We start from the raw sequence: 71,753 nt of genomic DNA on the forward strand, positions 1-71,753 counted from the left end.
CTCCATCTCCCCTGTAATCGCCTTCGAGCGGCACGCGCATCGGAACCATCGTTATCACGCTACGATTTTTTAATGCCGCCAGGGATAGGCCGAAAGCGTGGCAGGTGGCGTTCGTTAGGGACAGTCATGGAGGTGATGCACACCGAGTTGCACGCCATTTGGAGTTGGCCCGGCCTAGATGTGAGCGTTCAAAGTCAGCGCGTTTGTTTAAACTTTCTCCTCCAATTCGTTGCAATTGTACAAGCGTTTCTCGTTCATCTGACTGGAGCGTAACGCTTTATAAGTTAATATTTCTGGTCTCCTTGGGAGTAGAAAGTCTGTTCATGGCTCTTTGGAAAGGGCTGCATCTCCCCTGTAATCGCCTTCGAGCGGCACGCGGATCGAACCCACGGTTTTCACGCTATGATTTTTTTAAATGTGGTGCGCGGCGGAGGAAATGCGCGCGTCGGACGTCATTTCGGCTTAATATCTCTTGTCTCCTTGGGAGTAGAAAGTCTTTTCATGGCTCTTTGGAAAGGGCTGCATCTCCGCTGTAATCGCCTTCGAGCGGCACGCGGATCGAACCCACGGTTTTCACGCTATGATTTTTTTAAATGTGGTGCGCGTCGGAGAAAATGCGCGCGTCGGACGTCATTTCGGCTTAATATCTATTGTCTCCTTGGGAGTAGAAAGTCTTTTCATGGCTCTTTGGAAAGGTTTGCATCTCCCTTGTAATCGCCTTTAAGCGGCACGCGAATTGGACCCACCGTTCTTCCGATACGATTTTTTAAATGTGGTGCGCGGCGTAGAAAAGACGCGCGTAGGACGTATTTGCGGCTTAATATCTTTGGGCTCCTTGGGAGTAGGAAGTCTGTTCATGCCTCTTTGGAAAGGGCTGCATCTCCCCTGTAATCGCCTTTAAGCGGCACGCGGATCGGACCCACCGTTCTTACGCTACGATTTTTTAAATGTGGTGCGAGGCGTAGAAAAGACGCGCGCCGGACCTATTTGCGGCTTGATATCTCTTGTCTCATTGGGAGTAGAAAGTCTGTTCATGGCTCTTTGGAAAGGGCTGCATCTCCCCTGTAATCGCCTTCGAGCGGCACGCGGATCGAACCCACGGTTTTCACGCTATGATTTTTTTAAATGTGTTGCGCGTCGGAGAAAATGCGCGCGTCGGACGTCATTGCGGCGTAATATCTCTTGTCTCCTTGGGAGTAGAAAGTCTTTTCATGGCTCTTTGGAAAGGTTTGCATCTCCCCTGTAATCGCCTTTAAGCGGCACGCGGATCGGACCCACCGTTCTTACGCTACGATTTTTTAAATGTGGTGCGCGGCGTAGAAAAGACGCGCGTAGGACGTATTTGCGGCTTAATATCTTTGGGCTCCTTGGGAGTAGGAAGTCTGTTCATGCCTCTTTGGAAAGGGCTCCATCTCCCCTGTAATCGCCTTCGAGCGGCACGCGGATCGAACCCACGGTTTTCACGCTATGATTTTTTTAAATGTGCTGCGCGGCGGAGAAAATGCGCGCGTCGGACGTCATTGCGGCTTAATATCTCTTGTCTCCTTGGGAGTAGGAAGTCTGTTCATGCCTCTTTGGAAAGGGTTGCATCTCCCCTGTAATCGCCTTTAAGCGGCACGCGGATCGGACCCACCGTTCTCACGCTACGATTTTTTAAACGTGGTGCGCGTCGGAGAAAATGCGCGTAATATCTCTTGTCTCCTTGGGAGTAGAAAGTCTGTTCATGGCTCTTTGGAAAGGGCTGTATCTCCCCTGTAATCGCCTTCGAGCGGCACGCGCATCGGAACCATCGTTATCACGCTACGATTTTTTAATGCCGCCAGGGATAGGCCGAAAGCGTGGCAGGTGGCGTTCGTTAGGGACAGTCATGGAGGTGATGCACACCGAGTTGCACGCCATTTGGAGTTGGCCCGGCCTAGATGTGAGCGTTCAAAGTCAGCGCGTTTGTTTAAACTTTCTCCTCCAATTCGTTGCAATTGTACAAGCGTTTCTCGTTCATCCGACTGGAGCGTAACGCTTTATATGTTAATATTTCTGGTCTCCTTGGGAGTAGAAAGTCTGTTCATGGCTCTTTTGAAAGGGATGCATCTCCCCTGTAATCGCCTTCGAGCGGCACGCGGATCGAACCCACGTTTTTCACGCTACGATTTTTTTTAAATGTGGTGCGCGGCGGAGAAAAGACGCGCGCCGGACGTATTTGCGGCTTAATATCTCTTGTCTCATTGGGTGTAGAAAGTCTGTTCATGGCTCTTTGGAAAGGGCTGCATCTCCCCTGTAATCGCCTTCGAGCGGCACGCGGATCGAACCCACGGTTTTCACGCTATGATTTTTTTAAATTTGGTGCGCGGCGGAGGAAATGCGCGCGTCGGACGTCATTTCGGCTTAATATCTCTTGTCTCCTTGGGAGTAGAAAGTCTTTTCATGGCTCTTTGGAAAGGGCTGCATCTCCGCTGTAATCGCCTTCGAGCGGCACGCGGATCGAACCCACGGTTTTCACGCTATGATTTTTTTAAATGTGGTGCGCGGTGGAGAAAATGCGCGCGTCGGACGTCATTTCGGCTTAATATCTATTGTCTCCTTGGGAGTAGAAAGTCTTTTCATGGCTCTTTGGAAAGGTTTGCATCTCCCTTGTAATCGCCTTTAAGCGGCACGCGGATTGGACCCACCGTTCTTCCGATAAGATTTTTTAAATGTGGTGCGCGGCGTAGAAAAGACGCGCGTAGGACGTATTTGCGGCTTAATATCTTTGGGCTCCTTGGGAGTAGGAAGTCTGTTCATGCCTCTTTGGAAAGGGTTGCATCTCCCCTGTAATCGCCTTTAAGCGGCACGCGGATCGGACCCACCGTTCTCACGCTACGATTTTTTAAACGTGGTGCGCGTCGGAGAAAATGCGCGTAATATCTCTTGTCTCCTTGGGAGTAGAAAGTCTGTTCATGGCTCTTTGGAAAGGGCTGTATCTCCCCTGTAATCGCCTTCGAGCGGCACGCGCATCGGAACCATCGTTATCACGCTACGATTTTTTAATGCCGCCAGGGATAGGCCGAAAGCGTGGCAGGTGGCGTTCGTTAGGGACAGTCATGGAGGTGATGCACACCGAGTTGCACGCCATTTGGAGTTGGCCCGGCCTAGATGTGAGCGTTCAAAGTCAGCGCGTTTGTTTAAACTTTCTCCTCCAATTCGTTGCAATTGTACAAGCGTTTCTCGTTCATCCGACTGGAGCGTAACGCTTTATATGTTAATATTTCTGGTCTCCTTGGGAGTAGAAAGTCTGTTCATGGCTCTTTTGAAAGGGATGCATCTCCCCTGTAATCGCCTTCGAGCGGCACGCGGATCGAACCCACGTTTTTCACGCTACGATTTTTTTAAATGTGGTGCGCGGCGGAGGAAATGCGCGCGTCGGACGTCATTTCGGCTTAATATCTCTTGTCTCCTTGGGAGTAGAAAGTCTTTTCATGGCTCTTTGGAAAGGGCTGCATCTCCGCTGTAATCGCCTTCGAGCGGCACGCGGATCGAACCCACGGTTTTCACGCTATGATTTTTTTAAATGTGGTGCGCGGCGGAGAAAATGCGCGCGTCGGACGTCATTTCGGCTTAATATCTATTGTCTCCTTGGGAGTAGAAAGTCTTTTCATGGCTCTTTGGAAAGGTTTGCATCTCCCTTGTAATCGCCTTTAAGCGGCACGCGGATTGGACCCACCGTTCTTCCGATAAGATTTTTTAAATGTGGTGCGCGGCGTAGAAAAGACGCGCGTAGGACGTATTTGCGGCTTAATATCTTTGGGCTCCTTGGGAGTAGGAAGTCTGTTCATGCCTCTTTGGAAAGGGCTGCATCTCCCCTGTAATCGCCTTCGAGCGGCACGCGGATCGAACCCACGGTTTTCACGCTATGATTTTTTTAAATGTGGTGCGCGGCGGAGGAAATGCGCGCGTCGGACGTCATTTCGGCTTAATATCTCTTGTCTCATTGGGTGTAGAAAGTCTTTTCATGGCTCTTTGGAAAGGGCTGCATCTCCGCTGTAATCGCCTTCGAGCGGCACGCGGATCGAACCCACGGTTTTCACGCTATGATTTTTTTAAATGTGGTGCGCGGCGGAGAAAATGCGCGCGTCGGACGTCATTTCGGCTTAATATCTATTGTTTCCTTGGGAGTAGAAAGTCTTTTCATGGCTCTTTGGAAAGGTTTGCATCTCCCTTGTAATCGCCTTTAAGCGGCACGCGGATTGGACCCACCGTTCTTCCGATAAGATTTTTTAAATGTGGTGCGCGGCGTAGAAAAGACGCGCGTAGGACGTATTTGCGGCTTAATATCTTTGGGCTCCTTGGGAGTAGGAAGTCTGTTCATGCCTCTTTGGAAAGTGCTGCATCTCCCCTGTAATCGCCTTCGAGCGGCACGCGGATCGAACCCACGGTTTTCACGCTATGATTTTTTTAAATGTGCTGCGCGGCGGAGAAAATTCGCGCGTCGGACGTCATTTCGGCTTAATATCTCTTGTCTCCTTGGGAGTAGGAAGTCTGTTCATGCCTCTTTGGAAAGGGTTGCATCTCCCCTGTAATCGCCTTTAAGCGGCACGCGGATCGGACCCACCGTTCTCACGCTACGATTTTTCAAACGTGGTGCGCGTCGGAGAAAATGCGCGTAATATCTCTTGTCTCCTTGGGAGTAGAAAGTCTCTTCATGGCTCTTTGGAAAGGGCTGTATCTCCCCTGTAATCGCCTTCGAGCGGCACGCGCATCGGAACCATCGTTATCACGCTACGATTTTTTAATGCCGCCAGGGATAGGCCGAAAGCGTGGCATGTGGCGTTCGTTAGGGACAGTCATGGAGGTGATGCACACCGAGTTGCACGCCATTTGGAGTTGGCCCGGCCTAGATGTGAGCGTTCAAAGTCAGCGCGTTTGTTTAAACTTTCTCCTCCAATTCGTTGCAATTGTACAAGCGTTTCTCGTTCATCCGACTGGAGCGTAACGCTTTATAAGTTAATATTTCTGGTCTCCTTGGGAGTAGAAAGTCTGTTCATGGCTCTTTGGAAAGGGCTGCATCTCCCCTGTAATCGCCTTCGAGCGGCACGCGGATCGAACCCACGGTTTTCACGCTATGATTTTTTTAAATGTGGTGCGCGGCGGAGGAAATGCGCGCGTCGGACGTCATTTCGGCTTAATATCTCTTGTCTCCTTGGGAGTAGAAAGTCTTTTCATGGCTCTTTGGAAAGGGCTGCATCTCCGCTGTAATCGCCTTCGAGCGGCACGCGGATCGAACCCACGGTTTTCACGCTATGATTTTTTTAAATGTGGTGCGCGTCGGAGAAAATGCGCGCGTCGGACGTCATTTCGGCTTAATATCTATTGTCTCCTTGGGAGTAGAAAGTCTTTTCATGGCTCTTTGGAAAGGTTTGCATCTCCCTTGTAATCGCCTTTAAGCGGCACGCGGATTGGACCCACCGTTCTTCCGATACGATTTTTTAAATGTGGTGCGCGGCGTAGAAAAGACGCGCGTCGGACGTCATTTCGGCTTAATATCTCTTGTCTCCTTGGGAGTAGAAAGTCTTTTCATGGCTCTTTGGAAAGGGCTGCATCTCCGCTGTAATCGCCTTCGAGCGGCACGCGGATCGAACCCACGTTTTTCACGCTACGATTTTTTTTAAATGTGTTGCGCGGCGGAGAAAAGACGCGCGCCGGACGTATTTGCGGCTTAATATCTCTTGTCTCATTGGGTGTAGAAAGTCTGTTCATGGCTCTTTGGAAAGGGCTGCATCTCCCCTGTAATCGCCTTCGCGCGGCAGGCGGATCGGAACCATCGTTATCACGCTACGATTTTTTAATGCCGACAGGGACGGGCCGAAAGCTTGGCAGGTGGCGTTCGTTAGGAAAAGTCATGGACGTTATGCGGACCGAGTTGCAGGCCATTTGGAGTTGGCCCGGCCTAGATGTGAGCGTTCAAAGTCAGCGCGTTTGTTTAAACTTTCTCCTCCAATTCGTTGCAATTGTACAAGCGTTTCTCGTTCATCCGACTGGAGCGTAACGCTTTATATGTTAATATTTCTGGTCTCCTTGGGAGTAGAAAGTCTGTTCATGGCTCTTTTGAAAGGGATGCATCTCCCCTGTAATCGCCTTCGAGCGGCACGCGGATCGAACCCACGTTTTTCACGCTACGATTTTTTTTAAATGTGTTGCGCGGCGGAGAAAAGACGCGCGCCGGACGTATTTGCGGCTTAATATCTCTTGTCTCATTGGGTGTAGAAAGTCTGTTCATAGCTCTTTGGAAAGGGCTGCATCTCCCCTGTAATCGCCTTCGAGCGGCACGCGGATCGAACCCACGGTTTTCAAGCTATGATTTTTTTAAATGTGGTGCGCGGCGGAGGAAATGCGCGCGTCGGACGCCATTTCGGCTTAATATCTCTTGTCTCCTTGGGAGTAGAAAGTCTTTTCATGGCTCTTTGGAAAGGGCTGCATCTCCGTTGTAATCGCCTTCGAGCGGCACGCGGATCGAACCCACGGTTTTCACGCTATGATTTTTTTAAATGTGGTGCGCGGCGGAGAAAATGTGCGCGTCGGACGTCATTTCGGCTTAATATCTATTGTCTCCTTGGGAGTAGAAAGTCTTTTCATGGCTCTTTGGAAAGGTTTGCATCTCCCTTGTAATCGCCTTTAAGCGGCACGCGGATTGGACCCACCGTTCTTCCGATACGATTTTTTAAATGTGGTGCGCGGCGTAGAAAAGACGCGCGTCGGACGTCATTTCGGCTTAATATCTCTTGTCTCCTTGGGAGTAGAAAGTCTTTTCATGGCTCTTTGGAAAGGGCTGCATCTCCGCTGTAATCGCCTTCGAGCGGCACGCGGATCGAACCCACGTTTTTCACGCTACGATTTTTTTTAAATGTGTTGCGCGGCGGAGAAAAGACGCGCGCCGGACGTATTTGCGGCTTAATATCTCTTGTCTCATTGGGTGTAGAAAGTCTGTTCATGGCTCTTTGGAAAGGGCTGTATCTCCCCTGTAATCGCCTTCGAGCGGCACGCGCATCGGAACCATCGTTATCACGCTACGATTTTTTAATGCCGCCAGGGACGGGCCGAAAGCGTGGCAGGTGGCGTTCGTTAGGGACAGTCATGGAGGTGATGCGCACCGAGTTGCACGCCATTTGGAGTTGGCCCGGCCTAGATGTGAGCCTTCAAAGTCAGCGCGTTTGTTTAAACTTTCTCCTCCAATTCGTTGCAATTGTACAAGCGTTTCTCGCTCATCCGACTGGAGCGTAACGCTTTATCTGTTAATATCTCTGGTCTCCTTGGGAGTAGAAAGTCTGTTCATGGCTCTTTGGAAAGGGCTGTATCTCCCCTGTAATCGCCTTCGAGCGGCACGCGCATCGGAACCATCGTTATCACGCTACGATTTTTTAATGCCGCCAGGGACGGGCCGAAAGCGTGGCAGGTGGCGTTCGTTAGGGACAGTCATGGAGGTGATGCGCACCGAGTTGCACGCCATTTGGAGTTGGCCCGGCCTAGATGTGAGCGTTCAAAGTCAGCGCGTTTGTTTAAACTTTCTCCTCCAATTCGTTGCAATTGTACAAGCGTTTCTCGTTCATCCGACTGGAGCGTAACGCTTTATATGTTAATATTTCTGGTCTCCTTGGGAGTAGAAAGTCTGTTCATGGCTCTTTTGAAAGGGATGCATCTCCCCTGTAATCGCCTTCGAGCGGCACGCGGATCGAACCCACGTTTTTCACGCTACGATTTTTTTTAAATGTGTTGCGCGGCGGAGAAAAGACGCGCGCCGGACGTATTTGCGGCTTAATATCTCTTGTCTCATTGGGTGTAGAAAGTCTGTTCATGGCTCTTTGGAAAGGGCTGCATCTCCGCTGTAATCGCCTTCGAGCGGCACGCAGATCGAACCCACGGTTTTCACGCTATGATTTTTTTAAATGTGGTGCGCGGCGGAGAAAATGCGCGCGTCGGACGTCATTTCGGCTTAATATCTATTGTCTCCTCGGGAGTAGAAAGTCTTTTCATGGCTCTTTGGAAAGGTTTGCATCTCCCTTGTAATCGCCTTTAAGCGGCACGCGGATTGGACCCACCGTTCTTCCGATACGATTTTTTAAATGTGGTGCGCGGCGTAGAAAAGACGCGCGTAGGACGTATTTGCGGCTTAATATCTTTGGGCTCCTTGGGAGTAGGAAGTCTGTTCATGCCTCTTTGGAAAGGGCTGCATCTCCCCTGTAATCTCCTTCGAGCGGCACGCGGATCGAACCCACGGTTTTCACGCTATGATTTTTTTAAATGTGGTGCGCGGCGGAGGAAATGCGCGCGTCGGACGTCATTTCGGCTTAATATCTCTTGTCTCCTTGGGAGTAGAAAGTCTTTTCATGGCTCTTTGGAAAGGGCTGCATCTCCCCTGTAATCGCCTTTAAGCGGCACGCGGATCGAACCCACGGTTTTCACGCTACGATTTTTTTTTAAATGTGTTGCGCGGCGGAGAATAGACGCGCGCCGGACGTATTTGCGGCTTGATATCTCTTGTCTCATTGGGAGTAGAAAGTCTGTTCATGGCTCTTTGGAAAGGGCTGCATCTCCCCTGTAATCGCCTTCGAGCGGCACGCGGATCGAACCCACGGTTTTCACGCTATGATTTTTTTAAATGTGCTGCGCGGCGGAGAAAATGCGCGCGTCGGATGTCATTGCGGCTTAATATCTCGTTTCCTTGGGAGTAGAAAGTCTTTTCATGGTTCTTTGGAAAGGGTTGCATCTCCCCTGTAATCGCCTTTAAGCGGCACGCGGATCGGACCCATCGTTCTCACGCTACGATTTTTTAAAATCCGCCAGGGACGGAACGAACGCTTGGCAGGTGGCGTTCGTGACGGACAGTCAAGCAGTTAATGCGCACCGAGCTGCAGGCCATTTGGACCTGGCCCAGCCTAGATGTGAGTATTCAAAGTCAGCACGTTTGTTTCAAAGTTCTCCACCAATTCGTTGTAATTGCGTGTGTGCGTGTGAACACCAGGTTTGTGGAGGAGTTCGTCCTTGGACTGTACAAGGGGAGACAGTGTGTGGCCTGGCTGCGTGAGGTTGCAGTTTGCTGGGCATGAGAGATTGGCATGTGGTGCCCTGGAGGTGTGGTTGTTCCAGGACGGGCAAGGTGGGGTAGTGTGGCTGGGTGACGGTGCGCTTCACTGGGGATGTGGTTGTGAGTTGCAGGCCCATTCCTTTGAATGACAGAAAGGATCTGATTTGTTTCCAGGTTTAAACGTACTTTGCTGGGTATGACTGTGTGACCTCTTGGGCCAGGAAGTCTGTTTCTAGTTTTATTTAAACGGTCAAACTGCGTGAAGTGTGCCCAGGCCCAGAGCTACTTTGCTGGGCATGGCTGTGTGACCTCTTGGGCCTGGAAGTCTGGTTGTAGTATGATTTTAAAGGGTCAAATGCTCTCCATTGTGTGTCCAGGTTTAAGGCTACTTTGCTGGGCATGTGATTTGGACCCATCGGGTACGGAAGCCTTTCCGTCACGTGCTCGTTTTCCACGCCTTCAGCGCAGGTAGCCTGCGAATTTAAAACCGACGTGCATTTTATTATTTTCCCCTTTTATCCTTTCATATCTCTCCGCTACCTTGGAGAAGAGAGACGCACGCGGGTAAATAAAATGTAAATATCTCTAAATATCTGTATAATATGTAAATAAAAGGAAGATGTGGTTGTGTAGTGTAGTCGTTTGATTATAAATAATCTCATAATAATTTTATCCACAAATTCTTATACATTTATACATGTTTATCTCTCTCTTTGTGTGTGTGTGTGTGTGTGTGTGTGTGTGTGTGTGTGTGTGGTTCTGTGTCACTAGTGGGGCCTGTGGCCCGATTGGAGTGTTTGCGGTGTGAGAAGGAGGAGTTGGAGAACAGTTTGTTGGAGCAGCTGAAGGAGTTGAGGTTGCAGAAGCAGAAGGAGCTGCAGATTCTTCAGGAGATGCTGAAACACAAGCAGCATGAGGAGACAGAGCTCCTGCAGAAACAGCAGGAGGAGGAGGAGCATAACAGGTCCATCAAGAGTAAGTACTATGGAAATGCAATAATACTAACATAACTAATAATGAATGCTAGCCTTTAGGCTCCAATAAAAGTGATACTAATATATGTATAGTACTATATATATTATATTTTATATATTCAGTAGTAATTATGTAGTATATACAATCTATGTTATATCCAGCAGTAATGATACTTGCTCTGGCAGATATGAAAATGGCCTGTGAACAGGAGAAGAACTCTCTGGAGGAAGAACTTGAGAAGCTCAGACTGTCACTGCAGGTAGAGATCCCTTATAGTGTCAGTACACATCCACCAGTAGCTCCACCTTTCACTTATAACGTCAGTACACATTCAGTACACATTCCCAACTTTCCATTGTACTGGCTGTAGTGATGATTCGAGTGTGTGTTATACCAGCCCATAGAGGAGGACATTATGAGTCTGAAAGTGGCGCTGGAGATGAAGAACCAGGAGATCAAAGATCAGCACGATCTTTTGGTCAAACTATATACTCTGTATGTATACTATATCGAACCCACGGTTTTCACGCTACGATTTTTTTAAATGTGGTGAGCTGCGGAGAAAAGACGCGGTCCGGACGTATTTGCGGCTTAATATCTTTGGGCTCCTTGGGAGTAGGAAGTCTGTTCATGCCTCTTTGGAAAGGGCTGCATCTCCCCTGTAATCGCCTTCGCGCGGCACGCGGATCGGAACCATCGTTATCACGCTACGATTTTTTAATGCCGACAGGGACGGGCCGAAAGCTTGGCAGGTGGCGTTCGTTAGGAAAAGTCATGGACGTGATGTGGACCGAGTTGCAGGCCATTTGGACCTGGCCCGGCCTAGATGTGAGCCTTCAAAGTCAGCGCGTTTGTTTAAACTTTCTCCTCCAATTCGTTGCAATTGTACAAGCGTTTCTCGCTCATCCGACTGGAGCGTAACGCTTTATCTGTTAATATCTCTGGTCTCCTTGGGAGTAGAAAGTCTGTTCATGGCTCTTTGGAAAGGGCTGTATCTCCCCTGTAATCGCCTTCGAGCGGCACGCGCATCGGAACCATCGTTATCACGCTACGATTTTTTAATGCCGCCAGGGACGGGCCGAAAGCGTGGCAGGTGGCGTTCGTTAGGGACAGTCATGGAGGTGATGCGCACCGAGTTGCACGCCATTTGGAGTTGGCCCGGCCTAGATGTGAGCCTTCAAAGTCAGCGCGTTTGTTTAAACTTTCTCCTCCAATTCGTTGCAATTGTACAAGCGTTTCTCGCTCATCCGACTGGAGCGTAACGCTTTATCTGTTAATATCTCTGGTCTCCTTGGGAGTAGAAAGTCTGTTCATGGCTCTTTGGAAAGGGCTGTATCTCCCCTGTAATCGCCTTCGAGCGGCACGCGCATCGGAACCATCGTTATCACGCTACGATTTTTTAATGCCGCCAGGGACGGGCCGAAAGCGTGGCAGGTGGCGTTCGTTAGGGACAGTCATGGAGGTGATGCGCACCGAGTTGCACGCCATTTGGAGTTGGCCCGGCCTAGATGTGAGCGTTCAAAGTCAGCGCGTTTGTTTAAACTTTCTCCTCCAATTCGTTGCAATTGTACAAGCGTTTCTCGTTCATCCGACTGGAGCGTAACGCTTTATATGTTAATATTTCTGGTCTCCTTGGGAGTAGAAAGTCTGTTCATGGCTCTTTTGAAAGGGATGCATCTCCCCTGTAATCGCCTTCGAGCGGCACGCGGATCGAACCCACGTTTTTCACGCTACGATTTTTTTTAAATGTGTTGCGCGGCGGAGAAAAGACGCGCGCCGGACGTATTTGCGGCTTAATATCTCTTGTCTCATTGGGTGTAGAAAGTCTGTTCATGGCTCTTTGGAAAGGGCTGCATCTCCCCTGTAATCGTCTTCGAGCGGCACGCGGATCGAACCCACGGTTTTCAAGCTATGATTTTTTTAAATGTGGTGCGCGGCGGAGGAAATGCGCGCGTCGGACGTCATTTCGGCTTAATATCTCTTGTCTCCTTGGGAGTAGAAAGTCTTTTCATGGCTCTTTGGAAAGGGCTGCATCTCCGCTGTAATCGCCTTCGAGCGGCACGCGGATCGAACCCACGGTTTTCACGCTATGATTTTTTTAAATGTGGTGCGCGGCGGAGAAAATGCGCGCGTCGGACGTCATTTCGGCTTAATATCTATTGTCTCCTCGGGAGTAGAAAGTCTTTTCATGGCTCTTTGGAAAGGTTTGCATCTCCCTTGTAATCGCCTTTAAGCGGCACGCGGATTGGACCCACCGTTCTTCCGATACGATTTTTTAAATGTGGTGCGCGGCGTAGAAAAGACGCGCGTAGGACGTATTTGCGGCTTAATATCTTTGGGCTCCTTGGGAGTAGGAAGTCTGTTCATGCCTCTTTGGAAAGGGCTGCATCTCCCCTGTAATCGCCTTCGAGCGGCACGCGGATCGAACCCACGGTTTTCACGCTATGATTTTTTTAAATGTGGTGCGCGGCGGAGGAAATGCGCGCGTCGGACGTCATTTCGGCTTAATATCTCTTGTCTCCTTGGGAGTAGAAAGTCTTTTCATGGCTCTTTGGAAAGGGCTGCATCTCCCCTGTAATCGCCTTTAAGCGGCACGCGGATCGAACCCACGGTTTTCACGCTACGATTTTTTTTAAATGTGTTGCGCGGCGGAGAATAGACGCGCGCCGGACGTATTTGCGGCTTGATATCTCTTGTCTCATTGGGAGTAGAAAGTCTGTTCATGGCTCTTTGGAAAGGGCTGCATCTCCCCTGTAATCGCCTTCGAGCGGCACGCGGATCGAACCCACGGTTTTCACGCTATGATTTTTTTAAATGTGTTGCGCGTCGGAGAAAATGCGCGCGTCGGACGTCATTGCGGCGTAATATCTCTTGTCTCCTTGGGAGTAGAAAGTCTTTTCATGGCTCTTTGGAAAGGTTTGCATCTCCCCTGTAATCGCCTTTAAGCGGCACGCGGATCGGACCCACCGTTCTCACGCTACGATTTTTTAAACGTGGTGCGCGTCGGAGAAAATGCGCGTAATATCTCTTGTCTCCTTGGGAGTAGAAAGTCTGTTCATGGCTCTTTGGAAAGGGCTGTATCTCCCCTGTAATCGCCTTCGAGCGGCACGCGCATCGGAACCATCGTTATCACGCTACGATTTTTTAATGCCGCCAGGGATAGGCCGAAAGCGTGGCAGGTGGCGTTCGTTAGGGACAGTCATGGAGGTGATGCACACCGAGTTGCACGCCATTTGGAGTTGGCCCGGCCTAGATATGAGCGTTCAAAGTCAGCGCGTTTGTTTAAACTTTCTCCTCCAATTCGTTGCAATTGTACAAGCGTTTCTCGTTCATCCGACTGGAGCGTAACGCTTTATATGTTAATATTTCTGGTCTCCTTGGGAGTAGAAAGTCTGTTCATGGCTCTTTTGAAAGGGATGCATCTCCCCTGTAATCGCCTTCGAGCGGCACGCGGATCGAACCCACGTTTTTCACGCTACGATTTTTTTTAAATGTGTTGCGCGGCGGAGAAAAGACGCGCGCCGGACGTATTTGCGGCTTAATATCTCTTGTCTCATTGGGTGTAGAAAGTCTGTTCATGGCTCTTTGGAAAGGGCTGCATCTCCCCTGTAATCGCCTTCGAGCGGCACGCGGATCGAACCCACGGTTTTCACGCTATGATTTTTTTAAATGTGGTGCGCGGCGGAGGAAATGCGCGCGTCGGACGTCATTTCGGCTTAATATCTCTTGTCTCCTTGGGAGTAGAAAGTCTTTTCATGGCTCTTTGGAAAGGGCTGCATCTCCCTTGTAATCGCCTTTAAGCGGCACGCGGATTGGACCCACCGTTCTTCCGATACGATTTTTTAAATGTGGTGCGCGGCGTAGAAAAGACGCGCGTAGGACGTATTTGCGGCTTAATATCTTTGGGCTCCTTGGGAGTAGGAAGTCTGTTCATGCCTCTTTGGAAAGGGCTGCATCTCCCCTGTAATCGCCTTCGAGCGGCACGCGGATCGAACACACGGTTTTCACGCTATGATTTTTTTAAATGTGGTGCGCGGCGGAGGAAATGCGCGCGTCGGACGTCATTTCGGCTTAATATCTCTTGTCTCCTTGGGAGTAGAAAGTCTTTTCATGGCTCTTTGGAAAGGGCTGCATCTCCCCTGTAATCGCCTTTAAGCGGCACGCGGATCGAACACACGGTTTTCACGCTATGATTTTTTTAAATGTGTTGCGCGTCGGAGAAAATGCGCGCGTCGGACGTCATTGCGGCTTAATATCTCTTGTCTCCTTGGGAGTAGAAAGTCTTTTCATGGCTCTTTGGAAAGGTTTGCATCTCCCCTGTAATCGCCTTTAAGCGGCACGCGGATCTGACCCACCGTTCTTACGCTACGATTTTTTAAATGTGGTGCGCGGCGTAGAAAAGACGCGCGTAGGACGTATTTGCGGCTTAATATCTTTGGGCTCCTTGGGAGTAGGAAGTCTGTTCATGCCTCTTTGGAAAGGGCTCCATCTCCCCTGTAATCGCCTTCGAGCGGCACGCGGATCGAACCCACGGTTTTCACGCTATGATTTTTTTAAATGTGCTGCGCGGCGGAGAAAATGCGCGCGTCGGACGTCATTGCGGCTTAATATCTCTTGTCTCCTTGGGAGTAGGAAGTCTGTTCATGCCTCTTTGGAAAGGGTTGCATCTCCCCTGTAATCGCCTTTAAGCGGCACGCGGATCGGACCCACCGTTCTCACGCTACGATTTTTTAAACGTGGTGCCCGTCGGAGAAAATGCGCGTAATATCTCTTGTCTCCTTGGGAGTAGAAAGTCTGTTCATGGCTCTTTGGAAAGGGCTGTATCTCCCCTGTAATCGCCTTCGAGCGGCACGCGCATCGGAACCATCGTTATCACGCTACGATTTTTTAATGCCGCCAGGGATAGGCCGAAAGCGTGGCAGGTGGCGTTCGTTAGGGACAGTCATGGAGGTGATGCACACCGAGTTGCACGCCATTTGGAGTTGGCCCGGCCTAGATGTGAGCGTTCAAAGTCAGCGCGTTTGTTTAAACTTTCTCCTCCAATTCGTTGCAATTGTACAAGCGTTTCTCGTTCATCCGACTGGAGCGTAACGCTTTATAAGTTAATATTTCTGGTCTCCTTGGGAGTAGAAAGTCTGTTCATGGCTCTTTGGAAAGGGCTGCATCTCCCCTGTAATCGCCTTCGAGCGGCACGCGGATCGAACCCACGGTTTTCACGCTATGATTTTTTTAAATGTGGTGCGCGGCGGAGGAAATTCGCACGTCGGACGTCATTTCGGCTTAATATCTCTTGTCTCCTTGGGAGTAGAAAGTCTTTTCATGGCTCTTTGGAAAGGGCTGCATCTCCGCTGTAATCGCCTTCGAGCGGCACGCGGATCGAACCCACGGTTTTCACGCTATGATTTTTTTAAATGTGGTGCGCGGCGGAGAAAATGCGCGCTTCGGACGTCATTTCGGCTTAATATCTATTGTCTCCTTGGGAGTAGAAAGTCTTTTCATGGCTCTTTGGAAAGGTTTGCATCTCCCTTGTAATCGCCTTTAAGCGGCACGCGGATTGGACCCACCGTTCTTCCGATACGATTTTTTAAATGTGGTGCGCGGCGTAGAAAAGACGCGCGTAGGACGTATTTGCGGCTTAATATCTTTGGGCTCCTTGGGAGTAAGAAGTCTGTTCATGGCTCTTTGGAAAGGGCTGCATCTCCCCTGTAATCGCCTTTAAGCGGCACGCGGATCGAACCCACGGTTTTCACGCTACGATTTTTTTTAAATGTGTTGCGCGGCGGAGAATAGACGCGCGCCGGACGTATTTGCGGCTTGATATCTCTTGTCTCATTGGGAGTAGAAAGTCTGTTCATGGCTCTTTGGAAAGGGCTGCATCTCCCCTGTAATCGCCTTCGAGCGGCACGCGGATCGAACCCACGGTTTTCACGCTATGATTTTTTTAAATGTGTTGCGCGTCGGAGAAAATGCGCGCGTCGGACGTCATTGCGGCGTAATATCTCTTGTCTCCTTGGGAGTAGAAAGTCTTTTCATGGCTCTTTGGAAAGGTTTGCATCTCCCCTGTAATCGCCTTTAAGCGGCACGCGGATCGGACCCACCGTTCTAACGCTACGATTTTTTAAACGTGGTGCGCGTCGGAGAAAATGCGCGTAATATCTCTTGTCTCCTTGGGAGTAGAAAGTCTGTTCATGGCTCTTTGGAAAGGGCTGTATCTCCCCTGTAATCGCCTTCGAGCGGCACGCGCATCGGAACCATCGTTATCGCGCTACGATTTTTTAATGCCGCCAGGGATAGGCCGAAAGCGTGGCAGGTGGCGTTCGTTAGGGACAGTCATGGAGGTGATGCACACCGAGTTGCACGCCATTTGGAGTTGGCCCGGCCTAGATATGAGCGTTCAAAGTCAGCGCGTTTGTTTAAACTTTCTCCTCCAATTCGTTGCAATTGTACAAGCGTTTCTCGTTCATCCGACTGGAGCGTAACGCTTTATATGTTAATATTTCTGGTCTCCTTGGGAGTAGAAAGTCTGTTCATGGCTCTTTTGAAAGGGATGCATCTCCCCTGTAATCGCCTTCGAGCGGCACGCGGATCGAACCCACGTTTTTCACGCTACGATTTTTTTTAAATGTGTTGCGCGGCGGAGAAAAGACGCGCGCCGGACGTATTTGCGGCTTAATATCTCTTGTCTCATTGGGTGTAGAAAGTCTGTTCATGGCTCTTTGGAAAGGGCTGCATCTCCCCTGTAATCGCCTTCGAGCGGCACGCGGATCGAACCCACGGTTTTCACGCTATGATTTTTTTAAATGTGGTGCGCGGCGGAGGAAATGCGCGCGTCGGACGTCATTTCGGCTTAATATCTCTTGTCTCCTTGGGAGTAGAAAGTCTTTTCATGGCTCTTTGGAAAGGGCTGCATCTCCCTTGTAATCGCCTTTAAGCGGCACGCGGATTGGACCCACCGTTCTTCCGATACGATTTTTTAAATGTGGTGCGCGGCGTAGAAAAGACGCGCGTAGGACGTATTTGCGGCTTAATATCTTTGGGCTCCTTGGGAGTAGGAAGTCTGTTCATGCCTCTTTGGAAAGGGCTGCATCTCCCCTGTAATCGCCTTCGAGCGGCACGCGGATCGAACACACGGTTTTCACGCTATGATTTTTTTAAATGTGGTGCGCGGCGGAGGAAATGCGCGCGTCGGACGTCATTTCGGCTTAATATCTCTTGTCTCCTTTGGAGTAGAAAGTCTTTTCATGGCTCTTTGGAAAGGGCTGCATCTCCCCTGTAATCGCCTTTAAGCGGCACGCGGATCGAACACACGGTTTTCACGCTACGATTTTTTTTAAATGTGTTGCGCGGCGGAGAATAGACGCGCGCCGGACGTATTTGCGGCTTGATATCTCTTGTCTCATTGGGAGTAGAAAGTCTGTTCATGGCTCTTTGGAAAGGTTTGCATCTCCCCTGTAATCGCCTTTAAGCGGCACGCGGATCGGACTCACCGTTCTTACGCTACGATTTTTTAAATGTGGTGCGCGGCGTAGAAAAGACGCGCGTAGGACGTATTTGCGGCTTAATATCTTTGGGCTCTTTGGGAGTAGGAAGTCTGTTCATGCCTCTTTGGAAAGGGCTCCATCTCCCCTGTAATCGCCTTCGAGCGGCACGCGCATCGGAACCATCGTTATCACGCTACGATTTTTTAATGCCGCCAGGGATAGGCCGAAAGCGTGGCAGGTGGCGTTCGTTAGGGACAGTCATGGAGGTGATGCACACCGAGTTGCACGCCATTTGGAGTTGGCCCGGCCTAGATGTGAGCGTTCAAAGTCAGCGCGTTTGTTTAAACTTTCTCCTCCAATTCGTTGCAATTGTACAAGCGTTTCTCGTTCATCCGACTGGAGCGTAACGCTTTATATGTTAATATTTCTGGTCTCCTTGGGAGTAGAAAGTCTGTTCATGGCTCTTTTGAAAGGGATGCATCTCCCCTGTAATCGCCTTCGAGCGGCACGCGGATCGAACCCACGGTTTTCACGCTATGATTTTTTTAAATGTGGTGCGCGGCGGAGGAAATGCGCGCGTCGGACGTCATTTCGGCTTAATATCTCTTGTCTCCTTGGGAGTAGAAAGTCTTTTCATGGCTCTTTGGAAAGGGCTGCATCTCCGCTGTAATCGCCTTCGAGCGGCACGCGGATCGAACCCACGGTTTTCACGCTATGATTTTTTTTAAATGTGGTGCGCGGCGGAGAAAATGCGCGCGTCGGACGTCATTTCGGCTTAATATCTATTGTCTCCTTGGGAGTAGAAAGTCTTTTCATGGCTCTTTGGAAAGGTTTGCATCTCCCCTGTAATTGCCTTTAAGCGGCACGCGGATCGGACCCACCGTTCTCACGCTACGATTTTTTAAACGTGGTGCGCGTCGGAGAAAATGCGCGTAATATCTCTTGTCTCCTTGGGAGTAGAAAGTCTGTTCATGGCTCTTTGGAAAGGGCTGTATCTCCCCTGTAATCGCCTTCGAGCGGCACGCGCATCGGAACCATCGTTATCACGCTACGATTTTTTAATGCCGCCAGGGATAGGCCGAAAGCGTGGCAGGTGGCGTTCGTTAGGGACAGTCATGGAGGTGATGCACACCGAGTTGCACGCCATTTGGAGTTGGCCCGGCCTAGATATGAGCGTTCAAAGTCAGCGCGTTTGTTTAAACTTTCTCCTCCAATTCGTTGCAATTGTACAAGCGTTTCTCGTTCATCCGACTGGAGCGTAACGCTTTATATGTTAATATTTCTGGTCTCCTTGGGAGTAGAAAGTCTGTTCATGGCTCTTTTGAAAGGGATGCATCTCCCCTGTAATCGCCTTCGAGCGGCACGCGGATCGAACCCACGTTTTTCACGCTACGATTTTTTTTAAATGTGTTGCGCGGCGGAGAAAAGACGCGCGCCGGACGTATTTGCGGCTTAATATCTCTTGTCTCATTGGGTGTAGAAAGTCTGTTCATGGCTCTTTGGAAAGGGCTGCATCTCCCCTGTAATCGCCTTCGAGCGGCACGCGGATCGAACCCACGGTTTTCACGCTATGATTTTTTTAAATGTGGTGCGCGGCGGAGGAAATGCGCGCGTCGGACGTCATTTCGGCTTAATATCTCTTGTCTCCTTGGGAGTAGAAAGTCTTTTCATGGCTCTTTGGAAAGGGCTGCATCTCCCTTGTAATCGCCTTTAAGCGGCACGCGGATTGGACCCACCGTTCTTCCTATACGATTTTTTAAATATGGTGCGCGGCGTAGAAAAGACGCGCGTAGGACGTATTTGCGGCTTAATATCTTTGGGCTCCTTGGGAGTAGGAAGTCTGTTCATGCCTCTTTGGAAAGGGCTGCATCTCCCCTGTAATCGCCTTCGAGCGGCACGCGGATCGAACACACGGTTTTCACGCTATGATTTTTTTAAATGTGGTGCGCGGCGGAGGAAATGCGCGCGTCGGACGTCATTTCGGCTTAATATCTCTTGTCTCCTTGGGAGTAGAAAGTCTTTTCATGGCTCTTTGGAAAGGGCTGCATCTCCCCTGTAATCGCCTTTAAGCGGCACGCGGATCGAACACACGGTTTTCACGCTATGATTTTTTTAAATGTGTTGCGCGTCGGAGAAAATGCGCGCGTCGGACGTCATTGCGGCTTAATATCTCTTGTCTCCTTGGGAGTAGAAAGTCTTTTCATGGCTCTTTGGAAAGGTTTGCATCTCCCCTGTAATCGCCTTTAAGCGGCACGCGGATCTGACCCACCGTTCTTACGCTACGATTTTTTAAATGTGGTGCGCGGCGTAGAAAAGACGCGCGTAGGACGTATTTGCGGCTTAATATCTTTGGGCTCCTTGGGAGTAGGAAGTCTGTTCATGCCTCTTTGGAAAGGGCTCCATCTCCCCTGTAATCGCCTTCGAGCGGCACGCGGATCGGAACCATCGTTATCACGCTACGATTTTTTAATGCCGCCAGGGATAGGCCGAAAGCGTGGCAGGTGGCGTTCGTTAGGGACAGTCATGGAGGTGATGCACACCGAGTTGCACGCCATTTGGAGTTGGCCCGGCCTAGATGTGAGCGTTCAAAGTCAGCGCGTTTGTTTAAACTTTCTCCTCCAATTCGTTGCAATTGTACAAGCGTTTCTCGTTCATCCGACTGGAGCGTAACGCTTTATATGTTAATATTTCTGGTCTCCTTGGGAGTAGAAAGTCTGTTCATGGCTCTTTTGAAAGGGATGCATCTCCCCTGTAATCGCCTTCGAGCGGCACGCGGATCGAACCCACGGTTTTCACGCTATGATTTTTTTAAATGTGGTGCGCGGCGGAGGAAATGCGCGCGTCGGACGTCATTTCGGCTTAATATCTCTTGTCTCCTTGGGAGTAGAAAGTCTTTTCATGGCTCTTTGGAAAGGGCTGCATCTCCGCTGTAATCGCCTTCGAGCGGCACGCGGATCGAACCCACGGTTTTCACGCTATGATTTTTTTTAAATGTGGTGCGCGGCGGAGAAAATGCGCGCGTCGGACGTCATTTCGGCTTAATATCTCTTGTCTCCTTGGGAGTAGAAAGTCTTTTCATGGCTCTTTGGAAAGGGCTGCATCTCCCTTGTAATCGCCTTTAAGCGGCACGCGGATCGAACCCACGGTTTTCACGCTACGATTTTTTTTAAATGTGTTGCGCGGCGGAGAATAGACGCGCGCCGGACGTATTTGCGGCTTGATATCTCTTGTCTCATTGGGAGTAGAAAGTCTGTTCATGGCTCTTTGGAAAGGGCTGCATCTCCCCTGTAATCGCCTTCGAGCGGCACGCGGATCGAACCCACGGTTTTCACGCTATGATTTTTTTAAATGTGTTGCGCGTCGGAGAAAATGCGCGCGTCGGACGTCATTGCGGCGTAATATCTCTTGTCTCCTTGGGAGTAGAAAGTCTTTTCATGGCTCTTTGGAAAGGTTTGCATCTCCCCTGTAATCGCCTTTAAGCGGCACGCGGATCGGACCCACCGTTCTCACGCTACGATTTTTTAAACGTGGTGCGCGTCGGAGAAAATGCGCGTAATATCTCTTGTCTCCTTGGGAGTAGAAAGTCTGTTCATGGCTCTTTGGAAAGGGCTGTATCTCCCCTGTAATCGCCTTCGAGCGGCACGCGCATCGGAACCATCGTTATCACGCTACGATTTTTTAATGCCGCCAGGGATAGGCCGAAAGCGTGGCAGGTGGCGTTCGTTAGGGACAGTCATGGAGGTGATGCACACCGAGTTGCACGCCATTTGGAGTTGGCCCGGCCTAGATATGAGCGTTCAAAGTCAGCGCGTTTGTTTAAACTTTCTCCTCCAATTCGTTGCAATTGTACAAGCGTTTCTCGTTCATCCGACTGGAGCGTAACGCTTTATATGTTAATATTTCTGGTCTCCTTGGGAGTAGAAAGTCTGTTCATGGCTCTTTTGAAAGGGATGCATCTCCCCTGTAATCGCCTTCGAGCGGCACGCGGATCGAACCCACGTTTTTCACGCTACGATTTTTTTTAAATGTGTTGCGCGGCGGAGAAAAGACGCGCGCCGGACGTATTTGCGGCTTAATATCTCTTGTCTCATTGGGTGTAGAAAGTCTGTTCATGGCTCTTTGGAAAGGGCTGCATCTCCCCTGTAATCGTCTTCGAGCGGCACGCGGATCGAACCCACGGTTTTCAAGCTATGATTTTTTTAAATGTGGTGCGCGGCGGAGGAAATGCGCGCGTCGGACGTCATTTCGGCTTAATATCTCTTGTCTCCTTGGGAGTAGAAAGTCTTTTCATGGCTCTTTGGAAAGGGCTGCATCTCCGCTGTAATCGCCTTCGAGCGGCACGCGGATCGAACCCACGGTTTTCACGCTATGATTTTTTTAAATGTGGTGCGCGGCGGAGGAAATGCGCGCGTCGGACGTCATTTCGGCTTAATATCGCTTGTCTCCTTGGGAGTAGAAAGTCTTTTCATGGCTCTTTGGAAAGGGCTGCATCTCCCCTGTAATCGCCTTTAAGCGGCACGCGGATCGAACCCACGGTTTTCACGCTACGATTTTTTTTAAATGTGTTGCGCGGCGGAGAATAGACGCGCGCCGGACGTATTTGCGGCTTGATATCTCTTGTCTCATTGGGAGTAGAAAGTCTGTTCATGGCTCTTTGGAAAGGGCTGCATCTCCCCTGTAATCGCCTTCGAGCGGCACGCGGATCGAACCCACGGTTTTCACGCTATGATTTTTTTAAATGTGTTGCGCGTCGGAGAAAATGCGCGCGTCGGACGTCATTGCGGCGTAATATCTCTTGTCTCCTTGGGAGTAGAAAGTCTTTTCATGGCTCTTTGGAAAGGTTTGCATCTCCCCTGTAATCGCCTTTAAGCGGCACGCGGATCGGACCCACCGTTCTCACGCTACGATTTTTTAAACGTGGTGCGCGTCGGAGAAAATGCGCGTAATATCTCTTGTCTCCTTGGGAGTAGAAAGTCTGTTCATGGCTCTTTGGAAAGGGCTGTATCTCCCCTGTAATCGCCTTCGAGCGGCACGCGCATCGGAACCATCGTTATCACGCTACGATTTTTTAATGCCGCCAGGGATAGGCCGAAAGCGTGGCAGGTGGCGTTCGTTAGGGACAGTCATGGAGGTGATGCACACCGAGTTGCACGCCATTTGGAGTTGGCCCGGCCTAGATATGAGCGTTCAAAGTCAGCGCGTTTGTTTAAACTTTCTCCTCCAATTCGTTGCAATTGTACAAGCGTTTCTCGTTCATCCGACTGGAGCGTAACGCTTTATATGTTAATATTTCTGGTCTCCTTGGGAGTAGAAAGTCTGTTCATGGCTCTTTTGAAAGGGATGCATCTCCCCTGTAATCGCCTTCGAGCGGCACGCGGATCGAACCCACGTTTTTCACGCTACGATTTTTTTTAAATGTGTTGCGCGGCGGAGAAAAGACGCGCGCCGGACGTATTTGCGGCTTAATATCTCTTGTCTCATTGGGTGTAGAAAGTCTGTTCATGGCTCTTTGGAAAGGGCTGCATCTCCCCTGTAATCGCCTTCGAGCGGCACGCGGATCGAACCCACGGTTTTCACGCTATGATTTTTTTAAATGTGGTGCGCGGCGGAGGAAATGCGCGCGTCGGACGTCATTTCGGCTTAATATCTCTTGTCTCCTTGGGAGTAGAAAGTCTTTTCATGGCTCTTTGGAAAGGGCTGCATCTCCCTTGTAATCGCCTTTAAGCGGCACGCGGATTGGACCCACCGTTCTTCCGATACGATTTTTTAAATGTGGTGCGCGGCGTAGAAAAGACGCGCGTAGGACGTATTTGCGGCTTAATATCTTTGGGCTCCTTGGGAGTAGGAAGTCTGTTCATGCCTCTTTGGAAAGGGCTGCATCTCCCCTGTAATCGCCTTCGAGCGGCACGCGGATCGAACACACGGTTTTCACGCTATGATTTTTTTAAATGTGGTGCGCGGCGGAGGAAATGCGCGCGTCGGACGTCATTTCGGCTTAATATCTCTTGTCTCCTTGGGAGTAGAAAGTCTTTTCATGGCTCTTTGGAAAGGGCTGCATCTCCCCTGTAATCGCCTTTAAGCGGCACGCGGATCGAACACACGGTTTTCACGCTATGATTTTTTTAAATGTGTTGCGCGTCGGAGAAAATGCGCGCGTCGGACGTCATTGCGGCTTAATATCTCTTGTCTCCTTGGGAGTAGAAAGTCTTTTCATGGCTCTTTGGAAAGGTTTGCATCTCCCCTGTAATCGCCTTTAAGCGGCACGCGGATCTGACCCACCGTTCTTACGCTACGATTTTTTAAATGTGGTGCGCGGCGTAGAAAAGACGCGCGTAGGACGTATTTGCGGCTTAATATCTTTGGGCTCCTTGGGAGTAGGAAGTCTGTTCATGCCTCTTTGGAAAGGGCTCCATCTCCCCTGTAATCGCCTTCGAGCGGCACGCGGATCGAACCCACGGTTTTCACGCTATGATTTTTTTAAATGTGCTGCGCGGCGGAGAAAATGCGCGCGTCGGACGTCATTGCGGCTTAATATCTCTTGTCTCCTTGGGAGTAGGAAGTCTGTTCATGCCTCTTTGGAAAGGGTTGCATCTCCCCTGTAATCGCCTTTAAGCGGCACGCGGATCGGACCCACCGTTCTCACGCTACGATTTTTTAAACGTGGTGCGCGTCGGAGAAAATGCGCGTAATATCTCTTGTCTCCTTGGGAGTAGAAAGTCTGTTCATGGCTCTTTGGAAAGGGCTGTATCTCCCCTGTAATCGCCTTCGAGCGGCACGCGCATCGGAACCATCGTTATCACGCTACGATTTTTTAATGCCGCCAGGGATAGGCCGAAAGCGTGGCAGGTGGCGTTCGTTAGGGACAGTCATGGAGGTGATGCACACCGAGTTGCACGCCATTTGGAGTTGGCCCGGCCTAGATGTGAGCGTTCAAAGTCAGCGCGTTTGTTTAAACTTTCTCCTCCAATTCGTTGCAATTGTACAAGCGTTTCTCGTTCATCCGACTGGAGCGTAACGCTTTATATGTTAATATTTCTGGTCTCCTTGGGAGTAGAAAGTCTGTTCATGGCTCTTTTGAAAGGGATGCATCTCCCCTGTAATCGCCTTCGAGCGGCACGCGGATCGAACCCACGGTTTTCACGCTATGATTTTTTTAAATGTGGTGCGCGGCGGAGGAAATGCGCGCGTCGGACGTCATTTCGGCTTAATATCTCTTGTCTCCTTGGGAGTAGAAAGTCTTTTCATGGCTCTTTGGAAAGGGCTGCATCTCCGCTGTAATCGCCTTCGAGCGGCACGCGGATCGAACCCACGGTTTTCACGCTATGATTTTTTTTAAATGTGGTGCGCGGCGGAGAAAATGCGCGCGTCGGACGTCATTTCGGCTTAATATCTATTGTCTCCTTGGGAGTAGAAAGTCTTTTCATGGCTCTTTGGAAAGGTTTGCATCTCCCCTGTAATTGCCTTTAAGCGGCACGCGGATCGGACCCACCGTTCTCACGCTACGATTTTTTAAACGTGGTGCGCGTCGGAGAAAATGCGCGTAATATCTCTTGTCTCCTTGGGAGTAGAAAGTCTGTTCATGGCTCTTTGGAAAGGGCTGTATCTCCCCTGTAATCGCCTTCGAGCGGCACGCGCATCGGAACCATCGTTATCACGCTACGATTTTTTAATGCCGCCAGGGATAGGCCGAAAGCGTGGCAGGTGGCGTTCGTTAGGGACAGTCATGGAGGTGATGCACACCGAGTTGCACGCCATTTGGAGTTGGCCCGGCCTAGATATGAGCGTTCAAAGTCAGCGCGTTTGTTTAAACTTTCTCCTCCAATTCGTTGCAATTGTACAAGCGTTTCTCGTTCATCCGACTGGAGCGTAACGCTTTATATGTTAATATTTCTGGTCTCCTTGGGAGTAGAAAGTCTGTTCATGGCTCTTTTGAAAGGGATGCATCTCCCCTGTAATCGCCTTCGAGCGGCACGCGGATCGAACCCACGTTTTTCACGCTACGATTTTTTTTAAATGTGTTGCGCGGCGGAGAAAAGACGCGCGCCGGACGTATTTGCGGCTTAATATCTCTTGTCTCATTGGGTGTAGAAAGTCTGTTCATGGCTCTTTGGAAAGGGCTGCATCTCCCCTGTAATCGCCTTCGAGCGGCACGCGGATCGAACCCACGGTTTTCACGCTATGATTTTTTTAAATGTGGTGCGCGGCGGAGGAAATGCGCGCGTCGGACGTCATTTCGGCTTAATATCTCTTGTCTCCTTGGGAGTAGAAAGTCTTTTCATGGCTCTTTGGAAAGGGCTGCATCTCCCTTGTAATCGCCTTTAAGCGGCACGCGGATTGGACCCACCGTTCTTCCGATACGATTTTTTAAATGTGGTGCGCGGCGTAGAAAAGACGCGCGTAGGACGTATTTGCGGCTTAATATCTTTGGGCTCCTTGGGAGTAGGAAGTCTGTTCATGCCTCTTTGGAAAGGGCTGCATCTCCCCTGTAATCGCCTTCGAGCGGCACGCGGATCGGACACACGGTTTTCACGCTATGATTTTTTTAAATGTGGTGCGCGGCGGAGGAAATGCGCGCGTCGGACGTCATTTCGGCTTAATATCTCTTGTCTCCTTGGGAGTAGAAAGTCTTTTCATGGCTCTTTGGAAAGGGCTGCATCTCCCCTGTAATCGCCTTTAAGCGGCACGCGGATCGAACACACGGTTTTCACGCTACGATTTTTTTTAAATGTGTTGCGCGGCGGAGAATAGACGCGCGCCGGACGTATTTGCGGCTTGATATCTCTTGTCTCATTGGGAGTAGAAAGTCTGTTCATGGCTCTTTGGAAAGGTTTGCATCTCCCCTGTAATCGCCTTTAAGCGGCACGCGGATCGGACTCACCGTTCTTACGCTACGATTTTTTAAATGTGGTGCGCGGCGTAGAAAAGACGCGCGTAGGACGTATTTGCGGCTTAATATCTTTGGGCTCTTTGGGAGTAGGAAGTCTGTTCATGCCTCTTTGGAAAGGGCTCCATCTCCCCTGTAATCGCCTTCGAGCGGCACGCGCATCGGAACCATCGTTATCACGCTACGATTTTTTAATGCCGCCAGGGATAGGCCGAAAGCGTGGCAGGTGGCGTTCGTTAGGGACAGTCATGGAGGTGATGCACACGAGTTGCACGCCATTTGGAGTTGGCCCGGCCTAGATGTGAGCGTTCAAAGTCAGCGCGTTTGTTTAAACTTTCTCCTCCAATTCGTTGCAATTGTACAAGCGTTTCTCGTTCATCCGACTGGAGCGTAACGCTTTATATGTTAATATTTCTGGTCTCCTTGGGAGTAGAAAGTCTGTTCATGGCTCTTTTGAAAGGGATGCATCTCCCCTGTAATCGCCTTCGAGCGGCACGCGGATCGAACCCACGGTTTTCACGCTATGATTTTTTTAAATGTGGTGCGCGGCGGAGGAAATGCGCGCGTCGGACGTCATTTCGGCTTAATATCTCTTGTCTCCTTGGGAGTAGAAAGTCTTTTCATGGCTCTTTGGAAAGGGCTGCATCTCCGCTGTAATCGCCTTCGAGCGGCACGCGGATCGAACCCACGGTTTTCACGCTATGATTTTTTTTAAATGTGGTGCGCGGCGGAGAAAATGCGCGCGTCGGACGTCATTTCGGCTTAATATCTATTGTCTCCTTGGGAGTAGAAAGTCTTTTCATGGCTCTTTGGAAAGGTTTGCATCTCCCCTGTAATTGCCTTTAAGCGGCACGCGGATCGGACCCACCGTTCTCACGCTACGATTTTTTAAACGTGGTGCGCGTCGGAGAAAATGCGCGTAATATCTCTTGTCTCCTTGGGAGTAGAAAGTCTGTTCATGGCTCTTTGGAAAGGGCTGTATCTCCCCTGTAATCGCCTTCGAGCGGCACGCGCATCGGAACCATCGTTATCACGCTACGATTTTTTAATGCCGCCAGGGATAGGCCGAAAGCGTGGCAGGTGGCGTTCGTTAGGGACAGTCATGGAGGTGATGCACACCGAGTTGCACGCCATTTGGAGTTGGCCCGGCCTAGATATGAGCGTTCAAAGTCAGCGCGTTTGTTTAAACTTTCTCCTCCAATTCGTTGCAATTGTACAAGCGTTTCTCGTTCATCCGACTGGAGCGTAACGCTTTATATGTTAATATTTCTGGTCTCCTTGGGAGTAGAAAGTCTGTTCATGGCTCTTTTGAAAGGGATGCATCTCCCCTGTAATCGCCTTCGAGCGGCACGCGGATCGAACCCACGTTTTTCACGCTACGATTTTTTTTAAATGTGTTGCGCGGCGGAGAAAAGACGCGCGCCGGACGTATTTGCGGCTTAATATCTCTTGTCTCATTGGGTGTAGAAAGTCTGTTCATGGCTCTTTGGAAAGGGCTGCATCTCCCCTGTAATCGCCTTCGAGCGGCACGCGGATCGAACCCACGGTTTTCACGCTATGATTTTTTTAAATGTGGTGCGCGGCGGAGGAAATGCGCGCGTCGGACGTCATTTCGGCTTAATATCTCTTGTCTCCTTGGGAGTAGAAAGTCTTTTCATGGCTCTTTGGAAAGGGCTGCATCTCCCTTGTAATCGCCTTTAAGCGGCACGCGGATTGGACCCACCGTTCTTCCTATACGATTTTTTAAATATGGTGCGCGGCGTAGAAAAGACGCGCGTAGGACGTATTTGCGGCTTAATATCTTTGGGCTCCTTGGGAGTAGGAAGTCTGTTCATGCCTCTTTGGAAAGGGCTGCATCTCCCCTGTAATCGCCTTCGAGCGGCACGCGGATCGAACACACGGTTTTCACGCTATGATTTTTTTAAATGTGGTGCGCGGCGGAGGAAATGCGCGCGTCGGACGTCATTTCGGCTTAATATCTATTGTCTCCTTGGGAGTAGAAAGTCTTTTCATGGCTCTTTGGAAAGGTTTGCATCTCCCCTGTAATTGCCTTTAAGCGGCACGCGGATCGGACCCACCGTTCTCACGCTACGATTTTTTAAACGTGGTGCGCGTCGGAGAAAATGCGCGTAATATCTCTTGTCTCCTTGGGAGTAGAAAGTCTGTTCATGGCTCTTTGGAAAGGGCTGTATCTCCCCTGTAATCGCCTTCGAGCGGCACGCGCATCGGAACCATCGTTATCACGCTACGATTTTTTAATGCCGCCAGGGATAGGCCGAAAGCGTGGCAGGTGGCGTTCGTTAGGGACAGTCATGGAGGTGATGCACACCGAGTTGCACGCCATTTGGAGTTGGCCCGGCCTAGATATGAGCGTTCAAAGTCAGCGCGTTTGTTTAAACTTTCTCCTCCAATTCGTTGCAATTGTACAAGCGTTTCTCGTTCATCCGACTGGAGCGTAACGCTTTATATGTTAATATTTCTGGTCTCCTTGGGAGTAGAAAGTCTGTTCATGGCTCTTTTGAAAGGGATGCATCTCCCCTGTAATCGCCTTCGAGCGGCACGCGGATCGAACCCACGTTTTTCACGCTACGATTTTTTTTAAATGTGTTGCGCGGCGGAGAAAAGACGCGCGCCGGACGTATTTGCGGCTTAATATCTCTTGTCTCATTGGGTGTAGAAAGTCTGTTCATGGCTCTTTGGAAAGGGCTGCATCTCCCCTGTAATCGCCTTCGAGCGGCACGCGGATCGAACCCACGGTTTTCACGCTATGATTTTTTTAAATGTGGTGCGCGGCGGAGGAAATGCGCGCGTCGGACGTCATTTCGGCTTAATATCTCTTGTCTCCTTGGGAGTAGAAAGTCTTTTCATGGCTCTTTGGAAAGGGCTGCATCTCCCTTGTAATCGCCTTTAAGCGGCACGCGGATTGGACCCACCGTTCTTCCTATACGATTTTTTAAATATGGTGCGCGGCGTAGAAAAGACGCGCGTAGGACGTATTTGCGGCTTAATATCTTTGGGCTCCTTGGGAGTAGGAAGTCTGTTCATGCCTCTTTGGAAAGGGCTGCATCTCCCCTGTAATCGCCTTCGAGCGGCACGCGGATCGAACACACGGTTTTCACGCTATGATTTTTTTAAATGTGGTGCGCGGCGGAGGAAATGCGCGCGTCGGACGTCATTTCGGCTTAATATCTCTTGTCTCCTTGGGAGTAGAAAGTCTTTTCATGGCTCTTTGGAAAGGGCTGCATCTCCCCTGTAATCGCCTTTAAGCGGCACGCGGATCGAACACACGGTTTTCACGCTATGATTTTTTTAAATGTGTTGCGCGTCGGAGAAAATGCGCGCGTCGGACGTCATTGCGGCTTAATATCTCTTGTCTCCTTGGGAGTAGAAAGTCTTTTCATGGCTCTTTGGAAAGGTTTGCATCTCCCCTGTAATCGCCTTTAAGCGGCACGCGGATCTGACCCACCGTTCTTACGCTACGATTTTTTAAATGTGGTGCGCGGCGTAGAAAAGACGCGCGTAGGACGTATTTGCGGCTTAATATCTTTGGGCTCCTTGGGAGTAGGAAGTCTGTTCATGCCTCTTTGGAAAGGGCTCCATCTCCCCTGTAATCGCCTTCGAGCGGCACGCGGATCGGAACCATCGTTATCACGCTACGATTTTTTAATGCCGCCAGGGATAGGCCGAAAGCGTGGCAGGTGGCGTTCGTTAGGGACAGTCATGGAGGTGATGCACACCGAGTTGCACGCCATTTGGAGTTGGCCCGGCCTAGATGTGAGCGTTCAAAGTCAGCGCGTTTGTTTAAACTTTCTCCTCCAATTCGTTGCAATTGTACAAGCGTTTCTCGTTCATCCGACTGGAGCGTAACGCTTTATATGTTAATATTTCTGGTCTCCTTGGGAGTAGAAAGTCTGTTCATGGCTCTTTTGAAAGGGATGCATCTCCCCTGTAATCGCCTTCGAGCGGCACGCGGATCGAACCCACGGTTTTCACGCTATGATTTTTTTAAATGTGGTGCGCGGCGGAGGAAATGCGCGCGTCGGACGTCATTTCGGCTTAATATCTCTTGTCTCCTTGGGAGTAGAAAGTCTTTTCATGGCTCTTTGGAAAGGGCTGCATCTCCGCTGTAATCGCCTTCGAGCGGCACGCGGATCGAACCCACGGTTTTCACGCTATGATTTTTTTTAAATGTGGTGCGCGGCGGAGAAAATGCGCGCGTCGGACGTCATTTCGGCTTAATATCTCTTGTCTCCTTGGGAGTAGAAAGTCTTTTCATGGCTCTTTGGAAAGGGCTGCATCTCCGCTGTAATCGCCTTCGAGCGGCACGCGGATCGAACCCACGGTTTTCACGCTATGATTTTTTTTAAATGTGGTGCGCGGCGGAGAAAATGCGCGCGTCGGACGTCATTTCGGCTTAATATCTATTGTCTCCTTGGGAGTAGAAAGTCTTTTCATGGCTCTTTGGAAAGGGCTGCATCTCCCTTGTAATCGCCTTTAAGCGGCACGCGGATCGAACCCACGGTTTTCACGCTACGATTTTTTTTAAATGTGTTGCGCGGCGGAGAATAGACGCGCGCCGGACGTATTTGCGGCTTGATATCTCTTGTCTCATTGGGAGTAGAAAGTCTGTTCATGGCTCTTTGGAAAGGGCTGCATCTCCCCTGTAATCGCCTTCGAGCGGCACGCGGATCGAACCCACGGTTTTCACGCTATGATTTTTTTAAATGTGTTGCGCGTCGGAGAAAATGCGCGCGTCGGACGTCATTGCGGCTTAATATCTCTTGTCTCCTTGGGAGTAGAAAGTCTTTTCATGGCTCTTTGGAAAGGTTTGCATCTCCCCTGTAATCGCCTTTAAGCGGCACGCGGATCTGACCCACCGTTCTTACGCTACGATTTTTTAAATGTGGTGCGCGGCGTAGAAAAGACGCGCGTAGGACGTATTTGCGGCTTAATATCTTTGGGCTCCTTGGGAGTAGGAAGTCTGTTCATGCCTCTTTGGAAAGGGCTCCATCTCCCCTGTAATCGCCTTCGAGCGGCACGCGGATCGAACCCACGGTTTTCACGCTATGATTTTTTTAAATGTGCTGCGCGGCGGAGAAAATGCGCGCGTCGGACGTCATTGCGGCTTAATATCTCTTGTCTCCTTGGGAGTAGGAAGTCTGTTCATGCCTCTTTGGAAAGGGTTGCATCTCCCCTGTAATCGCCTTTAAGCGGCACGCGGATCGGACCCACCGTTCTCACGCTACGATTTTTTAAACGTGGTGCGCGTCGGAGAAAATGCGCGTAATATCTCTTGTCTCCTTGGGAGTAGAAAGTCTGTTCATGGCTCTTTGGAAAGGGCCGTATCTCCCCTGTAATCGCCTTCGAGCGGCACGCGCATCGGAACCATCGTTATCACGCTACGATTTTTTAATGCCGCCAGGGATAGGCCGAAAGCGTGGCAGGTGGCGTTCGTTAGGGACAGTCATGGAGGTGATGCACACCGAGTTGCACGCCATTTGGAGTTGGCCCGGCCTAGATGTGAGCGTTCAAAGTCAGCGCGTTTGTTTAAACTTTCTCCTCCAATTCGTTGCAATTGTACAAGCGTTTCTCGTTCATCCGACTGGAGCGTAACGCTTTATAAGTTAATATTTCTGGTCTCCTTGGGAGTAGAAAGTCTGTTCATGGCTCTTTGGAAAGGGCTGCATCTCCCCTGTAATCGCCTTCGAGCGGCACGCGGATCGAACCCACGGTTTTCACGCTATGATTTTTTTAAATGTGGTGCGCGGCGGAGGAAATGCGCTCGTCGGACGTCATTTCGGCTTAATATCTCTTGTCTCCTTGGGAGTAGAAAGTCTTTTCATGGCTCTTTGGAAAGGGCTGCATCTCCGCTGTAATCGCCTTCGAGCGGCACGCGGATCGAACCCACGGTTTTCATGCTATGATTTTTTTAAATGTGGTGCGCGTCGGAGAAAATGCGCGCGTCGGACGTCATTTCGGCTTAATATCTATTGTCTCCTTGGGAGTAGAAAGTCTTTTCATGGCTCTTTGGAAAGGGCTGCATCTCCCCTCTAATCGCCTTTAAGCGGCACGCGGATCGAACCCACGGTTTTCACGCTACGATTTTTTTTAAATGTGTTGCGCGGCGGAGAATAGACGCGCGCCGGACCTATTTGCGGCTTGATATCTCTTGTCTCATTGGAAGTAGAAAGTCTGTTCATGGCTCTTTGGAAAGGGCTGCATCTCCCCTGTAATCGCCTTCGAGCGGCACGCGGATCGAACCCACGGTTTTCACGCTATGATTTTTTTAAATGTGTTGCGCGTCGGAGAAAATGCGCGCGTCGGACGTCATTGCGGCGTAATATCTCTTGTCTCCTTGGGAGTAGAAAGTCTTTTCATGGCTCTTTGGAAAGGTTTGCATCTCCCCTGTAATCGCCTTTAAGCGGCACGCGGATCGGACCCACCGTTCTTACGCTACGATTTTTTAAATGTGGTGCGCGGCGTAGAAAAGACGCGCGTAGGACGTATTTGCGGCTTAATATCTTTGGGCTCCTTGGGAGTAGGAAGTCTGTTCATGCCTCTTTGGAAAGGGCTCCATCTCCCCTGTAATCGCCTTCGAGCGGCACGCGGATCGAACCCACGGTTTTCACGCTATGATTTTTTTAAATGTGCTGCGCGGCGGAGAAAATGCGCGCGTCGGACGTCATTGCGGCTTAATATCTCTTGTCTCCTTGGGAGTAGGAAGTCTGTTCATGCCTCTTTGGAAAGGGTTGCATCTCCCCTGTAATCGCCTTTAAGCGGCACGCGGATCGGACCCACCGTTCTCACGCTACGATTTTTTAAACGTGGTGCGCGTCGGAGAAAATGCGCGTAATATCTCTTGTCTCCTTGGGAGTAGAAAGTCTGTTCATGGCTCTTTGGAAAGGGCCGTATCTCCCCTGTAATCGCCTTCGAGCGGCACGCGCATCGGAACCATCGTTATCACGCTACGATTTTTTAATGCCGCCAGGGATAGGCCGAAAGCGTGGCAGGTGGCGTTCGTTAGGGACAGTCATGGAGGTGATGCACACCGAGTTGCACGCCATTTGGAGTTGGCCCGGCCTAGATGTGAGCGTTCAAAGTCAGCGCGTTTGTTTAAACTTTCTCCTCCAATTCGTTGCAATTGTACAAGCGTTTCTCGTTCATCCGACTGGAGCGTAACGCTTTATAAGTTAATATTTCTGGTCTCCTTGGGAGTAGAAAGTCTGTTCATGGCTCTTTGGAAAGGGCTGCATCTCCCCTGTAATCGCCTTCGAGCGGCACGCGGATCGAACCCACGGTTTTCACGCTATGATTTTTTTAAATGTGGTGCGCGGCGGAGGAAATGCGCTCGTCGGACGTCATTTCGGCTTAATATCTCTTGTCTCCTTGGGAGTAGAAAGTCTTTTCATGGCTCTTTGGAAAGGGCTGCATCTCCGCTGTAATCGCCTTCGAGCGGCACGCGGATCGAACCCACGGTTTTCATGCTATGATTTTTTTAAATGTGGTGCGCGTCGGAGAAAATGCGCGCGTCGGACGTCATTTCGGCTTAATATCTATTGTCTCCTTGGGAGTAGAAAGTCTTTTCATGGCTCTTTGGAAAGGGCTGCATCTCCCCTCTAATCGCCTTTAAGCGGCACGCGGATCGAACCCACGGTTTTCACGCTACGATTTTTTTTAAATGTGTTGCGCGGCGGAGAATAGACGCGCGCCGGACCTATTTGCGGCTTGATATCTCTTGTCTCATTGGAAGTAGAAAGTCTGTTCATGGCTCTTTGGAAAGGGCTGCATCTCCCCTGTAATCGCCTTCGAGCGGCACGCGGATCGAACCCACGGTTTTCACGCTATGATTTTTTTAAATGTGTTGCGCGTCGGAGAAAATGCGCGCGTCGGACGTCATTGCGGCGTAATATCTCTTGTCTCCTTGGGAGTAGAAAGTCTTTTCATGGCTCTTTGGAAAGGTTTGCATCTCCCCTGTAATCGCCTTTAAGCGGCACGCGGATCGGACCCACCGTTCTTACGCTACGATTTTTTAAATGTGGTGCGCGGCGTAGAAAAGACGCGCGTAGGACGTATTTGCGGCTTAATATCTTTGGGCTCCTTGGGAGTAGGAAGTCTGGTCATGCCTCTTTGGAAAGGGCTCCATCTCCCCTGTAATCGCCTTCGAGCGGCACGCGGATCGAACCCACGGTTTTCACGCTATGATTTTTTTAAATGTGCTGCGCGGCGGAGAAAATGCGCGCGTCGGACGTCATTGCGGCTTAATATCTCTTGTCTCCTTGGGAGTAGGAAGTCTGTTCATGCCTCTTTGGAAAGTGTTGCATCTCCCCTGTAATCGCCTTTAAGCGGCACGCGGATCGGACCCACCGTTCTCACGCTACGATTTTTTAAACGTGGTGCGCGTCGGAGAAAATGCGCGTAATATTTCTTGTCTCCTTGGGAGTAGAAAGTCTGTTCATGGCTCTTTGGAAAGGGCTGTATCTCCCCTGTAATCGCCTTCGAGCGGCACGCGCATCGGAACCATCGTTATCACGCTACGATTTTTTAATGCCGCCAGGGATAGGCCGAAAGCGTGGCAGGTGGCGTTCGTTAGGGACAGTCATGGAGGTGATGCACACCGAGTTGCACGCCATTTGGAGTTGGCCCGGCCTAGATGTGAGCGTTCAAAGTCAGCGCGTTTGTTTAAACTTTCTCCTCCAATTCGTTGCAATTGTACAAGCGTTTCTCGTTCATCCGACTGGAGCGTAACGCTTTATATGTTAATATTTCTGGTCTCCTTGGGAGTAGAAAGTCTGTTCATGGCTCTTTTGAAAGGGATGCATCTCCCCTGTAATCGCCTTCGAGCGGCACGCGGATCGAACCCACGTTTTTCACGCTACGATTTTTTTTAAATATGGTGCGCGGCGGAGAAAAGACGCGCGCCGGACGTATTTGCGGCTTAATATCTCTTGTCTCATTGGGTGTAGAAAGTCTGTTCATGGCTCTTTGGAAAGGGCTGCATCTCCCCTGTAATCGCCTTCGAGCGGCACGCGGATCGAACCCACGGTTTTCACGCTATGATTTTTTTAAATGTGGTGCGCGGCGGAGGAAATGCGCGCGTCGGACGTCATTTCGGCTTAATATCTCTTGTCTCCTTGGGAGTAGAAAGTCTTTTCATGGCTCTTTGGAAAGGGCTGCATCTCCGCTGTAATCGCCTTCGAGCGGCACGCGGATCGAACCCACGGTTTTCACGCTATGATTTTTTTAAATGTGGTGCGCGGCGGAGAAAATGTGCGCGTCGGACGTCATTTCGGCTTAATATCTATTGTCTCCTTGGGAGTAGAAAGTCTTTTCATGGCTCTTTGGAAAGGTTTGCATCTCCCTTGTAATCGCCTTTAAGCGGCACGCGGATTGGACCCACCGTTCTTCCGATAAGATTTTTTAAATGTGGTGCGCGGCGTAGAAAAGACGCGCGTAGGACGTATTTGCGGCTTAATATCTTTGGGCTCCTTGGGAGTAGGAAGTCTGTTCATGCCTCTTTGGAAAGGGTTGCATCTCCCCTGTAATCGCCTTTAAGCGGCACGCGGATCGGACCCACCGTTCTCACGCTACGATTTTTTAAACGTGGTGCGCGTCGGAGAAAATGCGCGTAATATCTCTTGTCTCCTTGGGAATAGGAAGTCTGTTCATGCCTCTTTGGAAAGGGCTGCATCTCCCCTGTAATCGCCTTCGAGCGGCACGCGGATCGAACCCACGGTTTTCACGCTATGATTTTTTTAAATGTGGTGCGCGGCGGAGAAAATGCGCGCGTCGGACGTCATTTCGGCTTAATATCTATTGTCTCCTTGGGAGTAGAAAGTCTTTTCATGGCTCTTTGGAAAGGTTTGCATCTCCCCTGTAATTGCCTTTAAGCGGCACGCGGATCGGACCCACCGTTCTCACGCTACGATTTTTTAAACGTGGTGCGCGTCGGAGAAAATGCGCGTAATATCTCTTGTCTCCTTGGGAGTAGAAAGTCTGTTCATGGCTCTTTGGAAAGGGCTGTATCTCCCCTGTAATCGCCTTCGAGCGGCACGCGCATCGGAACCATCGTTATCACGCTACGATTTTTTAATGCCGCCAGGGATAGGCCGAAAGCGTGGCAGGTGGCGTTCGTTAGGGACAGTCATGGAGGTGATGCACACCGAGTTGCACGCCATTTGGAGTTGGCCCGGCCTAGATATGAGCGTTCAAAGTCAGCGCGTTTGTTTAAACTTTCTCCTCCAATTCGTTGCAATTGTACAAGCGTTTCTCGTTCATCCGACTGGAGCGTAACGCTTTATATGTTAATATTTCTGGTCTCCTTGGGAGTAGAAAGTCTGTTCATGGCTCTTTTGAAAGGGATGCATCTCCCCTGTAATCGCCTTCGAGCGGCACGCGGATCGAACCCACGTTTTTCACGCTACGATTTTTTTTAAATGTGTTGCGCGGCGGAGAAAAGACGCGCGCCGGACGTATTTGCGGCTTAATATCTCTTGTCTCATTGGGTGTAGAAAGTCTGTTCATGGCTCTTTGGAAAGGGCTGCATCTCCCCTGTAATCGCCTTCGAGCGGCACGCGGATCGAACCCACGGTTTTCACGCTATGATTTTTTTAAATGTGGTGCGCGGCGGAGGAAATGCGCGCGTCGGACGTCATTTCGGCTTAATATCTCTTGTCTCCTTGGGAGTAGAAAGTCTTTTCATGGCTCTTTGGAAAGGGCTGCATCTCCCTTGTAATCGCCTTTAAGCGGCACGCGGATTGGACCCACCGTTCTTCCTATACGATTTTTTAAATATGGTGCGCGGCGTAGAAAAGACGCGCGTAGGACGTATTTGCGGCTTAATATCTTTGGGCTCCTTGGGAGTAGGAAGTCTGTTCATGCCTCTTTGGAAAGGGCTGCATCTCCCCTGTAATCGCCTTCGAGCGGCACGCGGATCGAACACACGGTTTTCACGCTATGATTTTTTTAAATGTGGTGCGCGGCGGAGGAAATGCGCGCGTCGGACGTCATTTCGGCTTAATATCTCTTGTCTCCTTGGGAGTAGAAAGTCTTTTCATGGCTCTTTGGAAAGGGCTGCATCTCCCCTGTAATCGCCTTTAAGCGGCACGCGGATCGAACACACGGTTTTCACGCTATGATTTTTTTAAATGTGTTGCGCGTCGGAGAAAATGCGCGCGTCGGACGTCATTGCGGCTTAATATCTCTTGTCTCCTTGGGAGTAGAAAGTCTTTTCATGGCTCTTTGGAAAGGTTTGCATCTCCCCTGTAATCGCCTTTAAGCGGCACGCGGATCTGACCCACCGTTCTTACGCTACGATTTTTTAAATGTGGTGCGCGGCGTAGAAAAGACGCGCGTAGGACGTATTTGCGGCTTAATATCTTTGGGCTCCTTGGGAGTAGGAAGTCTGTTCATGCCTCTTTGGAAAGGGCTCCATCTCCCCTGTAATCGCCTTCGAGCGGCACGCGGATCGGAACCATCGTTATCACGCTACGATTTTTTAATGCCGCCAGGGATAGGCCGAAAGCGTGGCAGGTGGCGTTCGTTAGGGACAGTCATGGAGGTGATGCACACCGAGTTGCACGCCATTTGGAGTTGGCCCGGCCTAGATGTGAGCGTTCAAAGTCAGCGCGTTTGTTTAAACTTTCTCCTCCAATTCGTTGCAATTGTACAAGCGTTTCTCGTTCATCCGACTGGAGCGTAACGCTTTATATGTTAATATTTCTGGTCTCCTTGGGTGTAGAAAGTCTGTTCATGGCTCTTTTGAAAGGGATGCATCTCCCCTGTAATCGCCTTCGAGCGGCACGCGGATCGAACCCACGGTTTTCACGCTATGATTTTTTTAAATGTGGTGCGCGGCGGAGGAAATGCGCGCGTCGGACGTCATTTCGGCTTAATATCTCTTGTCTCCTTGGGAGTAGAAAGTCTTTTCATGGCTCTTTGGAAAGGGCTGCATCTCCGCTGTAATCGCCTTCGAGCGGCACGCGGATCGAACCCACGGTTTTCACGCTATGATTTTTTTTAAATGTGGTGCGCGGCGGAGAAAATGCGCGCGTCGGACGTCATTTCGGCTTAATATCTCTTGTCTCCTTGGGAGTAGAAAGTCTTTTCATGGCTCTTTGGAAAGGGCTGCATCTCCGCTGTAATCGCCTTCGAGCGGCACGCGGATCGAACCCACGGTTTTCACGCTATGATTTTTTTTAAATGTGGTGCGCGGCGGAGAAAATGCGCGCGTCGGACGTCATTTCGGCTTAATATCTATTGTCTCCTTGGGAGTAGAAAGTCTTTTCATGGCTCTTTGGAAAGGGCTGCATCTCCCTTGTAATCGCCTTTAAGCGGCACGCGGATCGAACCCACGGTTTTCACGCTACGATTTTTTTTAAATGTGTTGCGCGGCGGAGAATAGACGCGCGCCGGACGTATTTGCGGCTTGATATCTCTTGTCTCATTGGGAGTAGAAAGTCTGTTCATGGCTCTTTGGAAAGGGCTGCATCTCCCCTGTAATCGCCTTCGAGCGGCACGCGGATCGAACCCACGGTTTTCACGCTATGATTTTTTTAAATGTGTTGCGCGTCGGAGAAAATGCGCGCGTCGGACGTCATTGCGGCTTAATATCTCTTGTCTCCTTGGGAGTAGAAAGTCTTTTCATGGCTCTTTGGAAAGGTTTGCATCTCCCCTGTAATCGCCTTTAAGCGGCACGCGGATCTGACCCACCGTTCTTACGCTACGATTTTTTAAATGTGGTGCGCGGCGTAGAAAAGACGCGCGTAGGACGTATTTGCGGCTTAATATCTTTGGGCTCCTTGGGAGTAGGAAGTCTGTTCATGCCTCTTTGGAAAGGGCTCCATCTCCCCTGTAATCGCCTTCGAGCGGCACGCGGATCGAACCCACGGTTTTCACGCTATGATTTTTTTAAATGTGCTGCGCGGCGGAGAAAATGCGCGCGTCGGACGTCATTGCGGCTTAATATCTCTTGTCTCCTTGGGAGTAGGAAGTCTGTTCATGCCTCTTTGGAAAGGGTTGCATCTCCCCTGTAATCGCCTTTAAGCGGCACGCGGATCGGACCCACCGTTCTCACGCTACGATTTTTTAAACGTGGTGCGCGTCGGAGAAAATGCGCGTAATATCTCTTGTCTCCTTGGGAGTAGAAAGTCTGTTCATGGCTCTTTGGAAAGGGCCGTATCTCCCCTGTAATCGCCTTCGAGCGGCACGCGCATCGGAACCATCGTTATCACGCTACGATTTTTTAATGCCGCCAGGGATAGGCCGAAAGCGTGGCAGGTGGCGTTCGTTAGGGACAGTCATGGAGGTGATGCACACCGAGTTGCACGCCATTTGGAGTTGGCCCGGCCTAGATGTGAGCGTTCAAAGTCAGCGCGTTTGTTTAAACTTTCTCCTCCAATTCGTTGCAATTGTACAAGCGTTTCTCGTTCATCCGACTGGAGCGTAACGCTTTATAAGTTAATATTTCTGGTCTCCTTGGGAGTAGAAAGTCTGTTCATGGCTCTTTGGAAAGGGCTGCATCTCCCCTGTAATCGCCTTCGAGCGGCACGCGGATCGAACCCACGGTTTTCACGCTATGATTTTTTTAAATGTGGTGCGCGGCGGAGGAAATGCGCTCGTCGGACGTCATTTCGGCTTAATATCTCTTGTCTCCTTGGGAGTAGAAAGTCTTTTCATGGCTCTTTGGAAAGGGCTGCATCTCCGCTGTAATCGCCTTCGAGCGGCACGCGGATCGAACCCACGGTTTTCATGCTATGATTTTTTTAAATGTGGTGCGCGTCGGAGAAAATGCGCGCGTCGGACGTCATTTCGGCTTAATATCTATTGTCTCCTTGGGAGTAGAAAGTCTTTTCATGGCTCTTTGGAAAGGGCTGCATCTCCCCTCTAATCGCCTTTAAGCGGCACGCGGATCGAACCCACGGTTTTCACGCTACGATTTTTTTTAAATGTGTTGCGCGGCGGAGAATAGACGCGCGCCGGACCTATTTGCGGCTTGATATCTCTTGTCTCATTGGAAGTAGAAAGTCTGTTCATGGCTCTTTGGAAAGGGCTGCATCTCCCCTGTAATCGCCTTCGAGCGGCACGCGGATCGAACCCACGGTTTTCACGCTATGATTTTTTTAAATGTGTTGCGCGTCGGAGAAAATGCGCGCGTCGGACGTCATTGCGGCGTAATATCTCTTGTCTCCTTGGGAGTAGAAAGTCTTTTCATGGCTCTTTGGAAAGGTTTGCATCTCCCCTGTAATCGCCTTTAAGCGGCACGCGGATCGGACCCACCGTTCTTACGCTACGATTTTTTAAATGTGGTGCGCGGCGTAGAAAAGACGCGCGTAGGACGTATTTGCGGCTTAATATCTTTGGGCTCCTTGGGAGTAGGAAGTCTGTTCATGCCTCTTTGGAAAGGGCTCCATCTCCCCTGTAATCGCCTTCGAGCGGCACGCGGATCGAACCCACGGTTTTCACGCTATGATTTTTTTAAATGTGCTGCGCGGCGGAGAAAATGCGCGCGTCGGACGTCATTGCGGCTTAATATCTCTTGTCTCCTTGGGAGTAGGAAGTCTGTTCATGCCTCTTTGGAAAGGGTTGCATCTCCCCTGTAATCGCCTTTAAGCGGCACGCGGATCGGACCCACCGTTCTCACGCTACGATTTTTTAAACGTGGTGCGCGTCGGAGAAAATGCGCGTAATATCTCTTGTCTCCTTGGGAGTAGAAAGTCTGTTCATGGCTCTTTGGAAAGGGCCGTATCTCCCCTGTAATCGCCTTCGAGCGGCACGCGCATCGGAACCATCGTTATCACGCTACGATTTTTTAATGCCGCCAGGGATAGGCCGAAAGCGTGGCAGGTGGCGTTCGTTAGGGACAGTCATGGAGGTGATGCACACCGAGTTGCACGCCATTTGGAGTTGGCCCGGCCTAGATGTGAGCGTTCAAAGTCAGCGCGTTTGTTTAAACTTTCTCCTCCAATTCGTTGCAATTGTACAAGCGTTTCTCGTTCATCCGACTGGAGCGTAACGCTTTATAAGTTAATATTTCTGGTCTCCTTGGGAGTAGAAAGTCTGTTCATGGCTCTTTGGAAAGGGCTGCATCTCCCCTGTAATCGCCTTCGAGCGGCACGCGGATCGAACCCACGGTTTTCACGCTATGATTTTTTTAAATGTGGTGCGCGGCGGAGGAAATGCGCTCGTCGGACGTCATTTCGGCTTAATATCTCTTGTCTCCTTGGGAGTAGAAAGTCTTTTCATGGCTCTTTGGAAAGGGCTGCATCTCCGCTGTAATCGCCTTCGAGCGGCACGCGGATCGAACCCACGGTTTTCATGCTATGATTTTTTTAAATGTGGTGCGCGTCGGAGAAAATGCGCGCGTCGGACGTCATTTCGGCTTAATATCTATTGTCTCCTTGGGAGTAGAAAGTCTTTTCATGGCTCTTTGGAAAGGGCTGCATCTCCCCTCTAATCGCCTTTAAGCGGCACGCGGATCGAACCCACGGTTTTCACGCTACGATTTTTTTTAAATGTGTTGCGCGGCGGAGAATAGACGCGCGCCGGACCTATTTGCGGCTTGATATCTCTTGTCTCATTGGAAGTAGAAAGTCTGTTCATGGCTCTTTGGAAAGGGCTGCATCTCCCCTGTAATCGCCTTCGAGCGGCACGCGGATCGAACCCACGGTTTTCACGCTATGATTTTTTTAAATGTGTTGCGCGTCGGAGAAAATGCGCGCGTCGGACGTCATTGCGGCGTAATATCTCTTGTCTCCTTGGGAGTAGAAAGTCTTTTCATGGCTCTTTGGAAAGGTTTGCATCTCCCCTGTAATCGCCTTTAAGCGGCACGCGGATCGGACCCACCGTTCTTACGCTACGATTTTTTAAATGTGGTGCGCGGCGTAGAAAAGACGCGCGTAGGACGTATTTGCGGCTTAATATCTTTGGGCTCCTTGGGAGTAGGAAGTCTGTTCATGCCTCTTTGGAAAGGGCTCCATCTCCCCTGTAATCGCCTTCGAGCGGCACGCGGATCGAACCCACGGTTTTCACGCTATGATTTTTTTAAATGTGCTGCGCGGCGGAGAAAATGCGCGCGTCGGACGTCATTGCGGCTTAATATCTCTTGTCTCCTTGGGAGTAGGAAGTCTGTTCATGCCTCTTTGGAAAGTGTTGCATCTCCCCTGTAATCGCCTTTAAGCGGCACGCGGATCGGACCCACCGTTCTCACGCTACGATTTTTTAAACGTGGTGCGCGTCGGAGAAAATGCGCGTAATATTTCTTGTCTCCTTGGGAGTAGAAAGTCTGTTCATGGCTCTTTGGAAAGGGCTGTATCTCCCCTGTAATCGCCTTCGAGCGGCACGCGCATCGGAACCATCGTTATCACGCTACGATTTTTTAATGCCGCCAGGGATAGGCCGAAAGCGTGGCAGGTGGCGTTCGTTAGGGACAGTCATGGAGGTGATGCACACCGAGTTGCACGCCATTTGGAGTTGGCCCGGCCTAGATGTGAGCGTTCAAAGTCAGCGCGTTTGTTTAAACTTTCTCCTCCAATTCGTTGCAATTGTACAAGCGTTTCTCGTTCATCCGACTGGAGCGTAACGCTTTATATGTTAATATTTCTGGTCTCCTTGGGAGTAGAAAGTCTGTTCATGGCTCTTTTGAAAGGGATGCATCTCCCCTGTAATCGCCTTCGAGCGGCACGCGGATCGAACCCACGTTTTTCACGCTACGATTTTTTTTAAATATGGTGCGCGGCGGAGAAAAGACGCGCGCCGGACGTATTTGCGGCTTAATATCTCTTGTCTCATTGGGTGTAGAAAGTCTGTTCATGGCTCTTTGGAAAGGGCTGCATCTCCCCTGTAATCGCCTTCGAGCGGCACGCGGATCGAACCCACGGTTTTCACGCTATGATTTTTTTAAATGTGGTGCGCGGCGGAGGAAATGCGCGCGTCGGACGTCATTTCGGCTTAATATCTCTTGTCTCCTTGGGAGTAGAAAGTCTTTTCATGGCTCTTTGGAAAGGGCTGCATCTCCGCTGTAATCGCCTTCGAGCGGCACGCGGATCGAACCCACGGTTTTCACGCTATGATTTTTTTAAATGTGGTGCGCGGCGGAGAAAATGTGCGCGTCGGACGTCATTTCGGCTTAATATCTATTGTCTCCTTGGGAGTAGAAAGTCTTTTCATGGCTCTTTGGAAAGGTTTGCATCTCCCTTGTAATCGCCTTTAAGCGGCACGCGGATTGGACCCACCGTTCTTCCGATAAGATTTTTTAAATGTGGTGCGCGGCGTAGAAAAGACGCGCGTAGGACGTATTTGCGGCTTAATATCTTTGGGCTCCTTGGGAGTAGGAAGTCTGTTCATGCCTCTTTGGAAAGGGTTGCATCTCCCCTGTAATCGCCTTTAAGCGGCACGCGGATCGGACCCACCGTTCTCACGCTACGATTTTTTAAACGTGGTGCGCGTCGGAGAAAATGCGCGTAATATCTCTTGTCTCCTTGGGAATAGGAAGTCTGTTCATGCCTCTTTGGAAAGGGCTGCATCTCCCCTGTAATCGCCTTCGAGCGGCACGCGGATCGAACCCACGGTTTTCACGCTATGATTTTTTTAAATGTGGTGCGCGGCGGAGGAAATGCGCGCGTCGGACGTCATTTCGGCTTAATATCTCTTGTCTCCTTGGGAGTAGAAAGTCTTTTCATGGCTCTTTGGAAAGGGCTGCATCTCCGCTGTAATCGCCTTCGAGCGGCACGCGGATCGAACCCACGGTTTTCACGCTATGATTTTTTTTAAATGTGGTGCGCGGCGGAGAAAATGCGCGCGTCGGACGTCATTTCGGCTTAATATCTATTGTCTCCTTGGGAGTAGAAAGTCTTTTCATGGCTCTTTGGAAAGGTTTGCATCTCCCCTGTAATTGCCTTTAAGCGGCACGCGGATCGGACCCACCGTTCTCACGCTACGATTTTTTAAACGTGGTGCGCGTCGGAGAAAATGCGCGTAATATCTCTTGTCTCCTTGGGAGTAGAAAGTCTGTTCATGGCTCTTTGGAAAGGGCTGTATCTCCCCTGTAATCGCCTTCGAGCGGCACGCGCATCGGAACCATCGTTATCACGCTACGATTTTTTAATGCCGCCAGGGATAGGCCGAAAGCGTGGCAGGTGGCGTTCGTTAGGGACAGTCATGGAGGTGATGCACACCGAGTTGCACGCCATTTGGAGTTGGCCCGGCCTAGATATGAGCGTTCAAAGTCAGCGCGTTTGTTTAAACTTTCTCCTCCAATTCGTTGCAATTGTACAAGCGTTTCTCGTTCATCCGACTGGAGCGTAACGCTTTATATGTTAATATTTCTGGTCTCCTTGGGAGTAGAAAGTCTGTTCATGGCTCTTTTGAAAGGGATGCATCTCCCCTGTAATCGCCTTCGAGCGGCACGCGGATCGAACCCACGTTTTTCACGCTACGATTTTTTTTAAATGTGTTGCTCGGCGGAGAAAAGACGCGCGCCGGACGTATTTGCGGCTTAATATCTCTTGTCTCATTGGGTGTAGAAAGTCTGTTCATGGCTCTTTGGAAAGGGCTGCATCTCCCCTGTAATCGCCTTCGAGCGGCACGCGGATCGAACCCACGGTTTTCACGCTATGATTTTTTTAAATGTGGTGCGCGGCGGAGGAAATGCGCGCGTCGGACGTCATTTCGGCTTAATATCTCTTGTCTCCTTGGGAGTAGAAAGTCTTTTCATGGCTCTTTGGAAAGGGCTGCATCTCCCTTGTAATCGCCTTTAAGCGGCACGCGGATTGGACCCACCGTTCTTCCTATACGATTTTTTAAATATGGTGCGCGGCGTAGAAAAGACGCGCGTAGGACGTATTTGCGGCTTAATATCTTTGGGCTCCTTGGGAGTAGGAAGTCTGTTCATGCCTCTTTGGAAAGGGCTGCATCTCCCCTGTAATCGCCTTCGAGCGGCACGCGGATCGAACACACGGTTTTCACGCTATGATTTTTTTAAATGTGGTGCGCGGCGGAGGAAATGCGCGCGTCGGACGTCATTTCGGCTTAATATCTCTTGTCTCCTTGGGAGTAGAAAGTCTTTTCATGGCTCTTTGGAAAGGGCTGCATCTCCCCTGTAATCGCCTTTAAGCGGCACGCGGATCGAACACACGGTTTTCACGCTATGATTTTTTTAAATGTGTTGCGCGTCGGAGAAAATGCGCGCGTCGGACGTCATTGCGGCTTAATATCTCTTGTCTCCTTGGGAGTAGAAAGTCTTTTCATGGCTCTTTGGAAAGGTTTGCATCTCCCCTGTAATCGCCTTTAAGCGGCACGCGGATCTGACCCACCGTTCTTACGCTACGATTTTTTAAATGTGGTGCGCGGCGTAGAAAAGACGCGCGTAGGACGTATTTGCGGCTTAATATCTTTGGGCTCCTTGGGAGTAGGAAGTCTGTTCATGCCTCTTTGGAAAGGGCTCCATCTCCCCTGTAATCGCCTTCGAGCGGCACGCGGATCGGAACCATCGTTATCACGCTACGATTTTTTAATGCCGCCAGGGATAGGCCGAAAGCGTGGCAGGTGGCGTTCGTTAGGGACAGTCATGGAGGTGATGCACACCGAGTTGCACGCCATTTGGAGTTGGCCCGGCCTAGATGTGAGCGTTCAAAGTCAGCGCGTTTGTTTAAACTTTCTCCTCCAATTCGTTGCAATTGTACAAGCGTTTCTCGTTCATCCGACTGGAGCGTAACGCTTTATATGTTAATATTTCTGGTCTCCTTGGGTGTAGAAAGTCTGTTCATGGCTCTTTTGAAAGGGATGCATCTCCCCTGTAATCGCCTTCGAGCGGCACGCGGATCGAACCCACGGTTTTCACGCTATGATTTTTTTAAATGTGGTGCGCGGCGGAGGAAATGCGCGCGTCGGACGTCATTTCGGCTTAATATCTCTTGTCTCCTTGGGAGTAGAAAGTCTTTTCATGGCTCTTTGGAAAGGGCTGCATCTCCGCTGTAATCGCCTTCGAGCGGCACGCGGATCGAACCCACGGTTTTCACGCTATGATTTTTTTTAAATGTGGTGCGCGGCGGAGAAAATGCGCGCGTCGGACGTCATTTCGGCTTAATATCTCTTGTCTCCTTGGGAGTAGAAAGTCTTTTCATGGCTCTTTGGAAAGGGCTGCATCTCCGCTGTAATCGCCTTCGAGCGGCACGCGGATCGAACCCACGGTTTTCACGCTATGATTTTTTTTAAATGTGGTGCGCGGCGGAGAAAATGCGCGCGTCGGACGTCATTTCGGCTTAATATCTATTGTCTCCTTGGGAGTAGAAAGTCTTTTCATGGCTCTTTGGAAAGGGCTGCATCTCCCTTGTAATCGCCTTTAAGCGGCACGCGGATCGAACCCACGGTTTTCACGCTACGATTTTTTTTAAATGTGTTGCGCGGCGGAGAATAGACGCGCGCCGGACGTATTTGCGGCTTGATATCTCTTGTCTCATTGGGAGTAGAAAGTCTGTTCATGGCTCTTTGGAAAGGGCTGCATCTCCCCTGTAATCGCCTTCGAGCGGCACGCGGATCGAACCCACGGTTTTCACGCTATGATTTTTTTAAATGTGTTGCGCGTCGGAGAAAATGCGCGCGTCGGACGTCATTGCAGCTTAATATCTCTTGTCTCCTTGGGAGTAGAAAGTCTTTTCATGGCTCTTTGGAAAGGTTTGCATCTCCCCTGTAATCGCCTTTAAGCGGCACGCGGATCTGACCCACCGTTCTTACGCTACGATTTTTTAAATGTGGTGCGCGGCGTAGAAAAGACGCGCGTAGGACGTATTTGCGGCTTAATATCTTTGGGCTCCTTGGGAGTAGGAAGTCTGTTCATGCCTCTTTGGAAAGGGCTCCATCTCCCCTGTAATCGCCTTCGAGCGGCACGCGGATCGAACCCACGGTTTTCACGCTATGATTTTTTTAAATGTGCTGCGCGGCGGAGAAAATGCGCGCGTCGGACGTCATTGCGGCTTAATATCTCTTGTCTCCTTGGGAGTAGGAAGTCTGTTCATGCCTCTTTGGAAAGGGTTGCATCTCCCCTGTAATCGCCTTTAAGCGGCACGCGGATCGGACCCACCGTTCTCACGCTACGATTTTTTAAACGTGGTGCGCGTCGGAGAAAATGCGCGTAATATCTCTTGTCTCCTTGGGAGTAGAAAGTCTGTTCATGGCTCTTTGGAAAGGGCCGTATCTCCCCTGTAATCGCCTTCGAGCGGCACGCGCATCGGAACCATCGTTATCACGCTACGATTTTTTAATGCCGCCAGGGATAGGCCGAAAGCGTGGCAGGTGGCGTTCGTTAGGGACAGTCATGGAGGTGATGCACACCGAGTTGCACGCCATTTGGAGTTGGCCCGGCCTAGATGTGAGCGTTCAAAGTCAGCGCGTTTGTTTAAACTTTCTCCTCCAATTCGTTGCAATTGTACAAGCGTTTTTCGTTCACCCGACTGGAGCGTAACGCTTTATAAGTTAATATTTCTGGTCTCCTTGGGAGTAGAAAGTCTGTTCATGGCTCTTTGGAAAGGGCTGCATCTCCCCTGTAATCGCCTTCGAGCGGCACGCGGATCGAACCCACGGTTTTCACGCTATGATTTTTTTAAATGTGGTGCGCGGCGGAGGAAATGCGCGCGTCGGACGTCATTTCGGCTTAATATCTCTTGTCTCCTTGGGAGTAGAAAGTCTTTTCATGGCTCTTTGGAAAGGGCTGCATCTCCGCTGTAATCGCCTTCGAGCGGCACGCGGATCGAACCCACGGTTTTCATGCTATGATTTTTTTAAATGTGGTGCGCGTCGGAGAAAATGCGCGCGTCGGACGTCATTTCGGCTTAATATCTATTGTCTCCTTGGGAGTAGAAAGTCTTTTCATGGCTCTTTGGAAAGGGCTGCATCTCCCCTCTAATCGCCTTTAAGCGGCACGCGGATCGAACCCACGGTTTTCACGCTACGATTTTTTTTAAATGTGTTGCGCGGCGGAGAATAGACGCGCGCCGGACCTATTTGCGGCTTGATATCTCTTGTCTCATTGGAAGTAGAAAGTCTGTTCATGGCTCTTTGGAAAGGGCTGCATCTCCCCTGTAATCGCCTTCGAGCGGCACGCGGATCGAACCCACGGTTTTCACGCTATGATTTTTTTAAATGTGTTGCGCGTCGGAGAAAATGCGCGCGTCGGACGTCATTGCGGCGTAATATCTCTTGTCTCCTTGGGAGTAGAAAGTCTTTTCATGGCTCTTTGGAAAGGTTTGCATCTCCCCTGTAATCGACTTTAAGCGGCACGCGGATCGGACCCACCGTTCTTACGCTACGATTTTTTAAATGTGGTGCGCGGCGTAGAAAAGACGCGCGTAGGACGTATTTGCGGCTTAATATCTTTGGGCTCCTTGGGAGTAGGAAGTCTGTTCATGCCTCTTTGGAAAGGGCTCCATCTCCCCTGTAATCGCCTTCGAGCGGCACGCGGATCGAACCCACGGTTTTCACGCTATGATTTTTTTAAATGTGCTGCGCGGCGGAGAAAATGCGCACGTCGGACGTCATTGCGGCTTAATATCTCTTGTCTCCTTGGGAGTAGGAAGTCTGTTCATGCCTCTTTGGAAAGTGTTGCATCTCCCCTGTAATCGCCTTTAAGCGGCACGCGGATCGGACCCACCGTTCTCACGCTACGATTTTTTAAACGTGGTGCGCGTCGGAGAAAATGCGCGTAATATTTCTTGTCTCCTTGGGAGTAGAAAGTCTGTTCATGGCTCTTTGGAAAGGGCTGTATCTCCCCTGTAATCGCCTTCGAGCGGCACGCGCATCGGAACCATCGTTATCACGCTACGATTTTTTAATGCCGCCAGGGATAGGCCGAAAGCGTGGCAGGTGGCGTTCGTTAGGGACAGTCATGGAGGTGATGCACACCGAGTTGCACGCCATTTGGAGTTGGCCCGGCCTAGATGTGAGCGTTCAAAGTCAGCGCGTTTGTTTAAACTTTCTCCTCCAATTCGTTGCAATTGTACAAGCGTTTCTCGTTCATCCGACTGGAGCGTAACGCTTTATATGTTAATATTTCTGGTCTCCTTGGGAGTAGAAAGTCTGTTCATGGCTCTTTTGAAAGGGATGCATCTCCCCTGTAATCGCCTTCGAGCGGCACGCGGATCGAACCCACGTTTTTCACGCTACGATTTTTTTTAAATATGGTGCGCGGCGGAGAAAAGACGCGCGCCGGACGTATTTGCGGCTTAATATCTCTTGTCTCATTGGGTGTAGAAAGTCTGTTCATGGCTCTTTGGAAAGGGCTGCATCTCCCCTGTAATCGCCTTCGAGCGGCACGCGGATCGAACCCACGGTTTTCACGCTATGATTTTTTTAAATGTGGTGCGCGGCGGAGAAAATGTGCGCGTCGGACGTCATTTCGGCTTAATATCTATTGTCTCCTTGGGAGTAGAAAGTCTTTTCATGGCTCTTTGGAAAGGTTTGCATCTCCCTTGTAATCGCCTTTAAGCGGCACGCGGATTGGACCCACCGTTCTTCCGATAAGATTTTTTAAATGTGGTGCGCGGCGTAGAAAAGACGCGCGTAGGACGTATTTGCGGCTTAATATCTTTGGGCTCCTTGGGAGTAGGAAGTCTGTTCATGCCTCTTTGGAAAGGGTTGCATCTCCCCTGTAATCGCCTTTAAGCGGCACGCGGATCGGACCCACCGTTCTCACGCTACGATTTTTTAAACGTGGTGCGCGTCGGAGAAAATGCGCGTAATATCTCTTGTCTCCTTGGGAATAGGAAGTCTGTTCATGCCTCTTTGGAAAGGGCTGCATCTCCCCTGTAATCGCCTTCGAGCGGCACGCGGATCGAACCCACGGTTTTCACGCTATGATTTTTTTAAATGTGTTGCGCGTCGGAGAAAATGCGCGCGTCGGACGTCATTGCGGCTTAATATCTCTTGTCTCCTTGGGAGTAGAAAGTCTTTTCATGGCTCTTTGGAAAGGTTTGCATCTCCCCTGTAATCGCCTTTAAGCGGCACGCGGATCTGACCCACCGTTCTTACGCTACGATTTTTTAAATGTGGTGCGCGGCGTAGAAAAGACGCGCGTAGGACGTATTTGCGGCTTAATATCTTTGGGCTCCTTGGGAGTAGGAAGTCTGTTCATGCCTCTTTGGAAAGGGCTCCATCTCCCCTGTAATCGCCTTCGAGCGGCACGCGGATCGAACCCACGGTTTTCACGCTATGATTTTTTTAAATGTGCTGCGCGGCGGAGAAAATGCGCGCGTCGGACGTCATTGCGGCTTAATATCTCTTGTCTCCTTGGGAGTAGGAAGTCTGTTCATGCCTCTTTGGAAAGGGTTGCATCTCCCCTGTAATCGCCTTTAAGCGGCACGCGGATCGGACCCACCGTTCTCACGCTACGATTTTTTAAACGTGGTGCGCGTCGGAGAAAATGCGCGTAATATCTCTTGTCTCCTTGGGAGTAGAAAGTCTGTTCATGGCTCTTTGGAAAGGGCCGTATCTCCCCTGTAATCGCCTTCGAGCGGCACGCGCATCGGAACCATCGTTATCACGCTACGATTTTTTAATGCCGCCAGGGATAGGCCGAAAGCGTGGCAGGTGGCGTTCGTTAGGGACAGTCATGGAGGTGATGCACACCGAGTTGCACGCCATTTGGAGTTGGCCCGGCCTAGATGTGAGCGTTCAAAGTCAGCGCGTTTGTTTAAACTTTCTCCTCCAATTCGTTGCAATTGTACAAGCGTTTCTCGTTCATCCGACTGGAGCGTAACGCTTTATAAGTTAATATTTCTGGTCTCCTTGGGAGTAGAAAGTCTGTTCATGGCTCTTTGGAAAGGGCTGCATCTCCCCTGTAATCGCCTTCGAGCGGCACGCGGATCGAACCCACGGTTTTCACGCTATGATTTTTTTAAATGTGGTGCGCGGCGGAGGAAATGCGCGCGTCGGACGTCATTTCGGCTTAATATCTCTTGTCTCCTTGGGAGTAGAAAGTCTTTTCATGGCTCTTTGGAAAGGGCTGCATCTCCGCTGTAATCGCCTTCGAGCGGCACGCGGATCGAACCCACGGTTTTCATGCTATGATTTTTTTAAATGTGGTGCGCGTCGGAGAAAATGCGCGCGTCGGACGTCATTTCGGCTTAATATCTATTGTCTCCTTGGGAGTAGAAAGTCTTTTCATGGCTCTTTGGAAAGGGCTGCATCTCCCCTCTAATCGCCTTTAAGCGGCACGCGGATCGAACCCACGGTTTTCACGCTACGATTTTTTTTAAATGTGTTGCGCGGCGGAGAATAGACGCGCGCCGGACCTATTTGCGGCTTGATATCTCTTGTCTCATTGGAAGTAGAAAGTCTGTTCATGGCTCTTTGGAAAGGGCTGCATCTCCCCTGTAATCGCCTTCGAGCGGCACGCGGATCGAACCCACGGTTTTCACGCTATGATTTTTTTAAATGTGTTGCGCGTCGGAGAAAATGCGCGCGTCGGACGTCATTGCGGCGTAATATCTCTTGTCTCCTTGGGAGTAGAAAGTCTTTTCATGGCTCTTTGGAAAGGTTTGCATCTCCCCTGTAATCGCCTTTAAGCGGCACGCGGATCGGACCCACCGTTCTTACGCTACGATTTTTTAAATGTGGTGCGCGGCGTAGAAAAGACGCGCGTAGGACGTATTTGCGGCTTAATATCTTTGGGCTCCTTGGGAGTAGGAAGTCTGTTCATGCCTCTTTGGAAAGGGCTCCATCTCCCCTGTAATCGCCTTCGAGCGGCACGCGGATCGAACCCACGGTTTTCACGCTATGATTTTTTTAAATGTGCTGCGCGGCGGAGAAAATGCGCGCGTCGGACGTCATTGCGGCTTAATATCTCTTGTCTCCTTGGGAGTAGGAAGTCTGTTCATGCCTCTTTGGAAAGTGTTGCATCTCCCCTGTAATCGCCTTTAAGCGGCACGCGGATCGGACCCACCGTTCTCACGCTACGATTTTTTAAACGTGGTGCGCGTCGGAGAAAATGCGCGTAATATTTCTTGTCTCCTTGGGAGTAGAAAGTCTGTTCATGGCTCTTTGGAAAGGGCTGTATCTCCCCTGTAATCGCCTTCGAGCGGCACGCGCATCGGAACCATCGTTATCACGCTACGATTTTTTAATGCCGCCAGGGATAGGCCGAAAGCGTGGCAGGTGGCGTTCGTTAGGGACAGTCATGGAGGTGATGCACACCGAGTTGCACGCCATTTGGAGTTGGCCCGGCCTAGATGTGAGCGTTCAAAGTCAGCGCGTTTGTTTAAACTTTCTCCTCCAATTCGTTGCAATTGTACAAGCGTTTCTCGTTCATCCGACTGGAGCGTAACGCTTTATATGTTAATATTTCTGGTCTCCTTGGGAGTAGAAAGTCTGTTCATGGCTCTTTTGAAAGGGATGCATCTCCCCTGTAATCGCCTTCGAGCGGCACGCGGATCGAACCCACGTTTTTCACGCTACGATTTTTTTTAAATATGGTGCGCGGCGGAGAAAAGACGCGCGCCGGACGTATTTGCGGCTTAATATCTCTTGTCTCATTGGGTGTAGAAAGTCTGTTCATGGCTCTTTGGAAAGGGCTGCATCTCCCCTGTAATCGCCTTCGAGCGGCACGCGGATCGAACCCACGGTTTTCACGCTATGATTTTTTTAAATGTGGTGCGCGGCGGAGGAAATGCGCGCGTCGGACGTCATTTCGGCTTAATATCTCTTGTCTCCTTGGGAGTAGAAAGTCTTTTCATGGCTCTTTGGAAAGGGCTGCATCTCCGCTGTAATCGCCTTCGAGCGGCACGCGGATCGAACCCACGGTTTTCACGCTATGATTTTTTTAAATGTGGTGCGCGGCGGAGAAAATGTGCGCGTCGGACGTCATTTCGGCTTAATATCTATTGTCTCCTTGGGAGTAGAAAGTCTTTTCATGGCTCTTTGGAAAGGTTTGCATCTCCCTTGTAATCGCCTTTAAGCGGCACGCGGATTGGACCCACCGTTCTTCCGATAAGATTTTTTAAATGTGGTGCGCGGCGTAGAAAAGACGCGCGTAGGACGTATTTGCGGCTTAATATCTTTGGGCTCCTTGGGAGTAGGAAGTCTGTTCATGCCTCTTTGGAAAGGGTTGCATCTCCCCTGTAATCGCCTTTAAGCGGCACGCGGATCGGACCCACCGTTCTCACGCTACGATTTTTTAAACGTGGTGCGCGTCGGAGAAAATGCGCGTAATATCTCTTGTCTCCTTGGGAATAGGAAGTCTGTTCATGCCTCTTTGGAAAGGGCTGCATCTCCCCTGTAATCGCCTTCGAGCGGCACGCGGATCGAACCCACGGTTTTCACGCTATGATTTTTTTAAATGTGGTGCGCGGCGGAGGAAATGCGCGCGTCGGACGTCATTTCGGCTTAATATCTCTTGTCTCCTTGGGAGTAGAAAGTCTTTTCATGGCTCTTTGGAAAGGGCTGCATCTCCGCTGTAATCGCCTTCGAGCGGCACGCGGATCGAACCCACGGTTTTCACGCTATGATTTTTTTTAAATGTGGTGCGCGGCGGAGAAAATGCGCGCGTCGGACGTCATTTCGGCTTAATATCTATTGTCTCCTTGGGAGTAGAAAGTCTTTTCATGGCTCTTTGGAAAGGTTTGCATCTCCCCTGTAATTGCCTTTAAGCGGCACGCGGATCGGACCCACCGTTCTCACGCTACGATTTTTTAAACGTGGTGCGCGTCGGAGAAAATGCGCGTAATATCTCTTGTCTCCTTGGGAGTAGAAAGTCTGTTCATGGCTCTTTGGAAAGGGCTGTATCTCCCCTGTAATCGCCTTCGAGCGGCACGCGCATCGGAACCATCGTTATCACGCTACGATTTTTTAATGCCGCCAGGGATAGGCCGAAAGCGTGGCAGGTGGCGTTCGTTAGGGACAGTCATGGAGGTGATGCACACCGAGTTGCACGCCATTTGGAGTTGGCCCGGCCTAGATATGAGCGTTCAAAGTCAGCGCGTTTGTTTAAACTTTCTCCTCCAATTCGTTGCAATTGTACAAGCGTTTCTCGTTCATCCGACTGGAGCGTAACGCTTTATATGTTAATATTTCTGGTCTCCTTGGGAGTAGAAAGTCTGTTCATGGCTCTTTTGAAAGGGATGCATCTCCCCTGTAATCGCCTTCGAGCGGCACGCGGATCGAACCCACGTTTTTCACGCTACGATTTTTTTTAAATGTGTTGCGCGGCGGAGAAAAGACGCGCGCCGGACGTATTTGCGGCTTAATATCTCTTGTCTCATTGGGTGTAGAAAGTCTGTTCATGGCTCTTTGGAAAGGGCTGCATCTCCCCTGTAATCGCCTTCGAGCGGCACGCGGATCGAACCCACGGTTTTCACGCTATGATTTTTTTAAATGTGGTGCGCGGCGGAGGAAATGCGCGCGTCGGACGTCATTTCGGCTTAATATCTCTTGTCTCCTTGGGAGTAGAAAGTCTTTTCATGGCTCTTTGGAAAGGGCTGCATCTCCCTTGTAATCGCCTTTAAGCGGCACGCGGATTGGACCCACCGTTCTTCCTATACGATTTTTTAAATATGGTGCGCGGCGTAGAAAAGACGCGCGTAGGACGTATTTGCGGCTTAATATCTTTGGGCTCCTTGGGAGTAGGAAGTCTGTTCATGCCTCTTTGGAAAGGGCTGCATCTCCCCTGTAATCGCCTTCGAGCGGCACGCGGATCGAACACACGGTTTTCACGCTATGATTTTTTTAAATGTGGTGCGCGGCGGAGGAAATGCGCGCGTCGGACGTCATTTCGGCTTAATATCTCTTGTCTCCTTGGGAGTAGAAAGTCTTTTCATGGCTCTTTGGAAAGGGCTGCATCTCCCCTGTAATCGCCTTTAAGCGGCACGCGGATCGAACACACGGTTTTCACGCTATGATTTTTTTAAATGTGTTGCGCGTCGGAGAAAATGCGCGCGTCGGACGTCATTGCGGCTTAATATATCTTGTCTCCTTGGGAGTAGAAAGTCTTTTCATGGCTCTTTGGAAAGGTTTGCATCTCCCCTGTAATCGCCTTTAAGCGGCACGCGGATCTGACCCACCGTTCTTACGCTACGATTTTTTAAATGTGGTGCGCGGCGTAGAAAAGACGCGCGTAGGACGTATTTGCGGCTTAATATCTTTGGGCTCCTTGGGAGTAGGAAGTCTGTTCATGCCTCTTTGGAAAGGGCTCCATCTCCCCTGTAATCGCCTTCGAGCGGCACGCGGATCGGAACCATCGTTATCACGCTACGATTTTTTAATGCCGCCAGGGATAGGCCGAAAGCGTGGCAGGTGGCGTTCGTTAGGGACAGTCATGGAGGTGATGCGCACCGAGTTGCACGCCATTTGGAGTTGGCCCGGCCTAGATGTGAGCGTTCAAAGTCAGCGCGTTTGTTTAAACTTTCTCCTCCAATTCGTTGCAATTGTACAAGCGTTTCTCGTTCATCCGACTGGAGCGTAACGCTTTATATGTTAATATTTCTGGTCTCCTTGGGAGTAGAAAGTCTGTTCATGGCTCTTTTGAAAGGGATGCATCTCCCCTGTAATCGCCTTCGAGCGGCACGCGGATCGAACCCACGGTTTTCACGCTATGATTTTTTTAAATGTGGTGCGCGGCGGAGGAAATGCGCGCGTCGGACGTCATTTCGGCTTAATATCTCTTGTCTCCTTGGGAGTAGGAAGTCTGTTCATGCCTCTTTGGAAAGGGTTGCATCTCCCCTGTAATCGCCTTTAAGCGGCACGTGGATCGGACCCACCGTTCTCACGCTACGATTTTTTAAACGTGGTGCGCGTCGGAGAAAATGCGCGTAATATCTCTTGTCTCCTTGGGAGTAGAAAGTCTGTTCATGGCTCTTTGGAAAGGGCCGTATCTCCCCTGTAATCGCCTTCGAGCGGCACGCGCATCGGAACCATCGTTATCACGCTACGATTTTTTAATGCCGCCAGGGATAGGCCGAAAGCGTGGCAGGTGGCGTTCGTTAGGGACAGTCATGGAGGTGATGCACACCGAGTTGCACGCCATTTGGAGTTGGCCCGGCCTAGATGTGAGCGTTCAAAGTCAGCGCGTTTGTTTAAACTTTCTCCTCCAATTCGTTGCAATTGTACAAGCGTTTCTCGTTCATCCGACTGGAGCGTAACGCTTTATAAGTTAATATTTCTGGTCTCCTTGGGAGTAGAAAGTCTGTTCATGGCTCTTTGGAAAGGGCTGCATCTCCCCTGTAATCGCCTTCGAACGGCACGCGGATCGAACCCACGGTTTTCACGCTATGATTTTTTTAAATGTGGTGCGCGGCGGAGGAAATGCGCGCGTCGGACGTCATTTCGGCTTAATATCTCTTGTCTCCTTGGGAGTAGAAAGTCTTTTCATGGCTCTTTGGAAAGGGCTGCATCTCCGCTGTAATCGCCTTCGAGCGGCACGCGGATCGAACCCACGGTTTTCATGCTATGATTTTTTTAAATGTGGTGCGCGTCGGAGAAAATGCGCGCGTCGGACGTCATTTCGGCTTAATATCTATTGTCTCCTTGGGAGTAGAAAGTCTTTTCATGGCTCTTTGGAAAGGGCTGCATCTCCCCTCTAATCGCCTTTAAGCGGCACGCGGATCGAACCCACGGTTTTCACGCTACGATTTTTTTTAAATGTGTTGCGCGGCGGAGAATAGACGCGCGCCGGACCTATTTGCGGCTTGATATCTCTTGTCTCATTGGAAGTAGAAAGTCTGTTCATGGCTCTTTGGAAAGGGCTGCATCTCCCCTGTAATCGCCTTCGAGCGGCACGCGGATCGAACCCACGGTTTTCACGCTATGATTTTTTTAAATGTGTTGCGCGTCGGAGAAAATGCGCGCGTCGGACGTCATTGCGGCGTAATATCTCTTGTCTCCTTGGGAGTAGAAAGTCTTTTCATGGCTCTTTGGAAAGGTTTGCATCTCCCCTGTAATCGCCTTTAAGCGGCACGCGGATCGGACCCACCGTTCTTACGCTACGATTTTTTAAATGTGGTGCGCGGCGTAGAAAAGACGCGCGTAGGACGTATTTGCGGCTTAATATCTTTGGGCTCCTTGGGAGTAGGAAGTCTGTTCATGCCTCTTTGGAAAGGGCTCCATCTCCCCTGTAATCGCCTTCGAGCGGCACGCGGATCGAACCCACGGTTTTCACGCTATGATTTTTTTAAATGTGCTGCGCGGCGGAGAAAATGCGCGCGTCGGACGTCATTGCGGCTTAATATCTCTTGTCTCCTTGGGAGTAGGAAGTCTGTTCATGCCTCTTTGGAAAGTGTTGCATCTCCCCTGTAATCGCCTTTAAGCGGCACGCGGATCGGACCCACCGTTCTCACGCTACGATTTTTTAAACGTGGTGCGCGTCGGAGAAAATGCGCGTAATATTTCTTGTCTCCTTGGGAGTAGAAAGTCTGTTCATGGCTCTTTGGAAAGGGCTGTATCTCCCCTGTAATCGCCTTCGAGCGGCACGCGCATCGGACCCATCGTTATCACGCTACGATTTTTTAATGCCGCCAGGGATAGGCCGAAAGCGTGGCAGGTGGCGTTCGTTAGGGACAGTCATGGAGGTGATGCACACCGAGTTGCACGCCATTTGGAGTTGGCCCGGCCTAGATGTGAGCGTTCAAAGTCAGCGCGTTTGTTTAAACTTTCTCCTCCAATTCGTTGCAATTGTACAAGCGTTTCTCGTTCATCCGACTGGAGCGTAACGCTTTATATGTTAATATTTCTGGTCTCCTTGGGAGTAGAAAGTCTGTTCATGGCTCTTTTGAAAGGGATGCATCTCCCCTGTAATCGCCTTCGAGCGGCACGCGGATCGAACCCACGTTTTTCACGCTACGATTTTTTTTAAATATGGTGCGCGGCGGAGAAAAGACGCGCGCCGGACGTATTTGCGGCTTAATATCTCTTGTCTCATTGGGTGTAGAAAGTCTGTTCATGGCTCTTTGGAAAGGGCTGCATCTCCCCTGTAATCGCCTTCGAGCGGCACGCGGATCGAACCCACGGTTTTCACGCTATGATTTTTTTAAATGTGGTGCGCGGCGGAGGAAATGCGCGCGTCGGACGTCATTTCGGCTTAATATCTCTTGTCTCCTTGGGAGTAGAAAGTCTTTTCATGGCTCTTTGGAAAGGGCTGCATCTCCGCTGTAATCGCCTTCGAGCGGCACGCGGATCGAACCCACGGTTTTCACGCTATGATTTTTTTAAATGTGGTGCGCGGCGGAGAAAATGTGCGCGTCGGACGTCATTTCGGCTTAATATCTATTGTCTCCTTGGGAGTAGAAAGTCTTTTCATGGCTCTTTGGAAAGGTTTGCATCTCCCTTGTAATCGCCTTTAAGCGGCACGCGGATTGGACCCACCGTTCTTCCGATAAGATTTTTTAAATGTGGTGCGCGGCGTAGAAAAGACGCGCGTAGGACGTATTTGCGGCTTAATATCTTTGGGCTCCTTGGGAGTAGGAAGTCTGTTCATGCCTCTTTGGAAAGGGTTGCATCTCCCCTGTAATCGCCTTTAAGCGGCACGCGGATCGGACCCACCGTTCTCACGCTACGATTTTTTAAACGTGGTGCGCGTCGGAGAAAATGCGCGTAATATCTCTTGTCTCCTTGGGAATAGGAAGTCTGTTCATGCCTCTTTGGAAAGGGCTGCATCTCCCCTGTAATCGCCTTCGAGCGGCACGCGCATCGGAACCATCGTTATCACGCTACGATTTTTTAATGCCGCCAGGGACGGGCCGAAAGCGTGGCAGGTGGCGTTCGTTAGGGACAGTCATGGAGGTGATGCGCACCGAGCTGCAGGCCGTTTGGACCTGGCCCAGCCTAGATGTGAGTATTCAAAGTCAGCACGTTTGTTTCAAAGTTCTCCACCAATTCGTTGTAATTGCGTGTGTGTGCGTGAACACTAGGTTTGTGGAGGAGTTCGTCCCTGGACGGTACAAGGGGAGACAGTGTGTGGCCTGGCTGCGTGAGGTTGCAGTTTGCTGGGCATGAGAGATTGGCATGTGGTGCCCTGGAGGTGTGGTTGTTCCAGGACGGGCAAGGTGGCGTAGTGTGGCTGGGTGACGGTGCGCTTCACTGGGGATGTGGTTGTGAGTTGCAGGCCCATTCCTTTGAATGACAGAAAGGATCTGATTTGTTTCCAGGTTTAAACGTACTTTGCTGGGTATGACTGTGACCTCTTGGGCCAGGAAGTCTGTTTCTAGTTTTATTTAAACGCTCAAACTGCGTGAAGTGTGCCCACGCCCAGAGCTACTTTCCTGTGCATGACTGTGTGACCTCTTGGGCCTTGAAATGTGGTGCTTTGAATGATTTAAAGAGTGAAACGGTCTGAAGTGTGCCCACGTTTAAAGTAACCTTGCTGGGCATGACTGTGTGACCTCTTGTGCCTGGAAGTCTGGTTGTAGTATTATTTAAACGGTCAAACTGCGTGAAGTGTGCCCAGGCCCAGAGCTACTTTGCTGGGCATGACTGTGTGACCTCTTGGGCCTGGAAGTCTGGTTGTAGTATGATTTTAAAGGGTCAAATGGTCTCCATTGTGTGTCCAGGTTTAAGGCTACTTTGCTGGGCATGTGATTTGGACCCATCGGGTACGGAAGCCTTTCCGTCACGTGCTCGTTTTCCACGCCTTCAGCGCAGGTAGCCTGCGAATTTAAAACCGACGTGCATTTTATTCTTTTCCCTTTTTATCCTTTCATATCTCTCCGCTACCTTGGAGAAGAGAGACGCACGCGGGTAAATAAAATGTAAATATCTGTATAATATGTATATAAAAGGAAGAAGTGGTTGTGTAGTGTAGTCGTTTGATTATAAATAATCTTATAATAATTTTATCCACAAATTCTTATACATTTATACATGTTTATCTCTCTCTGTGTGTGCGTGTGTGTGTGTGTGTGTGTGTGGTTCTGTGTCACTAGTGGGGCCTGTGGTCCGATTGGAGTGTTTGCGGTGTGAGAAGGAGGAGTTGGAGAACAGTTTGTTGGAGCAGCTGAAGGAGTTGAGGTTGCAGAAGCAGAAGGAGCTGCAGGTTCTTCAGGAGATGCTGAAACACAAGCAGCAGGAGGAGACAGAGCTCCTGCAGAAACAGCAGGAGGAGGAAGAGCATAACAGGTCCATCAAGAGTAAGTACTATGGAAATGCAATAATACTAACATAACTAATAATGAATGTTAGCCTTTAGGCTCCAATAAAAGTGATACTAATATATGTATAGTACTATATATATTATATTTTATATATTCAGTAGTAATTATGTAGTATATACAATCTGTGTTATATCCAGCAGTAATGATACTTGCTCTGGCAGATATGAAAATGGCCTGTGAACAGGAGAAGAAATCTCTGGAGGAAGAACTTGAGAAGCTCAGACTGTCACTGCAGGTAGAGATCCCTTATAGTGTCAGTACACATCCACCAGTAGCTCCACCTTTCACTTATAACGTCAGTACACATTCAGTACACATTCCCACCTTTCCATTGTACTGGCTGTAGTGATGATTCGTGTGTGTGTTATACCAGCCCATAGAGGAGGACATTATGAGTCTGAAAGTGGCACTGGAGATGAAGAACCAGGAGATCAAATATCAGCACGATCTTTTGGTCAAACTATATACTCTCTATATAGTACCTGGTTTAACACTATATCCTCTGTATAAATACTATATACTGTTTATGTAGTACCTGGTTTAACACTATACCCTCAGATTACTCTAGTCTGCAGATGTGAAGAAATTAAACAGAATGTGTATCTGTGTATATGTGCGCACCTGTATGTGTCTGGTTGTAGTATTATTTAAAGGGTCAAACTGCGTGAAGTGTGCCCAGGCACAGAGCTACTTTGATGGGCATGATTCTGTGACCTCTTGGGCCTTGAAATGTGGTGCTTTGAATGATTTAAAGAGTGAAACGGTCTGAAGTGTGCCCACGTTTAAAGCATCCTTGCTGGGCATGACTGTGTGACCTCTTGGGCCAGGAAGTCTGTTTCTACTTTTATTTAAACGGTCAAACTGCGTGAAGTGTGCCCAGGCCCAGAGCTACTTTGCTGTGCATGACTGTGTGACCTCTTGGGCCTGGAAGTCTGGTTGTAATATGATTTTAAAGGGTCAAATGGTCTCCATTGTGTGTCCAGGTTTAAGGCTACTTTGCTGGGCATGTGATTTGGACCCATCGGGTACGGAAGCCTTTCCGTCACGTGCTCGTTTTCCACGCCTTCAGCGCAGGTAGCCTGCGAAATTAAAACCGACGTGCATTTTATTCTTTTCCCCTTTTATCCTTTCATATCTCTCCGCTACCTTGGAGAAGAGAGACGCACGCGGGTAAATAAAATGTAAATATCTGTAAATATCTGTATAACATGTAAATAAAAGGAAGAAGTGGTTGTGTAGTGTAGTCGTTTGATTATGAATAATCTCATAATAATTTTATCCACAAATTCTTATACATTTATACATGTTTATCTCTCTCTTTGTGTGTGTGTCTGTGTGTGTGTCTGTGTGTGTGTCTGTGTGTGTGTGTGTGTGGTTCTGTGTCACTAGTGGGGCCTGTGGCCCGATTGGAGTGTTTGCGGTGTGAGAAGGAGTTTGAGAACAGTTTGTTGGAGCAGCTGAAGGAGTTGAGGTTGCAGAAGCAGAAGGAGCTGCAGGTTCTTCAGGAGATGCTGAAACACAAGCAGCAGGAGGAGACAGAGCTCTTGCAGAAACAGCAGGAGGAGTAGGAGCATAACAGGTCCATCAAGAGTAAGTACTATGGAAATGCAATAATACTAACATAACTAATAATGAATGTTAGCCTTTAGGCTCCAATAAAAGTGATACTAATATATGTATAGTACTATATATATTATATTTTATATATTCAGTAGTAATTATGTAGTATATACAATCTGTGTTATATCCAGCAGTAATGATACTTGCTCTGGCAGATATGAAAATGGCCTGTGAACAGGAGAAGAAATCTCTGGAGGAAGAACTTGAGAAGCTCAGACTGTCACTGCAGGTAGAGATCCCTTATAGTGTCAGTACACATCCACCAGTACCTCCACCTTTCACTTATAACGTCAATACACATTCAGTACACATTCCCACCTTTCCATTGTACTGGCTTTAGTGATGATTCGTGTGTGTGGGTTATACCAGCCCATAGAGGAGGACATTATGAGTCTGAAAGTGGCGCTGGAGATGAAGAACCAGGAGATCAAAGATCAGCACGATCTTTTGGTCAAACTATATACTCTGTATGTATTCTATATACTCTGTATGTAGTACCTGGTTTAACACTATATCCTCTGTATATATACTATATACTGTTTATGTAGTACCTGGTTTAACACTATACCCTCAGCTTTCTCTAGTCTGCAGATGTGAAGAAATTAAACAGAATGTGTATCTGTGTATATGTGCGCACCTGTATGTGTCTGGTTGTAGTATTATTTAAAGGGTCAAACTGCGTGAAGTGTGCCCAGACCCAGGCATGACTGTGTGACCTCTTGGGCCAGGAAGTCTGTTTCTAGTTTTATTTAAACGGTCAAACTGCGTGAAGTGTGCCCAGGCCCAGAGCTACTTTGCTGGGCATGACTTTGTGACCTCTTGGGCCTGGAAGTCTGCTTGTAGTATGATTTTAAAGGGTCAAATGGTCTCCATTGTGTGTCCATGTTTAAGGCTACTTTGCTGGGCATGTGATTTGGACCCATCGGGTACGGAAGCCTTTCCGTCACGTGCTCGTTTTCCACGCCTTCAGCGCAGGTAGCCTGCGAATTTAAAACCGACGTGCATTTTATTCTTTTCCCCTTTTATCCTTTCATATCTCTCCGCTACCTTGGAGAAGAGAGACGCACGCGGGTAAATAAAATGTAAATATCTCTAAATGTCTGTATAATATGTAAATAAAAGGAAGATGTGGTTGTGTAGTGTAGTCGTTTGATTATAAATAATCTCATAATAATTTTATCCACAAATTCTTATACATTTATACATGTTTATCTCTCTCTCTGTGTGTGTGTGTGTGGTTCTGTGTCACTAGTGGGGCCTGTGGCCCGATTGGAGTGTTTGCGGTGTGAGAAGGAGGAGTTGGAGAACAATTTGTTGGAGCAGCTGAAGGAGTTGAGGTTGCAGAAGCAGAAGGAGCTGCAGGTTCTTCAGGAGATGCTGAAACACAAGCAGCAGGAGGAGACAGAGCTCCTGCAGAAACAGCAGGAGGAGGAGGAGCATAACAGGTCCATCAAGAGTAAGTACTATGGAAATGCAATAATACTAACATAACTAATAATGAATGCTAGCCTTTAGGCTCCAATAAAAGTGATACTAATATATGTATAGTACTATATATATTATATTTTATATATTCAGTAGTAATTATGTAGTATATACAATCTATGTTATATCCAGCAGTAATGATACTTGCTCTGGCAGATATGAAAATGGCCTGTGAACAGGAGAAGAAATCTCTGGAGGAAGAACTTGAGAAGCTCAGACTGTCACTGCAGGTAGAGATCCCTTATAGTGTCAGTACACATCCACCAGTACCTCCACCTTTCACTTATAACGTCAGTACACATTCAGTACACATTCCCACCTTTCCATTGTACTGGCTGTAGTGATGATTCGTGTGCGTGGGTTATACCAGCCCATAGAGGAGGACATTATGAGTCTGAAAGTGGCGCTGGAGATGAAGAACCAGGAGATCAAAGATCAGCACGATCTTTTGGTCAAACTATATACTCTGTATGTATACTATATACTCTGTATGTAGTACCTGGTTTAACACTATATCCTCTGTATATATACTATATACTGTTTATGTAGTACCTGGTTTAACACTATACCCTCAGCTTACTCTAGTCTGCAGATGTGAAGAAATTAAACAGAATGTGTATCTGTGTATATGTGCGCACCTGTATGTGTCTGGTTGTAGTATTATTTAAAGGGTCAAACTGCGTGAAGTGTGCCCAGGCCCAGAGCTACTTTGATGGGCATGATTCTGTGACCTCTTGGGCCTTGAAATGTGGTGCTTTGAATGATTTAAAGAGTGAAACGGTCTGAAGTGTGCCCACGTTTAAAGCAACCTTGCTGGGCATGACTGTGTGACCTCTTGGGCCAGGAAGTCTGTTTCTAGTTTTATTTAAACGGTCAAACTGCGTAAAGTGTGCCCAGGCCCAGAGCTACTTTGCTGGGCATGGCTGTGTGACCTCTTGGGCCTGGAAGTCTGCTTGTAGTATGATTTTAAAGGGTCAAATGGTCTCCATTGTGTATCCAGGTTTAAGTCTACTTTGCTGGGCATGTGATTTGGACCCATCGGGTACGGAAGCCTTTCCGTCACGTGCTCGTTTTCCACGCCTTCAGCGCAGGTAGCCTGCGAATTTAAAACCGACGTGCATTTTATTCTTTTCCCCTTTTATCCTTTCATATCTCTCCGCTACCTTGGAGAAGAGAGACGCACGCGGGTAAATAAAATGTAAATATCTCTAAATATCTGTATAATATGTAAATAAAAGGAAGATGTGGTTGTGTAGTGTAGTCGTTTGATTATAAATAATCTCATAATAATTTTATCCACAAATTCTTATACATTTATACATGTTTATCTCTGTGTGTGTGTGTGTGTGTGTGTGTGTGTGTGTGTGTGTGTGTGTGTGTCTGTGTGTGTGTGTGGTTCTGTGTCACTAGTGGGGCCTGTGGCCCGATTGGAGTGTTTGCGGTGTGAGAAGGAGGAGTTGGAGAACAGTTTGTTGGAGCAGCTGAAGGAGTTGAGGTTGCAGAAGCAGAAGGAGCTGCAGGTTCTTCAGGAGATGCTGAAACACAAGCAGCAGGAGGAGACAGAGCTCCTGCAGAAACAGCAGGAGGAGGAGGAGCATAACAGGTCCATCAAGAGTAAGTACTATGGAAATGCAATAATACTAACATAACTAATAATGAATGTTAGCCTTTAGGCTCCAATAAAAGTGATACTAATAAATGTATAGTACTATATATATTATATTTTATATATTCAGTAGTAATTATGTAGTATATACAATCTGTGTTATATCCAGCAGTAATGATACTTGCTCTGGCAGATATGAAAATGGCCTGTGAACAGGAGAAGAAATCTCTGGAGGAAGAACTTGAGAAGCTCAGACTGTCACTGCAGGTAGAGATCCCTTATAGTGTCAGTACACATCCACCAGTACCTCCACCTTTCACTTATAACGTCAGTACACATGCAGTACACATTCCCACCTTTCCATTGTACTGGCTGTAGTGATGATTCGTGTGTGTGTTATACCAGCCCATAGAGGAGGACTTTATGAGTCTGAAAGTGGCGCTGGAGATGAAGAACCAGGAGATCAAAGATCAGCACGATCTTTTGGTCAAACTATATACTCTGTATGTATACTATATACTCTGTATGTAGTACCTGGTTTAACACTATATCCTCTGTATATATACTATATACTGTTTATGTAGTACCTGGTTTAACACTATACCCTCAGCTTACTCTAGTCTGCAGATGTGAAGAAATTAAACAGAATGTGTATCTGTGTATATGTGTGCACCTGTATGTGTCTGGTTGTAGTATTATTTAAAGGGTCAAACTGCATGGTGTGTGCCCAGGCCCAGAGCTACTTTGCTGTGCATGACTGTGTGACCTCTTGGCCCTGGAAGTCTGGTGGTAGTAGTAGTATGATTTAAAGGCACAAAGTGATTGAAGTGTGCCCAGGCCCAGAGCTACTTTGCTGGGCATGACTGTGTGACCTCTTGGGCCAGGAAGTCTGTTTCTAGTTTTATTTAAACGGTCAAACTGTGTGAAGTGTGCCCAGGCCCAGAGCTACTTTGCTGGGCATGACTGTGTGACCTCTTGGGCCTGGAAGTCTGGTTGTAGTATGATTTTAAAGGGTCAAATGGTCTCCATTGTGTGTCCAGGTTTAAGGCTACTTTGCTGGGCATGTGATTTGGACCCATCGGGTACGGAAGCCTTTCCGTCACGTGCTCGTTTTCCACGCCTTCAGCGCAGGTAGCCTGCGAATTTAAAACCGACGTGCATTTTATTCTTTTCCCCTTTTATCCTTTCATATCTCTCCGCTACCTTGGAGAAGAGAGACGCACGCGGGTAAATAAAATGTAAATATCTGTATAATATGTATATAAAAGGAAGAAGTGGTTGTGTAGTGTAGTCGTTTGATTATAAATAATCTCATAATAATTTTATCCACAAATTCTTATACATTTATACATGTTTATCTCTCTCTGTGTGTGTGTGTGTGTGGTTCTGTGTCACTAGTGGGGCCTGTGGCCCGATTGGAGTGTTTGCGGTGTGAGAAGGAGGAGTTGGAGAACAGTTTGTTGGAGCAGCTGAAGGAGTTGAGGTTGCAGAAGCAGAAGGAGCTGCAGGTTCTTCAGGAGATGCTGAAACACAAGCAGCAGGAGGAGACAGAGCTCCTGCAGAAACAGCAGGAGGAGGAGGAGCATAACAGGTCCATCAAGAGTAAGTACTATGGAAATGCAATAATACTAACATAACTAATAATGAATGCTAGCCTTTAGGCTCCAATAAAAGTGATACTAATATATGTATAGTACTATATATATTATATTTTATATATTCAGTAGTAATTATGTAGTATATACAATCTATGTTATATCCAGCAGTAATGATACTTGCTCTGGCAGATATGAAAATGGCCTGTGAACAGGAGAAGAAATCTCTGGAGGAAGAACTTGAGAAGCTCAGACTGTCACTGCAGGTAGAGATCCCTTCTAGTGTCAGTACACATCCACCAGTACCTCCACCTTTCACTTATAAAGTCAGTACACATTCAGTACACATTCCCACCTTTCCATTGTACTGGCTGTAGTGATGATTCGTGTGTGTGGGTTATACCAGCCCATAGAGGAGGACATTATGAGTCTGAAAGTGGCGCTGGAGATGAAGAACCAGGAGATCAAAGATCAGCACGATCTTTTGGTCAAACTATATACTCTGTATGTATACTATATACTCTGTATGTAGTACCTGGTTTAACACTATATCCTCTGTATATATACTATATACTGTTTATGTAGTACCTGGTTGAACACTATACCCTCAGCTTACTCTAGTCTGCAGATGTGAAGAAATTAAACAGAATGTGTATCTGTGTATATGTGCCCACCTGTATGTGTCTGGTTGTAGTATTATTTAAAGGGTCAAACTGCGTGAAGTGTGCCCAGGCCCAGAGCTACTTTGCTGGGCATGACTGTGTGACCTCTTGGGCCTGGAAGTCTGGTTGTAGTATGATTTTAAAGGGTCAAATGGTCTCCATTGTGTGTCCAGGTTTAAGGCTACTTTGCTGGGCATGTGATTTGGACCCATCGGGTACGGAAGCCTTTCCGTCACGTGCTCGTTTTCCACGCCTTCAGCGCAGGTAGCCTGCGAATTTAAAACCGACGTGCATTTTATTCTTTTCCCCTTTTATCCTTTCATATCTCTCCGCTACCTTGGAGAAGAGAGACGCACGCGGGTAAATAAAATGTAAATATCTGTATAATATGTAAATAAAAGGAAGAAGTGGTTGTGTAGTGTAGTCGTTTGATTATAAATAATCTCATAATAATTTTATCCACAAATTCTCTATTTTATCGTTTTTTCCTGATCAATAATAGAAGAAAAGAAAAAAAAAGATGAACAGCACCCTCTAGCGATGAACCTCAATTATTTCAAGATATCTGTAAAACATGGCTAGGTTAAGTCGGCGTTAGAACAAAAAATGCTCAGATTAACTTGTGTCTCATGGCACGCAGCTGAGTTTAAAATTAAACACAATGAAATCAAATTAAATTGACCCAGCTGCAACAGGCTCAGCAACCACATTTAATTTCACTGATTGGTCAGTTAGCCAGGCTATACAAAACAGGCTATTGTTAGAAATTCTGCACATGTGCTTCGCTTAGCTTCACATCTCACACTGCTTATAATTATAAGATAACGTATCCACGTTCGTAATAACGTGGTGAAATCTGCCAAAAATGGTGAGACTGAGCATAATAAGTAATAAGACAATCTGAGCACTTAGTCCACATATTTCTAAATGAGAAGAAAAAGTTCCTCCAAACAATATAAGGCACACAATTCTATATGGGAAAACAGTTACAGTTGTCATTAAGAGAAGCACTACTCATTACACAGATGTCAATAACCGTCCTAATATTAATAGTTCAACAGTCTTCCTCTGTCTATTATACGCACTGTACACATGTTAAATATCTGCCTTGAAATGACAATGAAATGACTTCCGGGCGCACTGAAAATTGTTATATACACACACAGACACCCCCATACCAACATAAGCATAGTGCAACTCTTTGTTTACGCACCAGAGATTGAGTGGGCAAGTGCGTGTATATGCGAGTTTAAATTATTATACACAAATGTAAGTAGTAGGCTATTTATGTGAAAATGTTTCATATGTATGTACAAGTAGTGTTTCCCTGATTTCTCCCTAAATGGCCCCTCATAGTTCAGCAGTAATGAGGCTAGTTAGATTTTGCTCAGAATTAAGTACACTTTGGGATGTTATACGTATCACAGTCTCCGGTGAGCCGTACATGGTTGATCAATCCAGGTTGAGGTAGAGTCACTGCATTAATGACACGTCTGTTTGCATTGCCAGTTGTTGCTATGGCAGCAATGAAATTAGGAAATTCAAAGAAAAACAACTCATCTACGCTCTTGGAACTTTAGAACCCCATATGTCCTGTGGCCCGATGTCACACGTGAGGGGAATCCCATGAACACCTTTACAGATCAGTCTGTGGAAAGACACTGAAGAGGACAGAGGAAAAATGAGGCGTTTCTGGAGCTGGTGTGCTGGACGCATCGAGGACGAATACACAGACACAAAGGATGTGGAGGGTAAATGTAAATATAATGCCACTCACACCTGCAGTTGCTGGTGCTGGCACTCATACCTGTGGTTAAAATTCCTTTTTTGTCTTTAGCGCTGCATTGTCGCCTCTATCTCCCAATAATTCATACTCGAGGCTTTAGAAATCTAAGTTTTTGGGGGGTATATGCCATTTCCTGTTATTTGTGCAGAATACACACACTTTCACTTTGGAATCCACAAAGTTTTATAAATGAGGTCCCTGAATAACATCTATCTATTTCTACACTATATGGCTTGCTAATTTGTGTGTGTGTGTGTGTGTGTGTGTGTGTGTGTGTGTTATACCAGCCCATAGAGGAGGACATGAGTCTGAAAGTGGTGCTGGAGATGAAGAACCAGGAGATCAAAGATCAGCACGATCTTTTGGTAAAACTATATACTCTGTATGTAGTACCTGGTTTAACATTATATCCTCTGTATATATATTATATACTGTTTATGTAGTACCTGGTTTAACACTATACCCTCAGCTTACTCTAGTCTGCAGATGTGAAGAAATTAAACAGAATGTGTATCTGTGTATATGTGCGCACCTGTATGTGTCTGGTTGTAGTATTATTTAAAGGGTCAAACTGCGTGAAGTGTGCCCAGACCCAGGCATGACTCTGTGACCTCTTGGGCCAGGAAGTCTGTTTCTAGTTTTATTTAAACGGTCAAACTGCGTGAAGTGTGCCCAGGCCCAGAGCTACTTTGCTGGGCATGACTGTGTGACCTCTTGGGCCTGGAAGTCTGGTTGTAGTATGATTTTAAAGGGTCAAATGGTCTCCATTGTGTGTCCAGGTTTAAGGCTACTTTGCTGGGCATGTGATTTGGACCCATCGGGTACGGAAGCCTTTCCGTCACGTGCTCGTTTTCCACGCCTTCAGCGCAGGTAGCCTGCGAATTTAAAACCGACGTGCATTTTATTCTTTTCCCCTTTTATCCTTTCATATCTCTCCGCTACCTTGGAGAAGAGAGACGCACGCGGGTAAATAAAATGTAAATATCTGTATAATATGTAAATAAAAGGAAGAAGTGGTTGTGTAGTGTAGTCGTTTGATTATAAATAATCTCATAATAATTTTATCCACAAATTCTCTATTTTATCGTTTTTTCCTGATCAATAATAGAAGAAAAGAAAAAAAAAGATGAACAGCACCCTCTAGCGATGAACCTCAATTATTTCAAGATATCTGTAAAACATGGCTAGGTTAAGTCGGCGTTAGAACAAAAAATGCTCAGATTAACTTGTGTCTCATGGCACGCAGCTGAGTTTAAAATTAAACACAATGAAATCAAATTAAATTGACCCAGCTGCAACAGGCTCAGCAACCACATTTAATTTCACTGATTGGTCAGTTAGCCAGGCTATACAAAACAGGCTATTGTTAGAAATTCTGCACATGTGCTTCGCTTAGCTTCACATCTCACACTGCTTATAATTATAAGATAACGTATCCACGTTCGTAATAACGTGGTGAAATCTGCCAAAAATGGTGAGACTGAGCATAATAAGTAATAAGACAATCTGAGCACTTAGTCCACATATTTCTAAATGAGAAGAAAAAGTTCCTCCAAACAATATAAGGCACACAATTCTATATGGGAAAACAGTTACAGTTGTCATTAAGAGAAGCACTACTCATTACACAGATGTCAATAACCGTCCTAATATTAATAGTTCAACAGTCTTCCTCTGTCTATTATACGCACTGTACACATGTTAAATATCTGCCTTGAAATGACAATGAAATGACTTCCGGGCGCACTGAAAATTGTTATATACACACACAGACACCCCCATACCAACATAAGCATAGTGCAACTCTTTGTTTACGCACCAGAGATTGAGTGGGCAAGTGCGTGTATATGCGAGTTTAAATTATTATACACAAATGTAAGTAGTAGGCTATTTATGTGAAAATGTTTCATATGTATGTACAAGTAGTGTTTCCCTGATTTCTCCCTAAATGGCCCCTCATAGTTCAGCAGTAATGAGGCTAGTTAGATTTTGCTCAGAATTAAGTACACTTTGGGATGTTATACGTATCACAGTCTCCGGTGAGCCGTACATGGTTGATCAATCCAGGTTGAGGTAGAGTCACTGCATTAATGACACGTCTGTTTGCATTGCCAGTTGTTGCTATGGCAGCAATGAAATTAGGAAATTCAAAGAAAAACAACTCATCTACGCTCTTGGAACTTTAGAACCCCATATGTCCTGTGGCCCGATGTCACACGTGAGGGGAATCCCATGAACACCTTTACAGATCAGTCTGTGGAAAGACACTGAAGAGGACAGAGGAAAAATGAGGCGTTTCTGGAGCTGGTGTGCTGGACGCATCGAGGACGAATACACAGACACAAAGGATGTGGAGGGTAAATGTAAATATAATGCCACTCACACCTGCAGTTGCTGGTGCTGGCACTCATACCTGTGGTTAAAATTCCTTTTTTGTCTTTAGCGCTGCATTGTCGCCTCTATCTCCCAATAATTCATACTCGAGGCTT

The sequence above is a fragment of the Electrophorus electricus genome, chromosome 9 (genome assembly GCF_041902795.1).
Source record: "Electrophorus electricus isolate QZ-2024a chromosome 9, ASM4190279v1, whole genome shotgun sequence".
Classification (NCBI taxonomy): domain Eukaryota; kingdom Metazoa; phylum Chordata; class Actinopteri; order Gymnotiformes; family Gymnotidae; genus Electrophorus; species Electrophorus electricus.